A 60430-nucleotide genomic window follows, 5' to 3' on the forward strand; every position below is an offset into this window, starting at 1 on the left:
CGATGCCCTCCAGAGCAAATTGGAGTGTCTTCATCATGTGTAACGTTTCTTTTTTTTTCTGTGACATTTCCCTTTGAAGTTAAAAAAGAGGAGGGGATAGGAAATAATGTCGAGACAAGGCAAATGCTACAGCGCTCACTTTTCGTACCATGTGGATGGTTTTCCCCATTAAATATTTCTCATTTCCACTGGTTGGAATACAGCGGAGCGGAGGATCCTTGTTATTCTACACACAGCACCATGCCTGGAAACACTGCGTTCAACACCAGTCGGTGCCAGTAGTTCGTTTTCCTGGTTCTATGGGATGACCCATGATACGTGTTATGTGGAAGATCCGTTAATCAGAAAGATAAGGGGACGTCTATGACCTGCTTATACGAATATCGACAGTTTGTCATGTTTGTTGTATAGACCAGCAACTTCTAGTGGACAACTCATGTTACATGGGAGCATAGGTATATAGAATAACTGTGAGATAAGTGCCAAACATTGAAGCCACCTTTCGTAGAAGAATGTGGAAGTACTGGGAATAAACAGGACGAAACACCGTGACCAACGCGGAATATTGTTTTAGTGGTCTCATTGTGGTATCTTTCCAGAGATACATCCAGTGACTAAACTTACTGTAGACCAACTAACTGAGGGTAAGTCTTTTTGTCTTGATTTAGACAATTTCTGCCTTGCGTTGGTATTAATAACTCGAATCAATAAATGTATGTTCTCATATCTGATCGTTGCATGGGATATGCTGAACTGGTGAATGTAACTACACTGTATAACAGTATCATTATGTTGTATATTTAGAAATTTGTATTCATATTTTTACGTCTAATGTTCCGCTTGGCCGAACTATGTTTTCACCCGGGGAGTGATATCAAGTCCACTTTTTCACTATAAAAGAACTGTAATTTTATGACAAAATGTGAGAAGATTATAGATTATGAAGTTTCTGTTGAAGGGATGGTGTTTTATAGTGAAGCAGTTCTGAAAGTAGCTCGACCAGACGCCTTGCGACATTCTGTGTACAGCGACAGGGCTGTGTATAGTCATTTTAAAAGTGGAAGATTGTATAATTAAAAGAAACAAAACAAAAGAGGTAATGTTACGTTTTCTGTATAGAATGAGTAAAATATTCCATGTTCGTTGAGCATCGAAGAATTCTGATGGGATATTGTATTCTATAGGTATGATAAGTTGGCACTCTGTTTCTCTATGACAAACTGTACATCGGTATGCCAAATAAACTTACGATAACGTTCTTACGCATAGATATGTATCCTTCTGTTATGTTTCTTACGATTTATCTGATTTTTTTTTGTGTGTAGAGAGAAATTTGATATTCATGGTGGATTCTGTGCAATGTCTGCTTTTTTCTTCTCAAAGAGCGCGATGGCATTAGTTCTGTATATTCTGTATAATTATGTCTTTCGTACGTGTCAAATGTTACGCCAAAGGTTATTAGGTCTATAAAGTGTGGGGTGTCACAAGATTCTTTTAATATACAGGCAACGATCAAGATTTTCGGAATTCATTTCCTCAGGTTTCCCCCTTTTTTTCAACACGGACACCAAATTCTAAGATAGTAGTTCTACTTTTCTCATGTCTTCTGTTGATATCTTCATGTAGGTTGTCTTATACCAGGGAGGTGGAAAGAGACTTTTTCCACCTCCCTGCTTATACTATACGGTATTGTTTTCCCGCTGTTGTTCTATACCACTGCACATAACATGCACTACTACTACTATACTACTGCTATTATTACTACTATGATATACTACTATTATATTACATTATACTACTACCACATTATGCAAATATGCTACTGGAGTGGCGGATCCAGGATTTCCGTAAAAGGGGGGGGGGGGCGCAAACAATATTTCTGGTGCTACTTCCGGGTTTCATCTTTTTTTTTCTTTTTTTTTAACAAGAAATAAAGAGGGGGACGCCCGGTGAGCCCCCACCCTCCCCCTCCCTGGATCTGCCACTGCTACTGCTATTATTACTACTATGTTATACTACTACATACTTCTACTACTCTACTACTACTACTACTACTACTACTACTATTACTACTACTACTACTACTACTCTACTACCATGACTACTACTACATTATACAACTATACTACTGCCACCAATACTTCTTCTTCTTCTTCTTCTTCTTCTTCTTCTTCTTCTTCTTCTTCTTCTTCTTCTTCTTCTTCTTCCTCTTCTTCTTAAAAACTCTACGACTGGTTTGTGTTCAATAAATCGTTCCCTTCCAGCAGAACTGTGACCGTTTTAAAGTTCGGCTCTAAATTCAACAAGCTCAAAGATTCATTTTTTTTTCTCCCAATTAAGATTGTTCCTTCTAGATTGACTTCAGTCAAAGATGGTACTACATTTTCCTACCTGAATTGTATACATACCACTTCCTAAACACGTACACACAGTGATTATAACAGTGCAGTCATAAATTGGATTGTTAATAGAAATCCTCGTGTAGTGAGTGAATACGCCCAAATAGTGTTATGACAATGCTATAATTTATGTGGTAATAAAACAAATAGACACTCCCATTCCATTGCCAATTACTCATCGTGCGCCGATTATTCCGAGCTATGGTTCCCAGATAGAGTAAAGATGGTCTACACCAGACTTCCTCTTCTATCGATCACAGTCAAGGATGATTTATTCATTTCATTTTGACGTATCCTAGCAACGGCCACGCACCGTACCCAATTAAAATCGCTCCGTAGATGGACTTGTTGCTCTACACTGACAACGATGCGTGAAGATGTGTATACCATGCACTCAAGTGCGCTTATTGTCTCTGTTAGATATAAAATCAGGCCTGGATAGAATAGAGGAAAAACTGTTTAGTTTCCTTGAAGTGACAACCTAAACGTTGATTTGATTTAGGGAGGCCTCAAAAGTCTCGAGGATGGCCAAACATGCTCAATGAAACGTAGAAATCGAGAAGGTTCTTTTCAAGAAAGAATACATGGTGTGCCGTGAAACCACCCACCACTAATAAACATTATTGCCCATGTGATTAAAGGAGATAAACATTAAAATGTATTCCGCATTTTCCACAATTTCACCTCGATTATGAACCCATGCAGGACAGTCAAGGCGATATAGAAATTACATTTTCTCTCTATTTTTTCCATTTGCAAGATTGCATTGGAGGCGGGAATAATTCAGAGTTTTTAGAAACATGGGGAAGTCTAAAACCCAACCGCATCCAGTCACGAATGAACATCTCCAGCAACGGGCCGCTCCTCGACAACCAGCCCGGAGGGCCCCTCCCGGTGTGAAGGTCAGCCTATGTGCCAAGTACACCATCTTCTCCTTCAATGTCATCTTCTGGCTGTGCGGGGCCGCCATCCTGGGCTTCGGAGTGTGGGGCCTCGTATCCAAGAGCGTGGCCAGTGTGGAGGCCATTGCTCAAGAGGTAAGCATCCCAGTATCAGATGGGTGACCAATTTAGCGGTAAAGCATGGTGGCGTCTGATCATTGGCGCCCAGCCACTGGGTACTCTGAAGCGATGAAACAAAACTTGGTCCAAGTGCAGTACTCAGGTCCTTTAAGTTGAATTTTCTTTATTATTGTATTGTATTGTCATGATTGCATGTGTTAAAACATATATACCGATGTGCTTATACACGGTAGCATTATATTGCCCTATCAAAAAAAGTTTGTCGAAACTTGAACCCTCATCATGTTAATTTGATCTCTCACACAAATATTAGACGCCATTAGTAGCAGCGATAAAATATACGTGCTCGGGATTAGAAATAGCACTATGCCCGTTGGGAACTATGAACTGAGAAGTCAGTATATAGCTTTCAACATGGCTATGGTGTACTCCATGAGAAATTGGCACCCAATCATTTCAGTTGGTTTCTGTATTCCCGTGTCCCATGATGCTTTGCCTTGATAGCGCTTTGCCCAGATAACTTGCTTAAAAAACGCCAGTAAATTCATTCAAATCAAGTGGCTTAATATATACAAAGCACTGTCTTGTCACTTTTTGAGCTGTCGATTTGGTCGGTATAAAACGTAACAATCAAAAATGAGTGAAGCTCATTCTACAGGTGACTGGAAAAAAGATGTCTTGATAAGTCCGAATACACGTTAATCAATAATTTCATTGTGTAGTCAGGAATAGTTATCTGCGACTTTGTTGAAGAGCTGGAGAGCGGCGTTTCCATGTGAAAAAAAAATAGATAAAAGACAGAAAAGGGAAAAAAGGCAGAAGAGGAAAGGCAACAAAAAATACGACTGGGTCATTATCTAGTGCAACACGCACTGCCTACAGATGTGATGTGATGAGGCGCAGGTACAAGGACAGAAAAAAACTATGTCATGCAGAATATTATGTGGAATCAAGAAAGAGATCGCACAGCAGATTGTCCGCCATTGCTATTAATAACTGGTCCCGGAGGAGGAGCAGAAGAAGGAAGTAGATCAGCTAGGAACATTTTGAAACGTGACATGACGAACTTGCAAAAGTCATTCACCGGGTCATGTACAGGGTGCACGCCTGCGGGGACGTGTGGCATGCCATGGATGATAATATAGGTGGTATCTTGGCTGATTCCACGCTGTTTTTATAGTTCTGTTATAACTCGACATCTGTTATTTATGCATGATTTAGGAACAGTATCTTTTATTGCCATTATTGTGTCTGTAACTCTGTACAGAAGTATTACGTCTATAATGTAGCAGTGAACAGCATATCTCATTCATTCCATAGTCATCCATCTCACCGCCACCCTTCTTCAGTCATGCTCCTTATCGTTCTCTTGTTTCTTTCTCTCCTCAAGATCAACTAATCTTCGACATGTTGACAGCCACTTTCTATTCCCACTTCCTTTCCGCTCCCCCTGTCATTTGTCTTCACCTCATCTCACGATATAAGCTATGTGTATAAATATAAACAACACCGGAAAGTCACCGGGACATGTTTTGTGAACATGATGTATCCAGGGTAAATGCGTTGGAATATTATATTGGGAAACAGTGAATAAAGAAGGACACTTGCATTTTGGCTCCAGCAAGAAGCAGTAATGCCTCCATCATTCTCCTGAGTCCATAAGCGTCTAACTACCCCCACAAACATAAAAGCCATGCAGAAAGAACTCAACTTTGGAGGCATCCAATATCCCATACATCTTGCCACAGCTCCTCTCGTTTGAACACAATTGAATCTCTGCCGTAGATGGCAGCATACAACAATAACATTATTGTCGGGATACTACAGCTTGAATAATAACGAGTAACAATAGTAACAGACAAACGCATTTTTGCACGAAAGTTTAAACAGTGATTTCAATCGCAAACACGGTGGAGAAAGAAACGGAGGAGGTGAAGACATGATGACCTTGCAAGGCTCCCATTAACCTATTAATCTAAATCCCCTTCCTGTCATTAAAGCAATAAGACTAAATTGTGCATCTGTGCCAAGTTACTGAAGTCTTGTAGTTCAGAGTTCAAAGTTCAAAGCATTTTATTGTCATATAGATATATACATAAAAATTGTTTTCTGATATTTATTGTGTACACAGTGCATAATAACCTACCAACTGTGAATCTTATGGGGAGGGGAAAGGGTTGCACTTGCTATATAACACAACAAAAACACGTTTTTATAACAATGTCCATGTGCAATCCAGTGCGAGTATTGTGGGGGTGATGGCATCAACAATATATTTGACTGTCTGATTGCTACCGATATCACTAGTATAGAAGATGTTCATCACAGTGGTAGTTGTCGAAGAATGGTGAAAGTGTGTGAAACATTCATGTGAGCACGATTTCAAAGGGAAAAAATCATAAAACTTTTCTAGGACAAGGAGAGGGAGGGAGGCTTAACTCCTCCAGAACAACAATGAATGACTTGAAGTAATGTCTCAATCACAAATTTTCAGTTATTAAACTCTTCATGAAAAAAACAACTTATTATTTTTCATGTAATTCTCTCGTTATTATCTGCTGCTATGAAGTCGAGAGCCTTATCAACAAAGTGGAGAGAACAAAGTATGCAGATAAAACGAAAAATTTGTTGTGGGAAAGCTGGCATGTTTTGCTCTGAGTCGAGTTCTGTGCTATACATTATATATCATCATTATTATTGTCGGTATATTTATGGTATCATTAAGATGATGATGATTATGAGTAATGTTAGAATCGTCAATATCATAACTATTTTAAATATCTTTGTCGCAGGGTGTTGCATGTGATGATGTTAATAATTGCGGCACTGTGTTGTGTTTAATACTTAAACCCAGGTTGGGATCAACATGGACCCGATGTACGGCTTCATCATCATCGGTGGTATCATCTTCCTCTTGGCCTTCCTGGGCTGCATCGGGTCACTGCGGGAGAACTCCTGTCTACTCAAGTTCTACGTCCTCCTCCTCATCCTCATCTTCCTCGCGGAGATCACCATCGGCGTGCTGGCCTACGTCTACCAGGACAAGTTCTCGCAGGTCATTGACTCGTGGGTGGAGAGAACGCTGGTCAACTACTTCGGTGAGTGACCAGCTCAGGGGGCATTTCATGAAGCATTATATGTCGGACAAACTTGCTCTCAGCCAATCAGATGCAAGGATTTCAGTAGCTTTTAACAGTTTGTCGGACGGAATGTCTGACAAAAAGTTTTTTGAAATGCCCCCAGGTTGTCGGGTGACCAGGATTGTTTGCTGTGGGTTACAGTTCGTTATTCGGAAGGTTCTTAGTGATCAGAAAATGAAATGAGTTTCGCTGTTCCAAATGTTCATTATTTCGAGGGTTCTTTAATCTGAAAATGAAATAAGGTTCAGTCTTTTTGTTTTCGGATTAACGAACCCTGAGAGTAACGAATTTAACCTTATTTCATTTTCGGATTAACGGGCGTTCGGAATAACGAACCTTCGGTATAACTCCATAAAAATAAATATTCCGATTTAACAAACCGCGATTCATTTTCAAATTATTGAACAATGGGTACAGGGAATTGGTGTGTTTTTGAATAACGAACCTTATTTCACTTTCGAATTGACGAGCCTTCGAAATGACGAATATTATCCGGCGCATGCATTGTGCGCATATTACGACGAGGAGCTTTACGTGCGGTGGAAATTAGGAGCCTACTTATAAGTCATGATAACTACTGACGATTTAATGCAACTTTCAGTGTTGCCAGTATTGCACTGAAGATTACAAACAGATTCTATTAAGTTCTGATGTCGTTCACTTGTATATTATCTCAGTTCTTTCATGTCACCATTGTGATATATTTACGAATATTGATATATTTACGAATATTGATATTTTACTCAAGAAGCTTAAAGTTGTGTTGCAGTTTAAAGATATTTACTATAGAACTGTTTAAGGTGGTGATAACTTCAACAAAATCAAACAGTTGTCAAAGGACAAAGATACCAAATCAGAAAAATCTGAATTAATCTTCATTTCTATAGGAAGATTTTGTATCGGGTGTATTCGGTTTTGTACCTTATTCAAATGTTGTGATCATGAAATAACGTCCACTTATGGGGGAGGAGGGGAGGGGGTAACCCTTTTCGGATAAAGATCGCCTGGCGATAACACATTTTACTTTTTTCATCATTATTATTCTACAGATGACCCTGACAGTCAGTTCCTGATGGATAACATGCAAGAAGGACTCGAATGTTGTGGTATAGACTCGCCTAACGACTGGCAGCTCAATATGTGAGTATCCATGCTATCCCCTTGGCAGTTAGTATACAATGCTCCATCATTTTAGTATCTACCTCCCCCTAACTCTCTCCTCTGTCCTCTCTGTCCATCTATCTATAGTCTATCTATCTATCTGTCTATCTATCTATCTATCTATCTATCCATCTATCTATCTATCTATCTATCTACCTATATACCTACCTATCTATATATCTATCTATCTATCTGTCTATCCATAGGCGTACCCAGGATTTTTTAGAGGGGGGTGTTCAGTGGCGTACCGTGGGTCAAGACATTGGGTGGGGGCGCACCTCATGGAAGCAACATCAGAATTGCATAACTGTACAATTAAATGCGAGCGAGCGGAGCGAGCGAGCTTGAAAATTTTGACATTTTACAGTCCCCAAACTGCCGTTTGTAGCTATATACAGCTGTATAATAATATATGTATATATATATATATATATATATATATATATATATATATATTTGCTTTGGAAATTAAGGGGGTTGCACCGGGTGCAACTGCTGGCAGTTGCTGGCAGTAACATCAGGAGAATGGCATAACGATTAAATGCGAGCGAGCGAAGCGAGCGAGCTTGAAAATTTTGACATCTTAAGTCCCCAAACTGCCGTTGGCAGCTATATTTTTCGCTTTAGAAATTAAGGGGAGGGGGCGCACCGGGCGCAACTGCTGGTAATTACTGACAGCAACATCAGGAGAACTGCATAACGATTAAATGCGAGCGAGCGAAGCGAGCGAGCTTGAAAATTTTGACATTTTACAGTCCCAAAACTGCCGTTTGTACCTATATTTTTTCGCCTTAGAAATTAAGGGGAGGGGGCGCACCGGGCGCAACTGCTGGCAGTTACTGACAGCAACATCAGGAGAATTGCATAACAATAAAATGCGAGCGAGCTTGAAAATTTTGACATTTTACAGTCCCCAAACTGCCGTTTGTAGCTATATTTTTTCGCTTTAGAAATTAAGGGGAGGGGGCGCACCGGGCGCAACTGCTGGCAATTACTGACAGCAACATCAGGAAAATTGCATAACGATTAAATGCGAGCGAGCTTGAAAATTTTGACATTTTACAGTCCCCAAACTGCCGTTTGTAGCTATATTTTTTCGCTTTGGAAATTCGGGGGGGGGGGGCGCACCGGGCGCAACTGCTGGCAATTACTGGCAGTAACATCAGGAGAATGGCATATAACGGTTAAATGAGAGCGAGCGAAGCGAGCGAGCTTGAAAATTTTGACATTTTAAGTCCCCAAACTGCCGTAATATATGTATATATATATATATATATATATATTTGCTTTGGAAATTAAGGGGGTTGCACCGGGTACAACTGCTGGCAGTTGCTGGCAGTAACATCAGGAGAATGGCATAACGATTAAATGCGAGCGAGCGAAGCGAGCGAGCCTGAAAATTTTGACATTTTAAGTCCCCAAACTACCGTTGGCAGCTATATTTTTTCGCTTTAGAAATTAAGGGGAGGGGGCGCTACGGGCGCAACTGCTGGTAATTACTGACAGCAACATCAGGAGAATTGCATAACGATTAAAATTAATGCAAGCGAGCGAAGCGAGCGAGCTTGAAAATTTTTACATTTTACAGTCCCAAAACTGCCGTTTGTAGCTATATTTTTCGCTTTGGAAATTAAGGGGAGGGGGCGCACCGGGCGCAACTGCTGGCAATTACTGCCAGCAACATCAGGAGAATTGCATAACGATTAAATGCGAGCGAGCGAAGCGAGCGAGCTTGAAAATATTAACATTTTACAGTCCCAAAACTGCCGTTTGTAGCTATATTTTTTCGCTTTGGAAATTCGGGGGGGGGGGGGGGGGGGTGGGCGCACCGGGCGCACCGGGGCGCAACTGGCAATTACTGGCAGTAACATCAGGAGAATGGCATATAACGGTTAAATGCGAGCGAGCGAAGCGAGCGAGCTTGAAAATTTAGACATTTTACCATTCAAAAACTGTCGTTTGTAGCTACACATGTATATTTTTTTCGCATTGGAGGGAGGGGGCGCCCGGTGCGCCCCCTGGATCCGCCACTGGTAGTCAAGGGTGTCGGTTTATGTTCATGATTGGGGGGAGGTATGACCAGCGAGGGGGCGTCGAAGTGACCAAGCGGGAGAAGGATGTCCAAAATCTGCACTTTATATAGAGCATCCCCTAATTTGTTTGTGTTTGTGAGTGTGTGTGTTTCATATAGATGGAAAAGTTTGGAAATTGCCAAGGTCAAGTCTTATCATTAGCAATGCAAGGCATTTTAATATAGACTAGTATGTAAAGCAACACTGCAAAATCAATGATCAAGCTTTGATAGCAAATGTGTACAACCTATCAAACATTGCGCAACATTGCAGCGACTCTTTTTGCCATTCCGATATTCTGAGTACACTGCGCACATCCTGCTTGTGTTCAAAATGCCAACCAGGAATCACGCTGAATCACAATCTTTTGTCGTCTCCGGGCTTTTTGAACAATGTTATACCTCTTTGATTATATGGTTAAAAGAAATCTTAAAAAAATATCTTTTTTTCTTGATCATCGTTTCATGTCGATTTCAAAAGCAGTTTACTAACCCTTAAATTGCCATTTTCGTAGGTTTTTTTCTTTCTTTTTTCCTTTTTTTTTTAAATCAGCGGATGGGGGGGGGGGGCACGTGCCCCCCCCCCCCATGCCCCCTTAGTTACGCCACTGTTCCTAGACCTAGATATCTAATGAATTTTAGGCGCAATATTTAGTCATCCAACCACAATTTGTAGACTCACATTCAGTTATCTTTCAGTTTTAACTTTCAGCCATTGAAAAAATTCATATCTACTATTACTAAAGATTACCAAGTCCATGTGCTATTACTAATTACATTGAGTAGCAAGTAACTTGCTACTCCCAGAGCTTCCAGAGCTTGCTGCTTCCAGTAGGCTACTATACTGACTGTACTTGGTATCTGAGTCAGTGGCGTATCTAGGGAAAACGGCGCCCGTGGCAAGCGCGAAAATTGCGCCCCTAATTTCTGAAAAAGTGTTCAACCCCAACCCCATCCCGGTAAGGACTTTTAAAAAGTCCTCATGATATGCTTTTTGAAGCACTTAAGAGGGGTCTTTTGAGGGTGATTTAAATGTATAAATAGGCAACCCTAAATGTTGATATATTTTGGCGAGCGAGCGCAGCAAGCGAGCCGAAAATCTTTATATTTCAGCTTTATACATAACATGGAATTCTTGTCATATTTGGTTATTAAATCTTCGAATTACAATTCTAATCATAGTGACGGCCTTATAGATAACGATTTGTACCAACAGTGTCCAACCCCATCCCGGTAGGGACTTAAAAAAAGTCCACATGATGTGCTTTTTCAAGCACTTATAGAAGGGGTCTTTTGAGGGTGTTTTAAATGTAATAGATATTGAGGAATTTTGGCGAGCGAGTGCAGCGAGCGAGCCGAAAATTTTTGTATTTCAGCTTACAAAACATGGAATTCTTGTCATTTTTGGTTATCAAATCTTCGAATGACAATTCTAATCAAGATATAGTGACGGTCTTATAGATAACGATTTATACCAACAGTGTTCAACCCCAATCCCATCCCGGTATATGGACTTTAAAAAAGTCCACTTGATATGCTTTTTCGAGCACTTAAAAGGGTTTTTTGAGGGTGATATAAAATCTAATAAATTTTGATAAATTTTGGCGAGCGAGCGCAGCGAGCGAGCCGACAATTTTTGTATTTCACCTTACAAAACATGGAATTCTTGTCATTTTTTGTTTATTAAATCTTACAATTCTAATCAAGATATAGTGACGGCTTCATAGATAACGATTTATGCCAACAAACTAAGGACTTGGAAAAATACTCTGAATTACTACAAGTGAGTGAGCCGAAATTTTTATATTTCCACGTCATCATTACGTTTTGTTCTTCTTATTTTTTTTGGATATATTTTGGCGAGCGGGCGCAGCGAGCGAGACGAAAATTTTTATATTTCAGCGTTACAAAACATGGAATTCATGGAATTCATGTTTTGTTTTTATCTTGTTTGATTTGGTTTTCTGTTTGCGCTCAGCTTCGCGCGCGGTGCAGTAACGTAGTGTTAACACGTACTGTACACGAGTTCTTTAGTGCGTATGATATTATGTAACTCCATAATGTATCATCATCCACACAAACATTAAAACAAGGAAGAGAGAGAGAGAGAGAGAGAAAATGAACGCAAAAGAAAGGAAAGGCGGAATTCAAAACGGAAATAAAAGCGGTAAAGACAGCTTTTGTTTCATTTGTCAACATCTAAGCATTGCTGAAGAGGGGTGTTGAATAGCTCAAACACCTCCCTTTTGCCCAAGGGGGGTGTTTGAACACCTTAAACACCCCCCTTTTGGCAAAGGGGGGTGTTTGAACACCCAAAACACCCCCCCCCCCTCGGTACGCCCTTGTGTCTATCTATCTATCTATCTATCCATCTATCTATCTACCTATACCTATCTATCTATCTATCTATCTATCTATCTATCTATCTATCTATCTATCTAACTAAGTAACTAACTATCATTTTCCCTCTCCCCTTCTTATCCCCGCCCCATTAAGGGCGGCAAGATATCTCTATCCGGTGACTCTATCAAGGTGGCTCTATTCAATAATAAATTTCATGGCTCTTCGGGCGCGGGTTCGAATCTAAATGAATCTTATTTTGAGCAATGTTGAGTGCTATCATGCCGTTCTCATTAACAAAAGGCACAGCACTCTGGCCCTGGTTGAATAGGATATAATATGGAGATCTCATGCGCCAGAGAGTCACAACCAACTCACGTAAATGATCCAGCTTTGCATCATCGCAAAGAGCAGGTTGGATGGCCCAGTAAAGTGGTCTGTGCCCCAAGCACACACAGCTTCACTGCAACGCATGGAAGACCAACTTATTGCAGCTGAATATGGGCTCTCCAGCCATATTGTCTGATAAAAACTGAAACAAATCTCTAAAAATGATTATCATGTTGAAAAAAGAAATCGTTGTATGCCACAACTCTCCACCATAGCTCTCAATACGTGTATCAGTTTCACAACCTTAAGCCAAGTTGGTGCATGGTTTAATTCTTCCATCCACTCTGCCGATAAACTGAACCGCGGATCAAGTATATACACTCCCAGCTGCTATTTCCTGTCTTTCAAAGGCTTTTCGAACCGTCCTAACCGAAGGGCATGAGCCAAAGAATGAAATCTTGCAACCATTCTGATTTTCCGAGACTTATTCAAACCAACTTTCACATGGTAAGAATCCCATTTTGGTAGAGAAAAACACGTTCCCTCTTTCCTCTCTCTGCACCGAACTGACTTCATGCATTTAATTTTTTGTCATTTCTTTCAGTTATTTCAACTGCTCGTCGAAGGCGCAATCGCGATGCAGCGTCCCGTTCTCCTGCTGCAAGCCCGACCCGGCCGATCCCAGCGGGGTGGTCAACTACCAGTGCGGCTACGGCGTCCTGGCCCAGCCGCTAGCGGATTGGTACCTCGTCATTCACACCACCGGCTGCGCCCAAGCACTGCGGGACTGGTTCATCAACAACGCCATCCTGCTCGGGTGCATTGGAGGGGCGCTGATACTCTTACAGTCTATAGCGATATGTCTGGCCCGGTCTCTCATCGGTGATGTGGAGGAAGTGAAGTCATACTGGTAGAGTAGAAACAAGCAGTATGATTCGCCAGAACTTTCTATCAGGGAGACCCCTTCGTGATTAGCATGGACATAATCTTATCAATGAAATTGAGAAGAAGAATTAGGAGGAGGAGGAGGAGGAGGAGGAGGAGGAGGAGGAGGAGAAAAAAAAGAATTACACCAGCGTGATCCTGATATGACATGTCAAAAGTGACCTTACCAAGCATTCCTGAAGTACTCAAAGGGCCTTATTTGCCATTGTTTGCGCGTGACTGATCAACGACACTTAAATCGCCTAGTGGAACAATAGACATTACAGAATATTCTCATAATAGCCGAGTTTGAATTTCTTTTTGTCCGAACTGCTGTATTCACTGAAAACAATCAGGGAGGCGCATAATTGCGATTCTCTTCCTGGTTCATGTGGTTGAACAGTACTATTTATATCAATGAGATGTCGACAGTATACGGTTCGAATTCTGCGAATTGCCAAAATATTGTGAAACACATAATAGAACACTATTCGTAATGTTCCCTAATGTATTTGAGTTGAATGTCATTATCATGCTTATACAGTGTATAGGCCCTCGTGCTCTAAACGAGAACAATGGAAGTGAGTATGAGAGAAAATGCAGGAAACATTAAGTATTCTTGCAAAAATGGGACAAGAAACACACACACAACAAAGTTATAGTCTCAGTTCTTTTAAAGGAAAACACTTCCGTTGGCTTCGAGTGGTTTAACCCACGGATTGTCCGTTCTGAAATATAAACCTTATAATGAGGAAAGACCTTATCAAATCCCTATATAAACCATCACTTTTTGCCCAATAAGTTATCTGGTGGACTCGGCCATTAATGTTACTCTTGGTTGCGGACACACGCACATAACTTTATAACTTCACACAAGCTGAAGTGCGTATTTTGGAGATATTATGATAGGTCACCTAAACAATGTATTACGTTTCTTCGTTTTCTCTATTTTGACGGCCAATCAAAACTGTTTCGATTATTAATATATTCAAATCTTAATACGCGTATTTCTACAGCGAATGCTGTTCTCTACAACAAAAAATCATTGTAACTGAGCCTTGTCATAGCAAGAATCAATACGTCCTATTCCATACAACTGGATTCCAATTCAAGCAGGAACTGGATTATCTCGCTACGAGGTTGTTTTGTGGGAAAGATACCCATGAAGTAAAATACATATTAATTGAGCATAATCTTCTTAGTCCATTCTTAGACAATGGAAGCATTAATATCCAAATTCTGGGAAAGTCCACATATTCGTCTCCACGTATATAGTTGATAATGACAGGCACTTTTATGTGAAGAGATCAGAGGCTGGCGGTATGTAATGAATATAATATGGTGGCTGATAATGTTACACATTAAGAATTCTTCCTTTGGCTAACTGTACGTAGCACTCAATCACACTTTCTGTGTCCGCTGTTTTCTTCTGTGGATTGTAGTAAAAGTTCAGGATCCTGCTGAATGAAAGACTGGATAGTAACTTGAAATTATATTAGCCGATATGACAATACTGACAACTCCTGACAGCTGACTGACTGGTGCTCTGTTACCGAAAAGTGCTAGCCCATGCCACGGAGAGAGAAGATGAATGAGAGAGAGAGATTGGATCGACTTCGAGAAGACTTCGACTGGACCTCAACTACCCACTCGACAGACACTGACGTGGCGTCAGAAGGCGCTATAGCAAGAACATGTCTACCACTCATACGAACCCGTGACTGGAGGCTCGGCTAACTAGCATTGACAATGTTCAGAGCTTAGCTTTTCAGTCATACATGTACATGGTAGGAACCTATTGATAGTCTTTACTTTGCCTGATGGAGGTACAATGCGAACTGTGATTGTTATGACGTATTCACTGCCGCGCATCTGTGCGTCGTGTGTATGATCAGTCCATTAACCCCGACAAATTCCCTTCAAGAATTTCCCAGTCCTGTAGCGAGTATTAGAATTATTATATTAACCGCACATTTTTTTTAAACAAATTTGTGCGCTGTTGTAGTCTGGCAGGGTTAGACATTCACAGGTCACTGTCTTGGAAACTTGTACATACACAACACGCTCATTACGAAGTAATGTATGCTGTTAAATTTTGTTTTGCACTGTATCACTGTAAATAAGTCTTTCTTTGAAGCGTTTTATAAGTTTGTGTGGTGCGTCGTATCATACACTGAGAAAACATTTCTTGAATGGTATGTGTTGAATTTCTATTCTATTTTGTAATAAACGAAACTGTGATTCAATCTTTGCAATTTAAAGTGCAACGACTAACTGTAGTCTAAATTATTACGTCATGATGTCTGAAGGAGTGAAAATAAAGCGGATGTTGAGGCTCTTGTCTTGAATACAAACATGATAATCCGGTAAATTCATGTCACATAATGTCATTGATTTTGTGAATTAATGGATCAAGAGGAGATTTCTGTAACTATGGGAGTGATACTGGTAAGCCTCCCCTTTTATTTTAAATTAAACATACGGTTTAATTGTATATCCCCTGTTCGGAATAGTTCTACATAAAACACGGAAACCGGCATACCAGTAACATTCTACTGCATGGCATAAGTAGAGAAAGTTTATTGTGTCCATGTAATAACTTTTGGCTGTTGCGTTAAGCTTTAAATATAGTTTTTTTATTCTTGTATTTTTTATACCCCTTTAAGTAAGTGTTCTTTGTTAATAGGTATAAAGATATATTTTTTATTTATCTTTATTCCTTTCTACACGCAATTTTACAATGAACTTCTACTGATTTTTTGTAATGCATTATTTTGCTGTGATCTCTGCCCTAAAGTGATCACGCAGCTCCTAAAAATGGGTGCTATAGTCTGCTGTGTCGTTGATGTCTGCAATGCAATCTTAACATCTTATTCACATGTAGGTCTACATACCTTAAGCTTACCACTGTAAAAAGAAGAAAATTTTGGATCAATTCTTACCAGAACATCCTCCTGAAATGGTTGGTTGAAATGGTTGATTGTATTGTATGTCAGCTATAATGCACTCATTTCAAATTTAGTTTGTTAACGTGGCAAGGGGAGAAATTACTTTAAAAATAACCTGAGAAAGACACGCACATCAGCTTTAGAAATGCAACAGATTTGCACTTGAAGTAACTACAGCGAGAAATCACATGTGTCGATTGTAGGACGATGAATTACATATCGAATCATGATAGACTAGATTCTGATGTGCAAAGTATACTATCAATATTTTCTATCAAAAACGGACACGGTTTTACGAAAATTGAAAATTGAATCTGATATTACGAAAGTGAATAAAAAATGGCACAACGGTCCTCTTGTGAAAGACAGTGAGAGAGAGAGAGAGAGAGAGAGAGAGAGAGAGAGAGAAAGAAAGAGAGAGAGGATGGGGAGGGAGAGATCCACTAAGAATTGTTGAGGTCATCGACGCATATTAAAATTTCATTCTATCTTTATTTCCACTTTCATAATTGGTTTTCAAAATTTGCATGAAAAACATACAAACAAACAAACAAACAAACAAACAAGAATGCATGGTATCAAATACGATACAGTGGCGGAATCATGAAAAGCGCAAAGTAGGCTTATTGAGAATGATCCCTTAACAAATATCATGATGTAAATATGTGAAATCATTTCGCATCATTTGTAATTGGCTTGAAACAAACATGAACACAAAATGCGATCAAATTCACATCTTAAAATAAAGTTAAAGACGAATACGTTTACATTATAAGAGAAAAGAAAAAAGAAAATTCCATATTTAGCTGTTCATTAAGTTGAAACTTACTTGCATAAAAAAGGTGTTGTTTATAATCTTCTAAAATTGTCTTGAGGTCTTACTGATCCTGAAAACCATATTCCAATTATTCTATAAATCATTCCATAAAATATATGCCTTTTCAATTGCCTTTTAAGACAGAGAATGAAAATCTCGAATAAGTCTGGGATTATAGTGGTCAAATCATAGTTTATAAATCAAAGTTGTTATTCAGCACAGCATAGTACAGTGAAGTACCATGAAGTACCAGTGAAGTACACATGCATTGTTCGGGGGATTGAATGGGAGTTCCCAATTTTTTCCGTTCAACGTTTGGGTCATTGAAATCAAATGTGTTGTGTGTAAATTTCTTTCACAGCTATTCTTAGTACCAAATGTGATGCCAAGTACGTATTACAAAACATGTTGCTTCATAAAATTCATCCAACCGCAACTTTAACTACATGTAAAGTATTGTTCATTCATTTTGCGCTTAGATAATTCTTCTTTTTTTTATTGTTCGAAGTTTGCTTCCCGGCCGGTCTTATGTCACAGGGAACAATGTTCAGTTGTACCTTTTTTCAGAATTGTTCTCGGTCAATGTCTGGCTTCTCTGATAATCCGTTTTTTGTCATTTAGAAGGTCCCCTTCCTCGTTGTCCCTTTTACCTACGATTATTCATTATTCCAAAAGAGTGAGGCACGGAAGCAAATCAGTGTGGTTTCGAAGGAGAGTATATTAGTCGCGGTAATTGAAGCGTTCTCTCAGATTGCACCAACTAAACAGCGAAGCGCGAAAATGACTACGGGCCGGCGTACAAATACGGTCAGCGCCTGCTTGAAGTTCACCATTTTCTTCTCCAACGTCGTCTTCTGGATGTGCGGGGCAGCCATCCTAGGCTTTGGAGTGTGGGGACTCGTCTCCAAGAGCGTGGCCAACGTGGGGGTCATCGTTCAACAGGTAAGGCCAACAGCACAAACGACTGTTGTAACACATAGATATAGGTATATAAGCGCGCCAAATCTTTAAACTCTTTTACGGTAGTATACCAGAACTGAAGGATCTGTGCCATTTAGCACACTATTATCTCCCTTTCAAGACCATTATGTCCGATATTCTGCGTCTTTAAAAAAAAATCCATGACGTCATTCTTGCGCCAGAAGATAATTGAAGCTGCGTGTCGGTATATAATTATTTCTAACTGTTTTACCGTAATCTTAAATGCAGTTGACAGTCATTTGGGATACCCATGTGCCTATGAATGGCTAATTTTGTCAAAGACTGTAAACATCTATTTGCGGGTAGAGTTTGAGTGGTCAACCTTAGTGGTGGATATACGCAAAAACAGGCATTACATCAGCAGTCCGAACTATGCTAGACGCTCCATCGCGTTATAGTGCATAGAAGTGCGGCCCATTTGAATGTGGTAATGTCGTTTGGTTGGTGATGCGGATCCGGTCGACTATAGCCACAGTCTTATTATTGTTTGTACAACTATTGAGTATACTTGTAGTCTGTAGTTGATATCTGTACGGCGTCTATTGAGAGTGCCATTACAATACTCCTCGAAATGAGCTGTCGGTGTGGTGGCAAGTGGGAAAGGCAGACAGACCAGTCAATGAATTTAGTGAAAAAAGAGCAAACACCAGATTACTTCGTTCAAGAAGCGGTCGACATGTGTGTATAAATAGACTATCCCTTTTGAGAGCAGAGACCAGGGCTAAACGAAAATGTGTTATACATGAAGACGCAGCGTATCGCTGAGTTTTTTTACTCGACAGAGAGTTGATATCTATAATGTGCCTGTTCCTCCATGCCCAATATCAGAGACATGTAATGTAGCTACTCAGTTGGGGACTACAGTGTATATGGCACAGAGTGTAGGCCCTGGACTTTCACGCCATTTTGTATGGCAACAAAATGTCAATGAATGAGACTCAGTCTTGCTTTGCGCCCGGTGCATTCCATCGCAGATCAGAAGTTACCGGTGATCGCATGTACTTTTGTACTCTGTAATCCTTGATATTGTAGGCCTATAATAGTTATTGTGGAATTTAAATGGTATTTCTTGGAAAAAAAAGGAGTCTATCCGTTCATATAATTGATAGTACAGCTAGCGCACTTCTTGACGAGAAATTTGCAGATTAGATTCCCCTCGATGTCAGGTGCAGCGGATCGTGCTGATCCCCATCCGTCACGGGCCCTCTGTAACACATTATTACCAGCATTCAGCTGCATCGTATACATACCATGTATACTAGACGTGATCCGTGTCGTTGTCGTTGAATTAAAATTCTGATCTAATGACAGAGCCTGCGTGGGGGTCAGTGGGGGGGGGGGGGGGGGGGCACCACTTATATGACACATCTGTTCATGAAAACTGGGAGCCGTCAATGACTTCAGCCTTCAGTCCGAGTATGTAATGCCACTACTGTTCAACCAGGGAGGTGAGACACCTCCCTGGTTCAACCCGAGTAATAAAGGTTGACGTGGGGTATTGATGAGGCACTTTTAATACTATAATAGGGAACTACTTGTGAGGGTCGACTGCTGGTTGACAGACTATAGCTGTGGCTAAAATCACGCTTGGACATCGGATATATTTTGTTCGATACCAAGTATACGCGATTGGATACATGGCTATACTGACTGTATAGGCTTCCAGCAGCTACAAGTGTACGAGATGGACTATGAGCATGCTGTAAGTTGGGTAGCCGAGTTATTCCTGCGTCATGATGTCATCTGAGAGGAGAGATTGTCTGTCTCCATTATGTTTAATAACGAGTTGCATCACTGTTGCAGCTTTGTCACAATGGGAAAGAATTATAGCAGTCGACTTCATAGGCAATTTCAGCTTTCGAAGCTGGAGTTACTTCGGTTGATGTAGTTTGATATTATGAGTACAAATATGTTGGATATACACAGGTCTATCTCATCTAATAATTATACGCACATGAACTGTCTACATAATATGTCGACATGAAAGTCTATCACAAAAAAAAACAATGATAAAAGAACGCTGAACCTGACAAGCCAAGGGGTGACAAGTACTATTGACCACTCCACGTTGGTCGCTAGTTGTTGTTTTTCAAGTGTATTGTATAGAACAGTCTACACTCGCTTGTTTCATAAGATTCCATAAGTTTGGATGTATTCGAAATGTCATGAATCCTGTGTTTATGAAGTCAAACAATCGAAGTAATGATATTGATATCAATCATCAAAAAATATAAGTATTTGTTAAAATGCTGGCAAGTCAGATAACTTCACATTAGTAAGGTAGTCTCTTCCAGTCTCCCAGAGTAGGCCTAGTATTCTGCATACATTGCCAGGTACCTACACCCACATGTGGGTCCAGAGCTGAGAGAGATGTTGTTGGTTCAGGATCTTGCCCGTGCATGATAGAACTTGGAAGATTTGAAGTCGGGATCTCAAGATTAAGAGTAGACGGCTTTGCCTACGATGCAACAGAAGACGACCTTGTTTTGGAAAGGTCTCAAACACATTCTGAATTGTTTCTCGAGTGGAGGGGACTCCTTAATATATACACGTAGGTTCCATGACATTTGTTCCAGGGACAATTGCACCCATGATATATCTGCACGCTAAGGCAAACATAAATTCTACCCACAAACATAACCCTAACCCTAACCTAATTCTCACATCTATAACTACACCTAAAACCTTCTTACAATCCTAATCCTAATCCTCATATCAAAGTAAACCTAAAATCCTATCACTGCCTATTGCAACCCTGATCCTAACCCTGAGCTCTTGGAGAAAATAAGACCGGAGCAATATTGTCCCAGGCGCAATGCTGTGTCATCTCTTGACAAACTATCAGCATGGAAGCATTTTGTCCTATTGATTGCTTTCGTGTGTTTTGAAGTGATCGTACACCCGTATATTATTTAAACTGTGAGAATGGAAGCTGGAAATGAAGTAATTAATTTGCATTGTGCAACGGAAAGACAATTTCTTACTCTTGAGGTCTTGAAGCCCATAAATTTGCACTACATCCGTACCTCAATACTTCTTCGAATACCCCGTCGAACCCTTGTGGTACCAACAGCCACATATAGCAATACATTATATTGCCAGGAAAAAAAAATGTATTCACCATTTCGTTTTGTATTGAACGCGTTAGTTTTGTTGGCGACGGTGTTGAATTTCCAAATCTAGGTTGGTATCCACGTGGACCCGATGTACGCCTTCATCATCGTTGGTGGTATCATCTTCCTCTTGGCCTTCCTAGGCTGCATCGGGTCACTGAGGGAGAACACCTGTCTACTCAAGTTCTACGTCGCGCTCCTCCTCACCATCTTCCTCGCGGAAATCGCAGTTGGCATCCTAGCTTACATCTTCCAGGACAACTTCTCGAAGCTCACGGACACGTGGGTGCAAAGAACCCTGGTCAGCTACTTTGGTGAGTTACACGACGGAAGACTGTCTCTTACGTAGACAGAAAACAATCACCCAACACATTAACTGGTAGGCCATTGAAACACCGAATACGAAGCTACCTTTGCGAATATAAACCACCGAAAATGTATTTTAGTTTTTGTTTTGTTTTGTTTTTCTCGGGGTGTCGATAAGGAATGAAGAAGGCGTCATAAGATAATGCTAAGAGAGAAAAAAAACACCAGAGTGGATAGTACGGAGTAAGCTTTAGGGAGAAAGAATAGAATTGTTGAATGAATGAATCCAGAGACAACGATAATCGTGGAAGCAAGGCAACGCCTTTACACTTTATGTCATCTTTTGAGATGGCAAGGACAATTCTGACCACTCTATCGATCGTAACAAAAAATATCTCCTGTAAAGCAACTTTGTACAGGATTTTCTTCAAGATATTTATATATCTTCACAAGTGATTGACATAATGATGCCCACTGATGAGTATACCGTATAAGATCAAACATCTGACTTCCTTCATTCTGATCTGACTTACACACCATGTTTTACCATGTCAAATTGACAGATGACCCCGACAGTCAGTTTCTGATGGACAACATGCAGGAAGGTCTTCAATGCTGTGGCATAGACTCGCCAATGGACTGGCAGTTTAATATGTGAGTATCCAAACGATATCGTCGACTGACATTTTCAAAAGATACGAACAATTGATCGATCAGCCATTAAAACCTGTGTCCTTTCTTATAAAGAACACAAGCATTTGTGAAAAAAAAAAATTTAACTTATATCTTTTCTTTTAACTCTGGCAAGATGAGATGAGAAAAATCACATAGGGCCTCCGTATATTACTTTATCAAGAAGAATATATGGGGTTGGTGTGGCATATTGGATAAGATTCCCGACTCCCAATCGGAGGCCCCGAGTTCGATTCCCGCCCAGAGCTTACGTCCTTGGACGAGATGCTTTTATCATCATCAAAAGAACATATCTCGTCTTTTTCCCTCCGTCATCCCAACACTTCGTTTCATTTCTGTCCCTTCAGATATTTCAACTGCTCTTCCAGAGCGCATTCGAGATGCGGTGTACCCTTCTCCTGCTGCACGCCCGACCCGGCCGATCCCATCGGCGTTGAAAACAGCCAGTGCGGCTACGGCGTCCTGGCCCAGCCGGCCGAAAACTGGTACCTCAACATTTACATCACCGGCTGCGCCCAGGCGCTGCCAGACTGGTTCCTAAGCAACGCCCCCTGGTTTGCCTGCCTTGGCGGGACGCTGCTCCTCTTGCAGTTGATGGCCACCTTCATGGCCGTGTTGCTCGTACGGAATGTGGAGAGTGTGCGGGCAGACTGGGACACAAACACTTACCAGGGAGATTACACTGGCACCGACAGTCCAGTGTATATTATGTAGCATGTTTTTGAAGACATGCAGGTATAAAGAGAACATACAGAAAGTTCCATCCAAAAGGTTTGGAATGCTATGTAGGGAGGTTAAATAGCATTTCGTACCCTTGGATATTACTAGATTCTTTATGTTCCCGAAAGAGAAGTCATTTACAGTACTTGGTAGTGATGGATCAGTCCAAGTACTATTTAGAACTTTGACAAAAAGTTTGCTGAGCTCGAATGAAGCCAGAGCTTTTCCAACGACTCCTTAGATGTGCAATTTTACGCAGGTTCTTTTACTCATGTATGCATAGCAAATAGTGGGTGGTGTATTTTTATTTTTGTACAAGCGTTTGTTGATGTTTGTCTCACCGCTATCTAGGATATGGCTGTTCCACGTTGTATGATTTATCATGATTTTATTGCGTTTTTCTTTATCAAAAAAAGAAGAAGTTATTTCAGAGATCAACGAGTACATAAACTCATACGGAGAACAAGACAAATAACGTGAATGTGTTGAAGTGTGACATTATGAAGAATTGACAGGATGAATAGATTTTTCACCTCCGCCAAGGAGGTTATGTTTTTGCCGGCGTTTGTTTGTTTGTTTATCTGTTTGCAAAATATGTAACTCAAAAGTTATGAATGGATTCGGATTGATTTTTTAGGAAAAGTTGACAGTGACAAAAGAAAAAGATGATTAAATTTCAGTAGTAACCCGGATCACCGTCTGGATCCAGGATTTTTTATGGATTTTTTATGGAATTCTCTTTCTTTTTTTAAAGGATTTCTTCTATCTTTGAGAAATGGTGCCATTTTCAGCATATGTGTATACAACTCCACAATGAATAGCCAGATTACTTAGCATCGTCATCGCTCCTTTGTACACTATGGTGACCGTTAATCAACTTTTATTACACAGAGGGAATGGTCTATATTGATGAAGGACTATAATATATGATGCAAATGAGCTGCTTGGCAGAGGTTTATGCTCATCGAGTGCTTAGATTATTTCATCACCATGGTTATATTCCACATGTAATATCAAAGGCACTATCCAACACTTTACTTCAACCTCAGTGTAGTACATGTATTAGTATAGTATTGGTGGTTTAAAAGCCTATACAGGTAACCTTACAGTTCTCCTCCGTGTGAAAGCGTACCAAGGAATGACGGCAATATTTGGCGAGTCACATTTCTAATGGTCGAATCTGAATAAAATGATAAACTTGAGTGTCCAATGGTATCAGAACACGATAGAACACACATCTACATACATGTATTAAACATTTCAACAGTTTAGCATATTTTCATGGAGCAGTGATTTTGGTTGCAAGACACTTTCTCATTAATGCCTTACTTGCAAATATGTAAATCTAGATTAAATTGTTTTTATCATTTGTAAACGTCCGTGTGTATTCTTTCATTCTTTCTTACAAATGATGTGTCAGAAAGCTGTCTAACACTCAGAGAAACATCCTATGACCACATGGGATATAAAAATAATAAGACGAATGAAATGGAAGAAGCACGAACATGTGAATCGTTCTCATTTCATGCGAGGGATCAGGCCATTCAAAAACTCCCAACATGAATCTTAAATAATAATCGACACTCACACACATGCACAGACATATTTTCTCCTGCTTGCGTTCAAGTTCTCGAACAAGAAGAAACCAGCCAACTCGGAGGGAGTTCAGTTCTTGCACAAATTGAGGTATTAAGCATACACACACACATACACCCACACACACCCGCACACACACACACACACACACACATATACACACACACCTGCACACAGGCATTTTCTTCTGTTTCAGTTCATGCCATCTCCCAAGAAAATTCCAGCTGACTCACACATAGTAAAGTTTGAACTAACCAGAATACACGTATTACGCTGACATACATGCACACAAGTAGTTTCTCCCGCTTGCGTTTGACTTTTAAGTACATGTATACCAAGAAAAATCCAACCGACTCAAATGACGTCATATTCTTGCACAAGCCAAGATATTACACTCTCACACATTCTCACAAGCATTTTATTCCTACATGAAATCAAGTTCTCTACCAAGTGAGATACAACCGACTCACACGGAGTCAAGTTCCTGCACAAGTTGAGATATTACATTCACACGCATCTGCACACAAGCATTCTTTCCAGCGAGCATTCCAGTACTTGAGCTAAGAAAAATTGAGCCGACTCGCATTGAGTCGAGTTCTTCGTAAGCTGCGCTAATGCGATCAAGTTCTCTACTGAAAAAACGATAAGCGTGGTGCCAAGTTCTTGTACAAGCTCAGATATTCTCCCCACTACAATGACTACATTAGGTAAATGGGATCGTTCCTTCACCCAGGACACAGGCGTGATCAACACAAACAAAAAGTCCAAAATATGCATCACAGAACAATTTCACACTCAATCACTTTCCCTGATGAAAATAAGTTTATTCTCACTTGAAATCTCACATGTGACATTCATGTGAGATTTTTTCTCTTTTTTTGCTATGATACAATTCACAATATATCATTCCTTACAGACTATATATGACCAGTGTGGGAAACTCAGTACAAATTCAAGTCTATGTTTATGTATTCCAACTCACACACCACTTGGCATTGTGTACAATTACATTTCATCATAAACATTACTAGCTATAGAGTCATTGATTGTAAGCATAAACAACAGCATAATATCATGGATGACAACCTTACCTATGATATAGGCCTAATTCCATCGCTTTGTGTGTGCAATATACAGAAACATGTACCTCAGTATGTGTGATTCTAATCAACTGGTATATATGCATGTATGTATGAGTACATACACACGAATGTCTTCATGTATATGCATGCATGTGTGGCTTATTGTTCACATGTTCCCCAAGTCCAATGTGCTGATACATGTTATAAACATGCATGAAAACATTGTTACACAAATGGCTGGTATAGGTGACATTAGATACAGCTTCTTTATACAGCTTCTTTATATAGTAGCTTTTCATAGAGATACTGACGAGAACCCATTTTCATATAGGTGGCCATTTTTCCACAGACAATTTGACATCAGCTGTACAAAATGGCATACAAGAAGAAAACTATATCAGCACATGGATTAACATCTGCAGTAATTTCCCTAGAAAAACTGACCCCTAGCATGATGTTCGCAAGTTTCTGCCAATTAACCCATAACCTCTGCTACCTAGCAATTCCAAAAAGAGTTACAGAGCACATCCGATTACTGTCTGCAAAGGGTTAAGACTCTGGCCTACTCTCTCTCTCTTTTCTCTTTGAAATGCTTTGTTTGTTTGGTCTGAGAAATTACTTCCTGCATACCGATACTTCTTCATATACTCTACTTTTGATGACATGGCTTCTCTGTTGCAAATGAGAGCTTGGTAATCACTGTCTTCAGTGCGGATCAACAACTGGAACTTAATTTCAACATAATTCTGAACTTTTACCATAGCCACATGATTAACAATTACTGCCAAAGCATTTTATCAAGCTGTAATAGCCAACAAATCTATCACACCAGAAAAATCCCTCCATATCTAGTTACTGTGATGTTGAAGTACTAATCAGGAAGTACTACTTAGATATGAACTTCACTCCTCCATCTCGTGAGAGTTAGTGCATTCTTCGCATTCTTTGTCAATATCATTTGTTTTCTTTCTTCTTCTTATTTACCTCCACCAAGGGAGGAGGTTATGTTTTCATTACCATTGGTTTGTCTGTGTGCAAAATAACTCAAAAAGTTGTGAACAGATTTGGATGAAACTTGCAGGAAAGCTTGAGAATGACACAAGGAGCAGATGATTAAATTTTGGTAGTGATCCTGAAATTTTTATGGATTTTACAAAGGATTTTCAATAATTTGGTAGGTAGGGTCAATAACTTGGGAGCTCAAGCTGCCCATTTTTTATGTTTTCCTATGCGCACTAAAGTACATGCTCTACTTTCTGATAGGGCGAGGCGTGCTGCGCAGTTGGAACTTGATGACATAACAAAAGGCTTCTATATTGGGAGAATGGGCTATTTTCAGCACATATATGAGTGGAAATCACTGATCAGTGGTGGAAAAACCCTCCTTGGCAGAGGTCTGCACTCTCAGAGTGCTTTTCTTGTTTTTCAGTGTATTCATTCCCTTATAAAAACCAGTATGTGATACTGAGAGAATACTGGAAACTGCATAATTAAAACAGACAGTACACACCAGATCACACATTTTGGGGTTTCTCTTGTGCAAAATCTGATGAAATGAGGGGACTTAAAAGCTGGAATTGGAGGTACAATGTACAGTACTGATTCTGCTTGGCAGACAGATACCTTTTATAGTGAATCCATCTGATTATCAGAGGGAAAAAGGTGGAGGCATGTCCCTTCTAATGTGTCCTTTGTCAATTTGTTACAGTCATTGATAACACGTATCTCTTCACATTACGCTTCCATTCACAATGTGTAATAACAACAAAATCTAATCATGAACTCCCGTCAAATTTTCATTTCTGTTGTTTAAGCCAACTTTATCGGTCAATAGACTTTTAATATCTCAGAGAAGACAGGCAGTCAGAACACTATAAAAAGAAACAAAGTCTTTCTACTCAGAGGCATCCTCCCCAAATACCACTGATGATCTCAACAAGGGAATCACAGAAATCTGTTGGCATATCCCATCTTAACGAAGCTAGTAGATATGTGAATAATCACATCTAACTTTAAATCACAACATTCAGAATATACTGGATATCTCCACCAGTACAGGCTTAAATGTGTAATGTCATTTCTTGGCAGAATTTTGACTGTCTGCATGACAATCTGATCGCCTATTTCATGATGGAAATCAGAAATTAAACAAGATTTTCTTACTTTCATTGTGGAATACACTTTGTGGAGTTAAAAAACAGTACAGCTCTCGACTTTTGAATAATCATCAAATAGCCCTCAAAAATTTGCAAGCTCTGTTTTGTGGCAAGGACAAACTTTGCTCACTGAGGTTCTAAACTGAGAAATCGCAAAATTCATTTTTTTTTTAAAAAATGGAATCACCATCTGGCAATACTGATTAGGAATAGTGATTAGCTCTTTGCACCTTCAACAAGCGGTGTTGATAACAAAGAACAGCTATTTTTTTTTCCACCACAAGTTATGTTGTCAACAATGTAGGGGGTCAGCAGACACCCTGGTTCACACACAACTGGAAGACATACTATGTAGTAGGTTCACACAACAATAGTCCCACTGACCCTGATCCAGCCAGCACAAATCGCGGGTCAAGCCTCCCGCATCACGCCATAGCCAGCTCGTTGGCGGCAGCATAGCGGCCGGTCACGTTGTGGTAGATCTGTCGTTCAATGTCTCCCAGGAGGGAGCTGGCCCCGATGCGGAACAGCGCCGGAGTCAGCCACTCGTTGCCCAGTTCTTCCTTCATGAGGGCCAGCCAGGTGCAGGAGTCCTTGGCTGTGCGTATGCCTCCAGCCGGCTTGAAACCAACCTGCAGTCAGCAGAAAGTAATAGTGGTTTAAAACTTAATAGAAAAGTTTGCGCAGAATGTAACAACACACGCAGATACACGATGAGAACCCCTCAGGAAAAGTGCAGTTACTATTGGCTAAATTATACAAAAGTAATACATTCTACATATAGTACTCACTGATGTTACACTTTTTGTTCCCATATTTTTAAACAGTATCAACACAAGTGACACAACATTTACAACTAGAGTATGGTTAATTCTGATATATAGTCCTCAAACAAATCTAGAAATACCAACTCTCATATTTTGCCAGAAAGCAAAGTTCAAGCAGCCCACTACTTTAGCACTTCAACTAGACATGCAGTATCTTATCATCGAAAATTGCTGTATCATTGAAAATTGCTGTATCATCGAAGAGATACATTTTCAGGGCAGTTGCGAAAGAAATGGCACTCTGCGATCATAAAATCTGAGTACGTATGGGCAATGAGTCTCGACAGTGTAACTTGTCCTTTTACCAAACATACCTTTTGAGTACAAAAGAGTAAGATAGCTAGCCTAATCTTTGAAGCCGTGTACTGGAAATACTCTGTGACCATACAAATGGGTAATATGGTGAGTCTACCCTTGCACCCGGTTCTGCGACTGTTTTTTGTTTTTTTATGATTCATCGTAGCAAGAATGGGAAATGTGTCACGCCTAGCCTTTGAAACCAGCCTTTGGCTCATATTCTCCTTCTGCAGTAAGCACAAATTTAGACAAGAACGGGGAACATAGTAAGCCTTGCCTTGCAAGTACATGTAGTTCCATGATAACATTCTCTGATCCAGTTTTAGGAAGAGTAGGGTTTGTTGTAAGACTTACCTTGTAACCAGTCTTTTGATAGTACTCTCTGATGGCGCGAACCATCACTAGGCCGACTGGGAGGATGGCATTGACCCCTTCCTTGCCTGTGGAAGTCTTGATAAAATCAGACCCTGTGTGAGAAGGGAGAAATTAGTTTATACTTGATACATAGGCAAGAAAGAATATCTTTGCATCACTAAATCAGAGCTGCTTCACTCTTTTTAAATGTCTGTCATATGGTGTGTGGCTGGTTTACTAATTATAAGAAGGAAACTAGTGACTGTTTTGAAGTCAATATCTAACTATTTGGAGATACTCAGATCTTCTATCATCATCTTGCCTCTAATAAACAATTAATTTCTGAAATCCTAAATATCACAAAAGTGAAAACTATATCATTGCATTCAAATATTTGCTCTTCTAGTTGGAAATCCATTTGCTTTAATCTTTATGATTACTAGGTACAAGAAGCAATTCTATCACTCCCGAATTGAAAGAAAAAGTGATTTGTAATTTGTGCATTACTCGGAGTACTTGTACAACACTCTAATCTCTGTTTTTTTGTCTCTCTTTTTCAACTCAATCTGTAAAGTCCACTTTTATCTTTCCGCATATCTTGCTCTCCAAACTCTTCATTGCCATCTAATTATTTGATCCATTCCTTTGTCTCTCTGTGTTCAGAGTCACATTTCTCATACTCAATTTTGATGTTCCTAAGCCTGCATCTCTCTCAGTGATGAAGTGTACTTGCAAGTAAACTTGTGTTGATTTGAATCTTCAGTCTTGTGTTTCTCTATCTGATTTTAATACTATCTAAATTTTCTACTGTCTACCTGCATGGTTGACAAAGACAAAATAGTGGATTGCATTGGACTAACCTGCCATCATAGCTACAATGCTGGCCTTGTAAACATTGACCAATGAACCCAGTTCTCCGGTCGCAAGAATTGTCTTTAGGTGAGCTTCCCCACATGCCTCGCGGAAAGCACGCACCTCGTCGTAGACCCCTGCAAAGGAAGGTTTGATGTGTTCTGGATAATTTATTTTCTTCATATCCATACATTTGCCAAATCTTATGAGATATGGTACGTTGTTGTATAACTGGCCTGACCATTTTCCTATACATTATAAATCACTCTGGTGTTATCTTAACAACAAAACAACAATAACCCATTATAGTGTTACAAAATGACAGTCAACATAACAGAAATGATGAGTTAGTTAGGACAAGCAGGAATGTGTGTGGTGCATGTTGACCCAGCAGTGACATGCACAGGTCAGGGGTACTCAGGTTCACTCACACTATACAAAAGAAAGTTGTGATTAGGGCTTGGAGGCAAAAGGACATACATATCGGAGGGAGTATGTGACCGGTGTAGAGCACTGGTCCATACCTAACTTTTAATAATGTACACCTCTTTATTTTGTAGTCTACACCAGTTGGTGTGTGAATGCCATGCATGTTTTAAACCCGACTAGTGTCATTCCAAATCATCCTACTATGCAATTCATTCTCCATAGACAGTATGGTATTCACTGCTTCCTGCATTGAGAGTAGTTTGACATTGCAATAATGAAAACGGACTTGTAAACACAACACGAACCTTTCCAGTTGCCTGCCAGTGCATACGCTCTGTTGATGACGACATCAATTTCCGTTGCGCCATCTTCAACCGCCTGCTTGATTTCTGCCAACCGTATCTTGAAAGGAGTCTGACCAGCAGGGAAGCCAGTGGCAACTTGAATATCACATTGTGACAGAAAGAAAAGAGAATATCATTTACAAAATTCCTCTGTAACGCAAAGAATACTCTGAAGAGAGCCTCTGTACACTGAAGAATACAAAACATCTTACTTCAAAACTGAAAATTATGCATGTGAAAATATCAACTTTTACATTATCAATATGACTGCAACCAATACTGGTATTTCGAGGAGGAAAAATTGCAAAACTTTGATATTCCAAAAGTTTCTAAACATCTGATTTTGACCTGATTTTATTTTTTTGTCTGATTTTACTCCATCAAAGTTAACTAGAATACAAAGTGGCTCTTCATTTTGATATCGCCTTCTTATGTCTGCCATATAATGCAACTGATGTGATTACTATAACCAGGAATTCAATTTGAGACCTGGGATTTTTGTAATCCAAGAAAATGTCAGGAAACAAAAGAAAAAAAAAAAAGAGACAAGCATATGCATTTTGTCACGAGCTCTTAGTCTCACAGTTCACGTCTCCATAGATATTTATTACAGGGGAAACTCGGTATAACGAACACTGCTATAACAAGATATCGGTTATTACGAGGAAATTTCCTCGGTCCCAAATTTCCTTCCACACAAGTCTATGTAAAATGTTACTCTTATAGCGAGATCGGCTATAACGAAATAACTGCTATAACGAGATAAATTTTGTGACTTCCAAACATAGAAAAACATAGCCAATCAAACCTGTTGTAGCGCGGTAAAGCAAAATGTCTTCGGTAAAGGCAAAGCTTTACTTCGCCTTTGCTATCATCTTCCGAGATTGTAAAGCTCGATGCGCCAAAAACTGTCTTGTATACACATAATTATTTTCTTCAGTGCACTCCAGCTAGCACTGCCTGTTGTACGTGTTGGAAGTGTGTGTGTGCGCGCACACTGATACATGCAGAAAATGTGGTGGGACGGCCATATGTATACATGACATCATCATGACGTTTAGCAGGTGTGAGGCAATCTGATGCTGTGATTGGCTTTGTACAGACAGAATGTGTCACATACACACACAGCATTGTGCAGACCACTATTTAAGCTTTCCACACAACACACACCCATACCATCACATACATGTACCACCAATCCACAGACAATCTTGACACAATCGCAAGCTATATATAGATTTACAAATTCAAACATCTACAATTGATAAGAAACACATTCTTGATATTGGATTTCATTGGCGAAAAACATCTTCTTACCCATAAAGGTGAGTAATTCCCTCACACACAATATCAAGTTATCAGTATTGATTGAAATATGATGGGTAGTCCCACATGCGCAAATTAATGTCTTTATGTTATGCTTTCTTTTATGCCTACTGATATAACGAGATATCGACTATAACGAGGAAAACGACTTGGTCCCGACCATCTCGTTATATCGAGTTTCCACTGTACTATATTTGAACATTACATTACAAATTCAAAATTCTTTACATAGTGGGAAAAATTCAAATATTGCAATGACTACATTACTCCAGTGATGGAAAACTAGAGTGTTTTTGCATCCCAAGACTGAAATATACACTGGTACCTGATGCTACAGGAATGCGAGAGGCTCCGGCTTGCTTCAGAATCTTGACGGCATCCGGAACTCTTGACATATACACACAAACAGCCCCAACCGTCAGTTCTATGTCAAATGAAGAAAATAATACAAAAAAAAAAATTGTAAAAGTGCAATGCTTATTTTGAAATTAACGGCATACATTATTTAAGAGGAATTGCTCAGTGTGAAAAACCTGCCTCATCAAGTGACATGGTAATCACAACCGTGCACAGATCATAAAATGACTGCATAAATTTTTGTACCTGCTAGCTGGTACATTGTATTTGGGATTCCCACTCATATGTATGCACTCTATTTACCTGCACTAGATCAGAGTTGTATGCATAAGTGGCCTTTTGAAATATCTTGTCAAAAGTCAAATAAAAAAGTTCTTTCCAGTTTCTGGTGTAACCCTCTAGTTCTGGCCATTTTTCATCTCCTTTTATTGTTTTGTTACATCAGCAGTAACCTCTCGTTGTCATCTTTTTCATGTTACTTCCTGAGAAAGGGGTGGGGGGGGGGTAATAATATCACAATCTAAATTGGTACTTACGCCTGTGTTCCATCTTGACAGCTTCTAACAGATCCCTCCTGATAGGGTTCTTGGCCTTGAAACAGAGCCGCTGGACATTTGTGAAGGTGTCATCTCCAGAGAGGGTGGTTAGATCAATGCATGTAGCTGCCTTCAAGAGCCATGCAACCTTCAAACAGACATGAACAAGACACAATCATTAAATATGATCCTAACTTCCTCTATAAATTCTTCCATCATCTGACCGATAGCCAATGCAGCAAATCCCCTAATCAATTTTGATCCGATGTCTAATTTTTGTGCATGAAACATAGCCCATACTAATCTGCATAAGAGAGCTATACTTAGACACATACTACCCAGGTATGATACTTTCTACCCATTGATTGTAACTGCAAAGATTTCAACACCAGAAATAGTCATTACAAGTATGAAAACAAATCAAAACAAAAGAAAATTTAAGACAATGAAAGGAACATCAATGACAATGGTAATGACAGTGACAATAATTGTGTGTAGGAAATGCTCCACACACGGAAATATAGGGCGAAGCTATAATACCACTGGGTTCCTTATGGGGCTTCCTAAAGTAACCATTATTTTTTTGTACATATTGTAAGGGGAGTTCCATTTTTTTTAACTGCTTATTGAAAGTATGAATCTTTTACCACACACAGCAACTTATCTTCCACTTTGACAATAACTGATTTACAGTCAGACTTAGAAATTCATGAGTCAACTTTCTTAATACTGTCAGGCATCTTGCATGACATACAATTATGCATTTTTTTCCCCCATGACAGGTACAAGATGTATCCCTAGTGCTGGAATCAAAGTACTTTTTTCTTTAAATAAATATAACGCTGGACTGCCTGTGGCAGTAAAGGTTTACAAAAACGCCAGGAACCTTGGTCATAATAGCAAGTATCTTCATATGATGTGAACTATTTCTTACACACCTGTATGATAACATTTCTAACTGGCATGATGATATTCCCAATCCCATATTCTTTTTACCTGATAATTTTTCTTGACTGCTCTGCGAGTCCGAAGTTCAGCAGCCCGCTTGAATACAGCTGGCTTGTTGATCCTCACTGCATCAACCCATGCAAGGTCTAGAAGATGTGTAGTAAATTATGCAAACAGAAGGAGCAAAAACAGAATGGCTCACATTACAGCAATATCATTGTTGTTCAGGTTTCAAATCATGAAATGTATGGACATACATATAGGGACATTAGTTGTAAGAAGTGCTGCAATGAAATTCATGCTTTTTTTTTGTAAAAAAAGAAAAAAAAAGTCAACAACAACAACAAAACAAAAAACAAAACAAAACAGAAACACACATTCATCTGCACTCCAGATCCTGGCTTTGAATATTTATACCGGTACATGACTGCTTAGAATTTTCAAACTTAGAAAACCTAAAGCTCAAAAAAAAGGGTCAATGCCAAAGGGGTTGGCAAAGCTGAAAGTGGAAAGTAACCGTTAGACCCAAGATTGAAAGGGGCTGAGCATATTAAATGTTATGGTTACAGAGCAAGTTCTTCTTCTTCTTCTTCTGATAGTCCTGCGTTCTTCTTACTTGAAGATTATTACAGGCGTGATTCATGTTGTGTGAAAGTGCAGTTGTATAAAATATCTCAGGGTGCGAGTAAAACTCAACTAGCAGTCTACACTGCATAGCTTGCCATCAGCTTAAGCCGGAAGGCTTCCACTGATGGGGCTGATATGATGTCAGGGGCAGCGAGTTCCATCCAACAAGTCCGCACAGCAAGTGCAGTGCGTGGGAAGGAAGGTTATGTAATGCAGGATAGACAGTAAATTTTAGATAAGACTTAGGGCCGAGTAGTATGTAGATCTGTCATCTAGATCTAGGAATAGTTACACCGTCTAGTCTAGATATCTACAGTTTATAGTATTTTTTCTTGCCTATAGTATCATTACTACAATTGTAGTACCAGTATTAGAAAATACAGTAATGTCAGTATCGTGATTCGTAGAATTCTACACGATGGTCACGTGTTTTCCTTTCTGTTAATGTTAGTGTTGTACTTCTGGATTCTCGAACTACTACATACTAGCTAAATCGCGTACAAAGTATCACGTCCCAACATCCAACGTGTAAACTATACGTACGGGACTGAAGAATCACAAGGCGCGTCACACTGCATTACGATAAACACACATTTGACGATTGATAACAGTCAAGAACAGAAATCTACTCAATGAAAGTATGATTTGAAATCAAGCTAAAGATATTAACGGTCAGTATATCAGTGAGATGCACAACTTTATATTATATTGTTCACAGAACAGAAGAAAGTCAGTTCATTACCCAACTCGGTGCCCGGATTTCGCGCGGCCATGATGATATCGTTGTTGTTGTTGTTGTTATCGAATTTGCTCTCTTTACTTATCATCTACCTGAAGCTTTTGTTATGACATTTTACCGGTATCATGGACCTAATACACATGGACATTCATCGTATCGTAATTCATGCACCCGTACATCTCAAAAGCGCCACAAAGACATTTTTAGCATGCTTCACTGCTTTGATCCCATGATCGTCATCGCCAGCAAGCCGGGAGAAGAACAAGACGGAGATTCGAGAAATCTAGAAGTATATGCGCAGAAGAAAATAACTCACAAAAATCAAGTAAAGTGAATGTGCAGTTGTAGTGTATGTTAGGAAATCATACCTCAAACAATTTCGCTTGGGATCTAGAGAAGCAGGAAGTTTTTAAAAGAAAGCTAACATTTTGGCAGAATGACTGTCATTTGTGATCTCAATATTTCACTTTTCTCCAGCTTATTCCAGAGCAAAAAGGGACTGTAATGGTAGAGAACAGATATATCTTGCCATTAGGCAAGGTCTTATGCGTGTGCGAAAAATGTGCGAATCAGCAATTATCCATCTTTTGACACAAAAATGATCTCAGGTTTGCTGCTCCTCGTCATCTGTATTTATTTAAAGACTTTTCCGTCTGAAAAAAGGCACATTAGCGAAACGAGACTGAAATGAGGGAAAAGATTCTTTTGTTAGTGACGTATACGATACATGATCACACAATCGTTATTGTCCAGACACCTGAATGTATACTCATTAAGATGCACATATAATCAGGTGTCGGCGACGATCATTACATCAAAGAAAGACTGCAGTGAACAGTCCATGTATATTATCATAAGGTCCATGCCCGTATCCAAAATCAGTCACATGCAGTCAAAGAGATTTTCTCCAGTGGGGAGGAGAAAAATCTCTTTGCATGCAGTCAGTGTGAATGTACGCGGCTGAAATCGATGCTGTTGCTGATACATTATATTTTGCAAACTAAGTTGACATACTACTTATTAAGTAGTATGTAAGCTCGTTAACGTTCAATTTAATCGCTACGTTCATTTTCGTCTAATTCATTCGCGACTGCATCAGTTGATGAATGCAAATGACGTTAACCTGAAATATTTGGGTCAGGTAGATGTCTATTGCATGGGATGTAGAAATGAAAATGAATATAAGTGCGTATAAATTAATGGTCATAAAACAAACAAAACATACCCATAATATTTGGGTCAGGCAGATGTCTATTGTAGGAATGGATGTAGCAATTAAAGAGGGGTATAAAGTGAGTCAATTAATGGTCATAAAACAACGACAACAATAACAACAACAACAACAACAACAACAAAACACAATCATGCCCACAAACAAACTCGATTAAAAACAAAAAAAGACCCAAATCTGGGGTGATCTTCCTCTCTCCTCATCTGCAACAATCTTTTAAATTCATTTAGGAGAAAGAATGAAGAAGGAACGTCATAATCATAGCCATAGTGCTATACGGATTACCTAATGATGTGATCTGCACTTACCGTAAAATTGTTGGTCATGATGTCAAGAACTTCCTCTTCCGATCCGTACCAGTGCGGTAAGACCTTAATCAGCACTTGACTTATAGAAACAAACCATTACACACTTCATACATCAGTTACAACCAAGGATTACAATAGTAGACTGGGAAAAGACAGCCCTCTAAAAAAGAAAAAAGAATCGAGTGAAAATGTTCACTCTTGAAGAAGTGAATAACAAAAAAGAGTGAGATTAGAGTGAAACTTGAGTGAGTTTTGAGTGAACATTTTCATTTTCACTCCTTTTAGAGTGACCTCAGGGATCATTCGAAAATTTTGGAGTGATCCCTGAGGTCACTCCAAAATTAGTGAAAATGAACATTTTCACTAAAAATTCGCTCCAATTTCACTCTAAATGTACTCTCTTCTGTCATTCACTCCTTTATGAGTGAGCATCTTCACTCGATGTTTTAAGAGATAAAGTCACCCCTATTTCTTAAGCTGGAGAAAGAAAAAAAACAACTTATTATCAATTACAGACAAAACATAATCGTTGCGTCATAATTTACTATCATAATGAGTATCTAATGGCATTAAGCGAGTGCTATCAAAGCAGTCTGATTGCCGACCATAATTTGCAGCCACCACTGCACTTAGCCTATTGATGAACATGATGAAAGGGGAGGAAACCAAAACTAATAGAGAAATGTGGATTGAGTTTGGCCCCAAACCAAGAGAGGAATGTGGATTGAGTGAAAGCAGCAACATAAGTACAACACATCACTGAAATTTTGAGGAAAATCGATGCAAAAGTTATGAATATGTAAAGTTTTGGTGTTTGAACCGCTGGATGATGAGACTACAAGAGGTTATGACGTCATGTGTGGACAACAATACTATATGAAAGAAGTAAAGGGAATTCCGCAAAAACTAATTTTTCATGAAAACTGCATATTCCATCAACTTGATACTGACATGCGCGGTTAGTCAAGATTGAAAAAGAGAGTTGCAATCGAAGGCATATTTCCCTTTTACTCAAGTATGCACCAGCTTGCACCATTAAGAGCTAAAGATTGAAAAAGCTCCCTACCGTGGGAGGGCGGACACCCCTCCCACACCCCCCCCCCCCTCGCTCAGTCGCTTCGCTCCCTCGCACACGCACATCTGCGCGCGCGCAGAGATGCTGAGTCACGAAAATCTCACTAATAAAATTTTTTTGAACTTGGCATCTATGTGCTACATAAGTGAATTTTTGTTAATACTTCGATTGAAATCGAAGGCATATTTCCCTTTTGTCTTTCAAAGTAAGTAAAAGATAGTCACTCAAGTATGCACCAGCTTGCACCATTAAGAGCTAAAGATTGAAAAAGCTCCCTACCGTGGGAGGGCGGACACCCCCTCCCACACCCTCCCCTCGCTCAGTCGCTTCGCTCCCTCGCACACGCACAAATGCGCGCGCGCAGAGATGCTGAGTCACGAAAATCTCACTCATCAAATTTTTTTTGAACTTGGCATCTATGTGCTACATAAGTGAATTTTTGTTAATACTTCAATTGGCCAAAACTTGGTCAGTTGCTCTTTGTCATCCATTGATAACTTAATGTATGCAAGATCATCTATCTGCTATATTTTTTTTTAATCTCAGGTTTAAAAAACACATTGAAAAACAAGAGTTGTTATATTATCTCAAGGACCACTGGTTATACAAGGCGTAAATTTTATATGGGTCATATATATAGATTTATATATCACATGGAACAATATCAAGAGAGGTCTCGTTAATGCTGTATGATGGTCTCTTTATATCTTCTCAGTACTTCATGTTTAAGCTTCAATAATATCTTAAAAATAGGTATGTGTTAGCTTGTTACTGAATACAGATTAAAGGTATTAACCCTAAAAAGACTGGGCTATTTTGGTAGCTTGAAAGACTTAGGCCCCCCCCCCCCCCTTAAGATCTCGGCCGTGGATCGCGCGATCGCCGCGGAAATTTGCACAATGGTAGTGTGCGATGTAATCTACAAGATCGTATATCTAAATTTTACAAAATAGTCTTCTTTTATTTTATTTTGATTAATTATGCTAATTTATGCAAGAAATCAGACTCTTTGATTTAAATCAGTAAATAAAGCTCCAAAAGTGCTCATTTTTTGCCTAATTATTCTTTGTGGCATTCTTGGCAAATGTACTTGAAAAAAAATTCGGTATCAAAATTAATTTCTTATTTATTTTATTGTTTTATGAATTTCTTATGTATTTCCTTGTTTTTTCGACCTTTTGTTTTTGTTGTTTTTTTAAACAAAATTTGTGGCAGACACTTTTTGAAGCATAATACTCCTAAAACAAATAAATTTTAGCCATTGAGAGTAAAAATAAGAATATTTATATGAACCATGTGAAAAAACTCAATTTGCATTGACTTTGTACACAGAATCACATCTTTGAGCCATTTTCGGCCTCACGTGCATGTACAAAAAGTTATGTAACTTCAGAACCTCACCTCCGGGCGTCACAAATTTGGTGTCAAAATGTGCGGGAAACTCGAAAGAAAAAAGTCATAGAGCATCGCGGCAAGAGCATTGCGCGTTGCAGAGTGATCGCGCGAAATGTCGAGGGGGGGGGGCCTTTTAGGCCCCCCCCCCCCCCCCAGTCTTTTTAGGGTTAAGTCTGTGTCTCAGCATGGACCTATTACACATGGACATTCATCATGTCGCTAATTAATGCATGCCTATATCTGTGTCAAAAGTGTCACAAAAACATTTTAAACATTCTTCCCGAGCTTTGATCGCATGATCTCCGCCGCCAGCAAGCCAGAGCTGCAAACACAACGCAGCTTTGGAAATTATAACACTAATGTGCAGAAGAAAATAACTGTCCTAAATCAAGGAATATCCCTTTGTGCAGTTGTGGTATGTATCAGTATATCACGGCTAAGATATCTTCACTAGCAAAATGTAGATACTTCTAGAGAGAAAGCTAACTATCTAACTAATTTTGATTATGATTTGTTATCTCATTTTCCAGAGTAAAAAGAGACAGCAAGGGAAGTGGACATGTATGTCTCATAGGCAATGTCATATGTGTGACCGATAGCGAGCGAGTCTGTAATTTCTAAGCAAAATTCACGAAATGAGTCTTGTTCTGACGTTTGCTGCTTCTCATCATTGGCATTTAGTCAAAGACTTTTCCACTTGAAAATGCGCATCAGCCAAATAAGACCGGAATTAAGTAAACAGTTCCTTTGTCATTGACGATGCCTAATTATACAACCATCATTTTCGAGACACCTGTACGTACTCATTAGGCGTTTTCACATCAGCCCGATAAAAATCCAAGCTCGAGATATTTTCCAATTTCCCAAGTCAGAAAATAGCGCGCTATTTCGAAACATCGGGCTGATGTGAAAACGCCTATTGAGATGCGCATAGTCAGGTGGCGGTGGATCTCGTACTTCAACACGTTCAAAGTGGTTGGATTCGTTGAAAGTCCATTTGTTAGTAGGTCCATGGTCTCAGAGAGTTAAACAACAGTTCGGTTTGTTATCTTGTCCATCGTATATATCCTTTAACCCAGAACTGAGAATATTCAAAAGTCATTTCAGTACAATGTACTTTGGTATAACCTTATTATTTCACTTTCTGTTAAAAGTGCAGTATCATTATCATGCAAAAGCAAATCCACCATTGAAATGGTTAGTATAATCATATTTCTTTGTAACAATATTATAATCATGACCTATCCAAACAGCTACATTTATGCCCATGCTACCTTTTTCTGTTTATTCAATAATACATAATCATACAGTACAAATTGTATATACTTTGGTGTGATATTACTCTTCAAGTTGTAAACTGTCTCATGTTATTGTATTGTACGTAATTTTGTATGATTCTTTCTATTTTTTTTTTCGTGTATCAGAGCCCCTTTGTAACTCATTTCTCCAAACTATGAGAGCTACCCAGTCCCTGTGGAGTGATGCACGTTACTCCGGACATCCGTTATTCCGAAACACACAAATTTTGTATACCAAGAGGTTTGTTTATCCTAAAATGAAAAAAGTGTTCGTTAATCATTTGTGACATTATTCAGTTAAGGTCAGTTTATCTAACACCAAAAAACAAACAAACAAACAAACAAAACAAACAAACAAAACAAACAAAACAAACACAAACAAACACAAACAAAAAACCAATCAATCAAACAAACAAACAAAAACATACATCTGGAGTACATAACTTATCAATGCATAAAAATACACAAATTACATACGTATGGTTTTCTATAGGGCCCCCTTGGGAAGCCAGGCTTGTGAGTGGGGCCCTATGAATCCATAGACTATAGACTTCATGAAAAATGAATACCATAAACCCACAAATACACACACACATCCACACACACGCACATACACACACACACACACACACACACACACACACATATTCACACCACGTCACAGAACACACGAGCCTATAATATTATGTGTAGGCTTTCCCATCAAGATAAAACCAAAGTTTAAAACCAACTTAAGATAGTTCACTTCAAAGGTATTTCTGAAGGTTCGTTAGTCTGAAGATGAGATGAGGTTCATTATTCTGAAGGTTTGTAATTCGAAAACGAAATATACGCTTCGTTACTCAGGAGGTTCGAAAGTCCGAAAATGAAATAAAGTTCGTCAATCCGAAATTTAAAAAAAAAAGGTGCATGATACAACGAACCTTCGGAATAACAAACTGCATACACCCTGTGAAAAAAAAAATAAATGAATACATTTGAAAATGCTGTTTCCTAGTCTGTTATTTCGCGTTGATTGCTCAAAGAGTTCATAATTTTACGCAGACAGTGCAACAGTTATGCAGTCAATAATACCTTTTTGGGAGACACGAATGCCACATACTCTTTGTTTGCAATTTAGACATGAAAATAAAGACTGCAATATATTCATATGTCAAATGAACATTGACACACTGTTTCCAAACACGAACATGAAATTGTTTAAATCAAAGGTTTTATTCATCGAAGGTAAGAGTGTTAAAAAAGGAGAAAAAAAGGAGATATCCATGTATTCATTACGATTATAATTACTGAGATGAAAATGACACTGGTTGACGTCACATGATTATAGCACAGATTGCATCGAAAGCATTAAGAGTAATGTGAGACGTTGCAATTCAGTTACAGTGTTTCATCAGGTAATTACAGGTAAGCATTAATATTGCACGATGTGTTTTTTTTTTTCTATTTAAGCCAGAGAAGTCGGTTATAACAGGCTAAAATAAACTGAGAGCACAACATTATGAAAACAGGAGAAGAAATTAGTCTCAACACAGACATTGACTATAAAGAAAATACTAGTAAATAATGTAACATGTACTATCATAGGCCTACCGATGTAGAGAAGCTCCTTACATGTAGGGCTGGTGTGAATGGCAGTAATTTACATATTGTTGTTTTTTTGTCAAAATTCATTGTATGAAATTTGTAGTAATGAAGAGTTTGGATTCTTACCAAATTATATCACATTCTTCAAGATTTTCGCGTATAGCCGTTATTGTGCCGAGACAAAACCCCGTATTTTATCAATTCATAGGCCTTTACAAGCGCGACAACAGGTTTAGTCGCGTTTACTCAAAATTAATGCATGGCAAGGTACAAAATGGCCTAGATTTTGAGACTGAGGTTAAACATCAAAGATATCAATTATCATATACAAACATATCAAGATCTGAATAAATAGTGATAAACATGATAAATGTGAAATCAGACAAAACTAACCGCTTTGACAACAACATTGCTTTCACTTTTCAAATCAGTGCAAAAGCTGGTATTAGAAACGGGTTTGCCATATTACTTGGTTCTTTCACCCTGAATGAACATAATCTGTTTTGCATTATGCAAATAGCAAAGTATTCTTAAAAAAATGAGTACATTTCTCTATTCATACTCTGCCAATGCAAATGAATATACAGAAATTGTGATCGTTAGAAAATAAGATTTGACATTATGCCGTTTGATGAGTAGTAATCTTAGAGCAAATCTGTATAAAATGTGGGAAATATACACCGTGATCAGTCGATATCACACTTCCCATTGAATTGGTAATATAATAAAATCATGTCACCATGATGCGTTATCGTGGTATAAGCTTTGCGTAAGTTTTTGCAGCATTGGTACACTCTATAACGACCCTCGATCGTTTTGCATAAAATTACGAACGTTTTTACTCCGGCATTCTCTTTCACAAGGTACAATTTACTTTGCACTGGTACTCAGGGGTTCAAGGAAAACAATCACATTGAATCTTACCGTTAAGCAAATACACGTACAGTAAGACACTGGAATATTTCCTCATAATCATCGTGCGACGTAAACGCCTGGAAAAGTTCGCATCTTCCAAAGATGGAGGTGTTCCATGAACATTAATGTATTCCTTGTTTCATACAATTAGTCATCTGTTAACCCCAATGTTACCCCTCACTCAGGCCCAAAATCAGCATATACCACTTCATAGATCATCACATACCATGAATAACAATTTTCAAACAAAGTATAGGCACAATGCACTTTGTTAATACCTCGTAAATTGCAAGTCCTTTAACCCATCACAAACCTGCAACTATACAAGACTTGGTGTACATCATTAACCAAGATTTAGCTTTTCTAATCAAAATTGTTGCTTTCACATTAATCATCTACACTCAGTTGGACGGCTTTTGAAATCAAATGAGACAGAGAACTGTCAGCAAAGGTGACTGAAAATAAGCATTTTTTATCAGCAGATGCAGTTTTCAAATAAAACTGAAGTTCTGACTCAATCAGACGTTGTATCACTTTGGGTTTGTTACGGGCCATCATTTACTGTTAATAAGTAGTGACAGAGCCTTCAGTACAACACAAGTTTCAACATCAATCAGTTAAGCTGGTTGCAGGTCAGCAACAAACACATTCGAACGTATTCATGTTTTCTTGGCAGAAGTTGAAATTGTTTAGGCGCTGCAGCAGTCTATTCCTGTTTAATCATCGAGTATTCCTAGAAAATGAGTGAACTTTGTCATTAGATTTAATCATACCACGAACTCCGCGCAGTCATTTGGACGTAGACACAATAATCGGGTCCACGGCACGAGCTGCACACCAGCGAGTCATACAACCCACGAGCTAATCACATGTATTATGTGTATATAGCTCGTGGGTGGTATGACTTGTTCGTGTCTAGCTCGTGGGATGACCCCTTATAAACAATAGGAAATTAAGATGTTGAGTTAACCACTTTGAGTTGGGTAAGAAAAAGCAAGCTGATCTATGCCTCATTTTTTTATTGTGATTGAGTTGCTGCATAAAAAAAAAACTAATCAAAGCATTTCAGCAACACCGAAGAGATTGTTTGTCATTCGTTCACTTTGAGTCCCAGCTCTCTAGATGATTTACTTTTCTAATATCCTTGTCACCCCCGTCGTCCACCTTCTACGTTCAATACACGATAGATTATCGTCACAAGTACCATAGATCGAAGGCTCGGAGATAATCTTCTCTGGATGAAAGGTCAGTGATGTCATCTGTTCGAATGACGTAGGGCTTTGTATTTCTGAAAACCGTCCTCCATACGTCATCTTCGAAGAAACGTCCATTCGATATCAACTTCTCATCGAAAACTTTCCATTTTAGGCGCTCCACTTTAGCCAGCGCCTGCGTTAAAGCTTCCCTCGTCTCGGTAGTCGATTCCCTCTTCATGAGGAAAACAAATTCGTTGAGGAGCTTCATCGTTGGCTCCGTCGCCGCATAGTATGCAAACCCATCACACATACTCGACTCTCTAGCACTGGAGAAGTAGACATCGTGGCTCAATGGCGTGAACACTGGCGTGGGTTCTCTAAGCCATACCGACTCGCTTACTGAGAAGAGAACGTCTACACCGTTCAAAAGGAATCGGAGGATGTAAACGATTCGCCTGATTGTAAAAGCTCTATTCAACGACGATCGTTTGGTATTTGCGTATTCAACGGTCACCTTCCGTTGGCGAAGAGCGCGAAGAGTTGCGAACGAACTTTTATCCTCCGCTATAATGAACACGTGATCATTTACACGGCTTCTCTTTAAACTCTCGAGCCAGTTCTTTGTGACATTCAAGATTTGGCGGTTCGTAGTCGTCACGACCACCCTGTTTCGTGGTTTCTCGGTCGGAATCGGTTGCGATCGGGTGTCTATAATGTGACCTTCGGGGCTCGCTTTCCCCAAGAACTGGAACACTCCGAGACTTCGTGGCGGTAGATTCGACCGAGCGTCTGTTACGTAATCGCGTCGGGAATACTGGTGTATTTCTGGATGATGAGAGAGAACAGATCGATGAGAAACACTAAAAGTTCAACCATCAAAGAAGTCATTGTCACTTTTATCCTCAGTCATTATGAAAGGAAAGTGCTGTTAAATACAATATCATAATGTGTATGTGTGTGCGGTGTGTGTGTGTGTGTGTGTGTGTGTGTGTGTGTGTGTAGACAGAGAGAGATTAAATAGACATAGACACTTTTCTAAGCCCTTTATCTTTCAATGAAAAGGTGTTGAATAATATCTCTTAATTATCTCTTGATATCTCTTAAAAATTTATATCTTTGTTTTAAAAATCACTGTTTACTTACATGGAATGTAATGCGAAAACAAACCCATTAGAAAGTACGACATAGTATAAAGCGACAACCTAAATTTTGCTACAATATCAAAACAGAGTGGTTCAACATCAAAATAAATGACGTTAAACAACAAAATCAATTTGCTTCACGAGATACCTGTACAATAATACATTGTATATAATTTATACACACATATATTTCTCAAATAAGCACTGTTCAGACTAAAGTGATTACCTGCAACTTGGAATTCTGACGCCACAAGCCAGCTGATTGTGAACCCAAAGCTGAACGCAACCAAGTTGAAGACCATCTGACAAGAAACAAATTATTTAACATTTGGTAAAATATTCAGAAAAACGATGGGAAAGACAATATGATAATCAAGGGCAAACCATCCTGGTTTTGCGCGGTGCATGCGAAGGATGAATTAAGTGGGTGAAAAGATAGAAAGTAAAACTTATGATGATATTATATGAACACAACCAGAAACTATTCTGAAGGGAGAAGCAAAGTTACAGGCCATGTCAGGGTCATGTCGGGTTCTCCTGTTGTCTGTGGTAGATGGGGAGTAGCTTCTTCAATGGGTGGAAAAGGAGTGTTCTTCCCTTTTCGTGTTGTCGGCAGGTTTTTCCACACTGTATACCATAACAACAAAAGTTGCTCCTTACTACCAGAGAACTTGCCCGATATAGCAACAACCAATGTATGAATCTAGATGGATTCCACAGGTGGAAATGTATATAAGTAGGAATTGATGAAATAAACAGCTTCTCACTACAAAATTCTTATAGGAACAATAAAATAAATATCCATAGAGTTGCATAACCTGACCTATAGAAGTAGTATCCCCTTGCTCTGATTATTGTCGTATGAAGACAATTATGTCTCCAGCGGTTTGTTTTTATTTAGAGGTTTGTGGCTGTACCGGATTTACTTCGTTTTCCCGCCATCTACTTGTTCGTTAATTTTATTTCTTATCTGATTCTATCAAAGATTTATTCGCATATACTCATGTTCTGTAAGCTCCACCCATATCTCTTTTCAAGTGAAAAACTCTGTAACATTGGCTTTGTTCACTAAATTGCTGATACAAGGCATTGTTCAAGAACAGCCATGAGCTCAGCTCGGCGTTATCATATTCTGAAATACAAAGGAGTCCGTGTTTTAGACGTTAGTCATTTGCGTAAGTCTCAAAGGCATGTAGTCTACAAACGTGGAAACTAGCAGTCAACAAAGGTGGAAACCAGGAAAGGGGATCTGAGTACAGTCTCCGCCATTATTGACAAATCCGGAATGTTTATTATTCTCGTAGTGTAAACCTCTCATGCCATTGGGTCGAACGACTTGTCTTTTGTTAGGCGGAATGCCGTGAAGAAAGTCAGACAAAATGTTAACCTATTCTGCCTCCGGGGCATTAATCTCTCCAAGCAAGCAAATGCCGTACAAACACCCTGACGTGATGGAAACTCGATGAAATCCGACGTAAGGATCATTCCAAATCTCCTTTAGATTGTCCACCTCATATATCGCGAGTATCCGTTGCCATAATCAACACTCCCAAACATACGAGAGTGTATGTGTGTGTGTGGGGGGGGGGGGGTGTTACAGTATATAAACGAAATGCACGACTTATAAAACATTGGCTTTCGTGCAGAGGCATTTACGTACATTATACATGTTATTTGCTTGCGAACATAGACAAACGCAGGCATATGTTATAGATATCACAATACGATAATCAAACCTTCTTTGAAGGTTTAATTATTCTTAGATCATTTTGGGGGCCTGACGAACAACGCATACGTGAGTGCATACATGCTGAATAATTATTAGAGAGGACAGCAGAAGCAGAAAACGCAGAATCCGAAATTCAATTGCGACACTAATGTGTTTACAAAAGATATGTACACAGAGCGAGAAATGATAGCACTGTGATATCAATAGTCACATTCTCGTTAAATCACTATTAATTAAGAGCTGGTTTGTTTTGTTTTATTTTGTTGTTGTTTTTTTTTTGCATGAAGATTCTCTTCTGTAAAATAATATTATAGTGTAAAATAACAGATGTAACTGTCCACTTATTCACTTGTAAAATACACCAGGTTTAGGGGAAATGATATTAACGAAAGCAATACTTAATTCTTTTAACGTCGAGAACTATCATAGTATTGATTATCGAAAGAAAAATATTACGAATAAAACTGGTGACCCTTTTGATATGATCCTATACTTACCATTTCCATCACTATTAGTATTGTTCCGTTTGTAATTATAAATTTGAAAATGGTGAGATTGGTATGATTTTCATCACCCAAGTGATCTTGCCAGTGTAAGCACTATAATATCATTATTTCTATAGAGAACTGCCATGCCTACATTTGTCATGTTTGTACCATTTGGCAAATACCGAAGCCAAGATCCAAAATTCTAGCGCCTTTACCACCAGACACTGCCAGATCACAGTACTCCAAATGCAAGATTTGAAAATCCCGCTGTTCTATCGAAATTGTATCTTTAGAAGAAAAGAAAAAAATATTCAACGAAAGTAAGATGTAAGTTAATTGCTTACATGGTTATTGTGAAAAATTTTCGTCTTTCATAGTGCAACACTTGTTCAATCTTTATAACGATTTTGAAAGTGACGGACACTGTCATTGCTAATTTCCAACTACTCGAGGTATGACCTACAGTAAGTGCACCCTGGTATTAAAACATTCATTCTTTTTTCGAGTCAGTGTCAACGAGTCGTTGTTGTGAATCTTCACAAACTCTAAGGATTAACAAACAGACCTGAAGAGTACTGCTCCGTTCTACTGGTGTATGCATGACTCGCCCTGAGGCAGTTCATGAGAAACTCAATCTCCCTATGACAACAACAGAAATCAAACTGATAAATAAATAAATAGATTAAAAAATCAACATTACGTCATATTCTACCACGCCACTGACTCTGTTCTCGTTTTAACCCATATCTTGTTTCATTTTGAGTTCTATACAAACTAATGTCGTTGACGATATGGGCAAGACAGTGACCACGTTCTTATTTTCTGGATCTTTCTTCCGAATGAACGTGTATAGTAGCTCAGGCCCAGCTACATCATAGTTTTATTACGCAACTATAATCTAATACTGTTAAGGTCTCTCATCTGAAGCATGACAAGCACAATACAAAATTACAGCTAATCCATGAACTATAAAAAACATTGAAAAACGCAACAATGTGGAGACATCTTATCAATAGTGTCCTACCTGAAATGTTACGTATGTGTGTAGAGGAATGTAAGTCTAAAGACGAAATCTGAAGCGAGCCTGCTTTCTCATCCATAGTATATTACCGGATTGCAGAGTCTTATCTAAGCATCCAATTCAGAAGGGTCTTGCAAGGATCGGCTGCTTTTCATTATGCTAAGTATTCATGTTGAATAATGCTTGGGATACCAAAGCTTAGATTTCCTGAGAAAGGCAGAAGAAACCTACAGACTGATAGTAACCGTACCTCTCTTGTGACCGCTGATTGTTCGCAAGTGCCCTTTAGCTCCAATGAATGATGACGAGTGAGATGAGTTATTACGTAATACAGTAACAGTCTAAAGACGCATTCTCTTCCTTACACAGGGCTTTCATGGTCCGCTGAGTTTACTCTTCATTCGAAACGAGCCACGCCTTAGCGAATGGCACCAATAAGGTTTTGTGTCCAGTAACCCTCTCGGAGCAAATGTCTCGAAGTCTCACAGTTATTACATACCATCATCTTGCCCCTTGGGAATACCAGGGTTAATCAACCGGTTTTGGAAGTCAGTTCACAAGCTTCCCGTTCGCATCTTGAGTTGTCTGATCTCGTTTGTTCGGCAGTGCTCAGTGTACAGAGCCATGTTAAGGGGACAAAATGTTGGTGCTCAAACGGGGAAAAAACACACTAATCTTCTGCATTAATCTACCTTTGCAGTCGTTGCTATATGCATACATGCATCGGAATGCCAAACTTTTTTCAACTTTTCAAACACGTCCTCATCTTATTTTCGCACCTGTAAGCCCCCTTGAGATGGTCATCGTGTGCCTTGCCTTAATACAGTCATGTGAATGCCAAGAAGGGTGTGTCACATAGTTGTCCCTGCATATGTGTAAAAGGCGTGGCCCTCACAGAGAAGGTGTCTCGTATGTGGTGGTATTATTAATTGTCAGATCTTCTTACCCTAGTGATTAAGAATCTCGACGCCATCTCAGCTGCCTGCTGCGACGCGGAGAACCCCCCAGTGAGAGGGTATCACTCATCTGCAGAGAGGAAATCCATAATGACGGGTTAACTTAAAATGCGTAAATCCACTTGTACGACTCACACAAACCTTGGGCTGTGAGATTTCATTCTGCACCTATATAGTAGTGGATAGCAAAAGTAAAACTTCCTCTGCGGTTTATCTGGGGTGGACCTGCCTATCATAAGTTGCATCCCGCACTTATTTCTATACGCAGTCACAATATATATTGTACTTATCTTTTATATATTACATATGTACACACACACACACACATACACACACACAAAAGGCGCTAAATCCATCATTTTCCAATGGATTTAGCGCCTTTTGGTTGCAAGCTCTTCATATATATATATAAATAGATAAATATATATATATATATATATATATATATATATACTGTATATACAGCGACATTGCATTTCTCAGATATAGACATATGTATATGTATTATTGATTTAGCAAAGTATTGGCAGGTACACACTGATTGTCAAAAGAAAAACGGTTATTGCATCTTTGCCAACAATAAATGAATGAATAAATAAATAAAGAAAACTTGGTGAAAAAAATGCATCAACGGTTTTCTCTTGACAATCACCCAATCAGTCAATGTATATTTATATCATATGAGGATTCTCGTCCGTGTGTTGGTTCCAGTACACACAAAAGATGGAAAGGAAATAAGAGATTGTAATGCTTGTTACCGTTCAACAACTTTTAACGGTTGCACCATATTTTCAATGCGTCACGTGTCTTCAGGGTTTCGGACAACAGAGGACGCTAACTTTGCATTTCGATCTTTTTTTATTTATATTTTGTATATCCTGTATCTATATCTAACTATATAGGCATATATAATATATAATACTTATATAGATAGATAGAGGCAAGGAGCAACTTTCTTCTCAAGTCTAATTTCTTATACATGCTACCCACAATGAGACACCGCGTACGTTTGGGAAAGGAACAATCTCTCGCACTATATATACAAATGTATATATTTCTATTGAAAATCGTTTCTACGATGTTGTCATTAAGTTACATTTTATGGCTGATTATGCTAGCCCATAGATTCTTCACATTTCATTAAGGTCCTATACTTTGAGATGATACGTTGTGTGGAAAAGTTATCATGAAAGCAAAGCATAGGCCCTACTGCACACAAACACACGAATGCACACGTACTCGCGAACACACGCAAAGTAAAACCTACAACATCATAGACAACATCTGCAAGGTATAAGTCACGCAGTATTAATCTGCGGATAGATCATAAAGATATGACGAATAAAGTGAGACGCATTCAGGTGCGTATTGTGACAACTCGAAAAAACACTGAATGGGCTTTTAGAATAAAAGTCGGGTAAAGTTTGGGTGTGTTTATAGACATAGACGCCTTCCAAGAAAAACTTAGTAATGAACAAACTCTAATTATCGTTTTATACACAGTACTTACGTATTCTAAAGCAGTTCCAATGTACAGTTATCTAGCAGGGGAAAATGGCGGCTCAGCAAACCTCGGTGAAATCGCACGTATACCCGAAGATGTGATGTAATTTACTATCCTGATACATTATGACCGAGGTGTCCCAGTTATGCAGGAAACGACTTTCCGAGCGAGTCTTATCCACCCGCTAGCTGCACTACCGAAACTATCCATCGATGGTGAGCTAGTGTACGCCTCTGTTGGTCGGGCGTGAAGCACTCTGATGCCTTCCAATGGAAGAGAAACCTACCCCACCCATGGTGAAACTTGGGCGACAAAGTGTGTCTAAGAAGCGTTTATTGTTCCGATGGGGTAAAGACGGTAGTGTGAGAGTGAATAGGTGCTTTTGTTCACTATCCACCTCACCCCTCTGTCAATTTGTGAAGGGCGCTTTAATACCAATGTATCAAGGAAGAAGAGTACACCAATATTGGACTCGCCCAGTCAAACGGAGCTCAAGGCCGTCACGTTTGAATCGGTAAACAAGGCACCATGAAGCAAAGAGATGCCTTCAGAGAAAGAGGATGACATGTTCTCAAGAGAAAAACAAAATCAGGGAAATCATGATAACAATCATTACTATCATCACAATATACGTATTTTCAAACCAAACTTGTTACATTAACCATGCTCTGAGGAAAAAAACAAATGAGGTGTCCACAAAAAAGCAGAGTTTGTATACTATACAGACAAGTCAGTATGATATATAGGCAAATATTATTAACACACTGAGGAAATCAAAACTTATCGAAGCAAGATTAATGGGCGTAATAAACCATGCTCCTGATAGTCAATGCTTAATGGGATCTGGCTCCCTGAAGGATATTTTGTGTCCCAGAATTTACAATATTGATTGATAACGGATTATGTATACCTCTCGGTACTTGTTTACAATCTCTTTGTTAAACATTCAGGCAACGTGTTCATTATCTCTGTCAAAAGTCTTTCATTATCTCTGTCAAAATTCTGAGCAAACTCGTTTGCACAAAGAACAACATTTGGATGTCGAGAGTGAGCTGGTGAGAGTTTGTCTAGCTACCACTGACGAGGGAAACTGCTTCTATAGATATGGCGGAAGACGGAAATCCGGACTAAAACACTCGTAGTCATTATATTTTACATGTCTCTGTTCATCAAAATTCATTAAATTCTTCCGTCGAGAGGTTTTTATGCAACTGAATGACAAATTGCCTTACATCGATGTGAAAAAGCACTGAAAAATTTAGTGTTTATTATATTTACGTCGAAGTAGAGCAATTTGTCAATCAGTTCCGTGTCTCTGTTCATTTACAGACAAACACAAGAAACCATTACCTGTTTTTTTTTTTGGAGGGGGTTGTTGTTTGGTTGTTTTGTGCTTTCGAGTAATAATCAAATGTTCTCATAAAAAAAAAGAGATAGCGCTTCTTGATGTTCCCTTAAGTAACAGATTGTTTGAAGGTTATTTTCTCGGAAAAAAGAAATGAAAGGCACCCAAAATGTTAATGTCAAAGAAAACCGAGAAAAGTTCGTTTTCAAGGAAAAAAATGAAACAAAACGAGTGAAAAAGAAGAAAAGTGGGAAGAATGAGAATATACTATTCAAGTACTTAATTGTCTAAACATCATGATCGCTTAGCGTAACGTCCAGGGGCCGTCTCAGACACAATCACCATCAGCAAGGTGAATACTGATAGACAATGAAACAACTGATTTGCGCCAACTATTAAAGACCGAGTCCCATGTGTGTGAAAAGATATGCTCCGACGACATAACTGTGACGTCACCAGAGGGATTTGGTGTAGTTCTCATCAGATTACATTGATGAGGTGTTGCTAATCTCAGTTGTTCGTAAGATCGCACTCATTTTCCATGACAGACTAAAACCGCACGTCAATATAACGTAAATCAAGAACTGTGATAATATTGTCATTTTCGTATTTAAACACACACACACACACATGCACCCACGCGCACACACGCACATACAAACACACACTTACAATTGCTCACATCAATTTTTACATCATTTTTATGTGTATGTATTTGATATCGATATTATGTTATATCCACCACTACAGCGTATGCAGCACAGAGGCCTCTAAACCTACAACGGGATGTTATTGAAAACCTTTTTTTTTTTTATAAAAGTTTTTTTTTTGTTGTACGTACCAGGGTCAAGAATCTTTACTTTGTCTCCATTGATTACAAAAAAAATGAAATTAAACTGAACAGAAAGTGATATTTACTAAACAATACTTTAGTGAAAAAAAAAAGAAGGAAGGAGGAGGAGGAGGAAATGAGCCGCCAGAGGGAAGGTATACAGGACAAGTAGATTTACTGTCTGAAGTTCATGGAAAGAAGAAAGGGTCAGCTTAACCAGATTTCTGGCAAGAAATTGGTTCATTATTCACCCCTTCCCTCCCAGATCCTGGGTTTTGACAGGACTTCACCCAGGTTCCACTATATAGGTAATGAATGGTTCCTCTAAGTTCAAGATCGACATCAAGGGGTTGTGGGGAATAGATGGGAGATGTTCGAAGGTTGTTGAATTCTTCGTCTTACTCAATACTACCCCCCCCCCATCCTTTCTTGCGGGGGGGGGGGGGTAGCAAAAGAGAGGGGAGGGAGAAAAGGCAAAAGGGAGAGAGACAAGATGAGAGAGAGGGAGAGAAGTGAATAAATAAACAAAGAAAGAAAGAAAGGAGTGAGAGAGAGAAAACGTAACCATCGGACGCAGTGAATTGTACAAGTGTGTATGATAATGAGAAAAAAATCATACAACAAAACATTATGAACATACATGCAATACAGATATCTTTGTATGCAGGTTGTGTGTGTGTGTGTGTGTGTGTGTGCGTTTGTGTCTATGTATGCGTGTAAATGTTTGTTTGTATTATGTAAATTGGATGAAGAAAGATAAACAGTTACTAAAAGTAATAAAGTGTTTGTTTGTGTGTGTATTTATATGTATTTGTATTCAAGAAGCATGGGTCGGTCGGGGGCCAGGGCTGCTGGTCACCGTTTCATGAAAGTTGTCATACAGCCCTGATAAGTTGTCAGTCTCTGACAATCACCATAGTAACAGTCAGCGACCAGAGTTTCTCGGCCAATCAAAATTAAGGAATTTACTGACATTGTCAGAGACTGACAACTTGTCAGGGCCGACAACATGTACGAAATCGTGCCCGAAACTCTCTTGGACAACTTGTACTACCGTAACCGCTGCCAGTAGAGTACACAAGATTCAACCCCCCCCCCCCCCCCCCGTTATCCGTTTCACTGCGCCAACCTGATTGTGCTCCTGCACCCATTCATCAGGGAGGGGCCTGCATTCATCTTGGAATGTGTGGGTGGTTTTTTTAAGCAAGTCTTGAAGATGTCAATGAATGATAAGGGTGTGTGCGTACTTTACAGTAATCACTTTCATAGGAAGATGAGGGAGGGGGGTTTCCGCATAGCGTTACAGAAAAGAGCGGATTATCTATCAAGTGTAAAGTGTGCAGTCGGCAATTCTCCCCCTTACGTAACCCTTCTAAAATAACCTCGCATTTTAAAAAAGGCAGATTTTCGCTTTGAGAGTTCTATGGAAACGCACTACAACAAATCAGGAGACCCTGTATAGACTCGTACACTTGGTCTTCTTCAGCTTTATTGTCCGTACACAAACAAAGTGAGTAGTTAAGCCTACTTGTAGTGACCATCTACAGGAAATATGAGAATTTCTACTTTCGCGGGCCTTCCTGACATATTATTACTAAGTATGACAATCAAGATGCAAAAGTTGCATCATTCAGATTCGGACTCGGCAGGTAACTACACTCAACTAAAGTTATATGTTTATTCATTTCTGTTTGCTACCACGTAATTCTTCGACTAAATGCCAATCATACTTATGTTTACACTTAACTGTCTTCCATTGTATTGTATTTCAATCGCCAAGTTGTTCTGAAACAGTTATGTTGGAATCACTTTTAATCAATTATTTTCATCTTATTTTATTCCACAGCTTATAATTTTATGCCATGTTCAATATTTCTATCTCATGCATGCACTTCAGTATATGGTAATTTCTTTATCACACCTTGTTTGTGTACGGATTGTGTACAGACAATAAAATTAAAGAAACGCGAGTTTCGAAAGATTCCAGCCACCATCCTGTGACATACATTGTTTGTCACGATATATATATATATATATATATATATATATATATATATATATATATGCGCGCGCGCACGCGAGCGTGTGTGTGTGTGTGTGTGTGTGTGTGTGTAAGAAATGAAGTGTGAGACGGACGTTGCTCTCTGCTTTTCCCTTTAATCAAGCTTTCGGCCGGTCACGGCCTTCATCAGGATTTACCAAAAGAACACATCACAATAATTGTCTATGGCATAATGTGCCATAATATAATAATGCAATATCATACAGTGCAATATCGTCTAAATAAGTTATATCCAAATCTTCTGAAAGAGTACGTTTCCACAAGTCAAACACTTAAACACAAGATGTTGTGCTTAATCTAAAGTTTGATCTAAAAAGTTAACAAATATCTAAATAATCTGAAAATTACTTCAACAAAAATTGAAAATTGATGATTTAATTCAAAGAATTAAGAACCATTAAAATTATTTTTAAAAAGCATATCAACGCATTTTCTGAGGTAGATCAATAAGAAATCAAAATGATCTCCGAAACAGTTAGATTTTTGACGAAGTTAAAGAATGAAATTCTAAATGATATTGCCTGATATCTGATAATCATTATCAGATATCAGACAACTTTAAAAATAGTGGTTTAATCATTTGCAAACTTCTTCATTTGCCTTGCAATCCCCATGTATGTGTGTCTGTGTGTGCGTGTGTGTGTATTGTGTGTGTGTGCGTGTGTGTGTGTGTGTGTGATATTCTCTTTGATCAGGCAAAAAGAAAATCAAACGTTCTCTTTACCAGAAGAAAGGGGGAAAATCGACACCGCCTTTGATATTATTCCACATTCACCGCTAGATGGCGTCCACAGGTAATTTGCGATTCCCAACATTGATGTTTAGTACCCAACAGTATATGCCCCAAAGAGGCTCACGTGAAATCGACAACAAACCACCAAACCCTCATAAGCTGTCCCGCCTCTTCGGTAGTCTTCTTTATTTTCACTAGATGTTGGTAAAATTAGCTATCTGTCATTGCATGTGTTTCTCCTGCGTGGCAATTTGATTTGAGCATCTTTGGTAGTGTACTTGCAACAAAATTTCTATTTTCGTGATATACAATGAAGGTGTATAATGCCTAAACATGAACACGGATAGCAAGCTGTACTGGCCCTCTAACATCATCATCAGACTTCATAGTCGATAAGCTTCATCCCAAACTTACTTTGTCCATAACATCATGTTCTCAGTATTCCCCTACTAAGATCTAATGATGATTGTAACTTATAGGCATGGTCATTGATGTCATGTGCAGTTTGTGCAAGAAGGTTATATTTCCCAGCACCTCTCCCACGTGGATTGCCAAATATGTTGTAGCTGCATTATATGCTGTTGTTTACCCCTCACGCTGCAAATTCTATGATGATCGTGATGAAAATACCATCATTGACGTTATGTTGATAACGACATTTGGTACAATCGCGTGTATGTCATGCATACTGTATTATGAGTGTTTCTGTTCAAATTCCTTCTACCTACTCGTACTCTGTTTTCATGCGGAAATACATGTATTACACACACATACACACACACACATACGCACCCACACACCCACTCACATTATATATATAATTATTTGTATTTTTGATATGTTTGTGTATATATAATTATATTTACATATAATATATCCCTGTCACGTTGAAGCTGATTACATGATGAAGATTATTCATGTTTCTGAGACCCTGCAATCTGAACCAAAGTGAAACACACACACACACACACACACACTCGCACACACACACATACACATAACAACAACAACAACCTTCAAAAAAAAAACATGTGCAAATCTAGGCGCTTGTTTGACCATCACGCTTATACAGAAGAAATGTGCTGGACATTAGTGGTTGAATCATCACATTCACACTGTGTTTCTTTAGGGTGTTATGGTCAATGAATCCAATCAGTACACCGAGACGCGATGATAGGAACAAAAACTGCCAACAGTGCAAGCCATTATATAATTTACTTGAGTTTACTACTTTATTTTCTTTTTATTTTGTATTTTTTCTGATGAAACGACTGCATAATGATAGGTTTATTTTTCAGAAAGAACGTATGATAAGACAAAATGTAATCAAGGCAAAATAACAATGGGACGGTGAAAAAATAACTTACAACATACATTTCCCTCGAGTTAAAAGAAAAATCAAAAGATTACAACTACTTTGAAATGCCTGGTCATTTGCCACACGACCAATAGGCGTGTACAAAAATGTTTGACTATGCTTATGCAATGACAAGAAGAACGACTCGTCAGAGACCTAATGTGGGTGTAACCATCGCCGAAGGATCCTGAACAGAATTGTCTGTTTGTACCCTTTGTACGATAAATGAATTCATGTCAAAACGATGTTATTTACATTAAATTCACTTCATAGAATGCATTTTAACAGGAGCACACTAAAATCCTCTATCCTAAAACATCTACATCTATAATAAATAGAAATATTTCAGCCAAAACGTAAAGAAACATCATCATTTTTTTTTTTTTTTGGTCGGTCTAATATCGTAAAGAAGATGTCGGATTCACCGCAATGATGTTCACATCGTAACTATACCAAGTGGATAATAGAAGTAATGTTTACAATAGCACAATAATCGCCCAGTCACAATCACAGTTTACTGTAAAACGCACAAAAGAGATACAAAACCAAACGATCGCCTTGATGTGCTTTATATGGAGACTTGATATTGTTGATTTCTGAAATCCATAAATACACGTAAAACACACAGCTGTGCATGACCTAGCTTACTAGGAGGGGTCACGACGGTGCAGTGTTAGTAATGTCAATACCGCCCCCAGCGTCCAACCCTTTCACTCAAAGTCCGTGAAAAAAAAAAATGGATGTATTTTTTAACCTTCTTGGAACCACCGCCAGAAAATGTCATTGGCAGTACGCACAGAGAGGTTGGCCGTGGTAATGATAGGGTAGACCATACTGCGAACGCAGCATACTGCAACCGCAGCGGACACGGTGCTCGTCGTTTGTTACGGCAATATACGGCGTCCATTACCGCGTGTGGATAACAAGTTAAAACTACGACAGGTAAAAACGATACATTCATTGCTACATCATGGGAATTGTTGAATCTATACTCTTGTGTACACCATTACGATATCAGACAATTTCTTACGAAAGACCATACACAAGTGAAGAGACGTAGTTATCCAAACATTGCATAGAACCTAAGGAAATTAATCATAATGATAACAACAACAACAAAAATCGTCATATTATTACGTAGTAACACAATGAGGCCGAATGAACTATTCTTCACATTAATGGTAATCTATGATGATGGGAAACATATTTTTCGTCTTTTTTTTTTTCGTCAAAGAACGCACCGACATTATACAAGCAGTAGTCCCTTGCTGATTATAAGTGAAACTGCGGAATTAATGTTTGATTTAAAAATCATTTAGTGTTTTACCAAAGCCCACTGGCGATGTCTTGATACGGCTATGTTTTGTCGCTATGTATGAGAGTTCCTTGTTACAGCGGATGCAATTAGCACGTGCAACTAAGTAATAGGTTATGGTTTTGTCACATGTGAAGTTGCCACATATACACACAATCATGAAAACTTGTGAAGCAATTGTTGAAACAAAAAATAACCAAAAAAAAGAGATATTTCCTTGTCTTATCCTGACCAACATAAACAATCCATTGACGAGCTTTAAAAAGTGGTGCCACATTGCGCTGTTACGCCATAAACAGGAAAAGTCGTGCGGTCTGAAACTAAGGCTACGACGACCCAACTAACAGTAAATGCCGATAAATTTTCACCACAAGTATGATTAATGGCGTCGCTGTAGCTTTCAATCGCCCAATGTGTCCATTTACATTACATAATACAGTATCATACAGTGCGTGATAGTATTGTCAGGAAATGGACAGAAACATATGGCACAAAATATCAGTTCTTCTATACAATTCTTAATTTACAAGAGAAAGTTATTTCATACATCACCAACCTTTAGACATTCTCTCGGATAAAAACCAGCATTAAGATACAACCATAAACATCACATTCACAATATCGAGTTTCGTGTCATCTATATAGGATCGCAGAAAATTGTACATTTTTGACAAATATAAATAAATATATAATTCTACATATCTGCAAGATACAAACAATGTAATTTCACATTATATCATTCGCTTACTATGACAAACTCGTAATGCATATCACGTAAAAATACTGAACAGAGTCACTTGGACAATACACAAAGGTTAGATCATCCGGAAAAAAAAAATCACAACTTGCCGATACAATGATCTTGGCACCCCATAATACGATTAAGTGTAATGTTTGTATTTTTTTTTTCGTACATTGCTTTATAACTTGAAACCTTATATTAAGGCATTTCAGTTACACAGAGAACTAAATAAATCGGGGAAATATCGCTTAAAAAACAAATCAGGACTGCGTAGTACACCCAAATGGGTACATCGATTGCTTGGTCTACAAGACTACCAACATTTTCAAATACTACTTACAGACTACCTGTCAAGACGATATGTCATCGAAGTTCCGCGCATATTTCGATTCTTTACATCAATTTCCCCAACCCATGTGTATAAATGTGTTTAGATATATGTAATATCTTGTACATAATAATCTAGAAATACGGATATGTTTGTTTATGATATCCTATTTTTGAAATTCATGTGCTTTCAAAAATCAGATTTTTTTTTTTTTTTTTGCTGGCGTATGTGTAGATAAAGAAGCTACACTTCGACTCTGACTGTAAATATTCAATCGTCCTTTCAGGTTTTGTTGAGTACTTTATTCAACATTAGATCATAAAAAGGTATTCATGACTGATCCTTCTCAAAATATTAATATCACAATTTCAAATTAAAAAAAAATTATGATAATGATGATAATAACAGGAATAAGAGTAACTCTCATAGTCTATCG

General features: G+C 38.8%; 4 protein-coding genes across 4 annotated transcripts; 2 read left to right on the plus strand and 2 right to left on the minus strand.

Annotated features, from left to right (window-relative positions):
- The first annotated feature begins 315 nt into the window (after positions 1-315).
- LOC139709574 (tetraspanin-5-like) lies at positions 316-13377 on the plus strand. The gene is made up of 5 exons (XM_071621530.1): positions 316-644; positions 3160-3436; positions 6276-6519; positions 7611-7701; positions 13068-13377. The coding sequence occupies exons 2-5, from the start codon at positions 3200-3202 to the stop codon at positions 13375-13377; spliced, it is 882 nt and encodes a 293-aa protein (XP_071477631.1). The 5' UTR covers positions 316-644; positions 3160-3199.
- Positions 13378-17932: 4555 nt separating this feature from the next.
- Positions 17933-22959, plus strand: LOC139709579 (tetraspanin-5-like). Its single transcript, XM_071621535.1, has 4 exons — positions 17933-18094; positions 21317-21560; positions 22116-22206; positions 22593-22959. The coding sequence occupies exons 1-4, from the start codon at positions 17933-17935 to the stop codon at positions 22957-22959; spliced, it is 864 nt and encodes a 287-aa protein (XP_071477636.1).
- Positions 22960-27761: 4802 nt separating this feature from the next.
- Positions 27762-35469, minus strand: LOC139709575 (deoxyribose-phosphate aldolase-like). The gene is made up of 8 exons (XM_071621531.1): positions 35439-35469; positions 34118-34215; positions 33122-33269; positions 32554-32652; positions 30864-30998; positions 30138-30266; positions 29278-29390; positions 27762-28431 (listed from the first exon to the last, which is right to left on the minus strand). Exons 1-8 carry the CDS (start codon positions 35467-35469, stop codon positions 28225-28227), a joined length of 960 nt encoding a protein of 319 aa, XP_071477632.1. The 3' UTR covers positions 27762-28224.
- An 8969-nt stretch (positions 35470-44438) lies between these two features.
- LOC139709580 (uncharacterized) lies at positions 44439-49828 on the minus strand. Its single transcript, XM_071621537.1, has 3 exons — positions 49767-49828; positions 45809-45884; positions 44439-45265 (listed from the first exon to the last, which is right to left on the minus strand). The coding sequence occupies exons 1-3, from the start codon at positions 49791-49793 to the stop codon at positions 44439-44441; spliced, it is 930 nt and encodes a 309-aa protein (XP_071477638.1). The 5' UTR covers positions 49794-49828.
- Positions 49829-60430: the final 10602 nt, after the last annotated feature.

This window comes from Diadema antillarum, unplaced genomic scaffold (genome assembly GCF_040938485.1).
Source record: "Diadema antillarum isolate AM-2024a unplaced genomic scaffold, OU_Dant_1.0 seq00001451_RagTag, whole genome shotgun sequence".
NCBI classification, from domain to species: Eukaryota; Metazoa; Echinodermata; class Echinoidea; order Diadematoida; family Diadematidae; genus Diadema; species Diadema antillarum.

Coding starts and splice junctions, on each gene's coding strand:
- LOC139709579 (XM_071621535.1), top strand. CDS start 17,933: ATGACTACGGGCCGGCGTACAAATACGGTCAGCGCCTGCTTGAAGTTC. Junction 18,095..21,316: donor TGGGGGTCATCGTTCAACAG/GTAAGGCCAACA, acceptor TTCCAAATCTAG/GTTGGTATCCACGTGGACCC. Junction 22,207..22,592: donor ATGGACTGGCAGTTTAATAT/GTGAGTATCCAA, acceptor CTGTCCCTTCAG/ATATTTCAACTGCTCTTCCA.
- LOC139709580 (XM_071621537.1), bottom strand. CDS start 49,793: ATGGCGTCGAGATTCTTAATCACTAGG. Junction 45,885..49,766: donor CGAGATTCTTAATCACTAGG/GTAAGAAGATCT, acceptor GTTTCTTGTCAG/ATGGTCTTCAACTTGGTTGC. Junction 45,266..45,808: donor GTCAGAATTCCAAGTTGCAG/GTAATCACTTTA, acceptor CTCATCATCCAG/AAATACACCAGTATTCCCGA.
- LOC139709574 (XM_071621530.1), top strand. CDS start 3,200: ATGGGGAAGTCTAAAACCCAACCGCATCCAGTCACGAATGAACATCTC. Junction 3,437..6,275: donor TGGAGGCCATTGCTCAAGAG/GTAAGCATCCCA, acceptor ACTTAAACCCAG/GTTGGGATCAACATGGACCC. Junction 7,702..13,067: donor AACGACTGGCAGCTCAATAT/GTGAGTATCCAT, acceptor CATTTCTTTCAG/TTATTTCAACTGCTCGTCGA.
- LOC139709575 (XM_071621531.1), bottom strand. CDS start 35,469: ATGGCCGCGCGAAATCCGGGCACCGAGTTGG. Junction 34,216..35,438: donor AAATCCGGGCACCGAGTTGG/GTAATGAACTGA, acceptor CACATCTTCTAG/ACCTTGCATGGGTTGATGCA. Junction 30,267..30,863: donor ACTGGCAGGCAACTGGAAAG/GTTCGTGTTGTG, acceptor CTTCCTTTGCAG/GGGTCTACGACGAGGTGCGT.